At 37.2% G+C, this 58,765-nt stretch overlaps 2 protein-coding genes and 1 pseudogene across 6 annotated transcripts; 1 reads left to right on the top strand and 2 right to left on the bottom strand.

The window, feature by feature from the left end:
• Positions 1 to 34,389: 34,389 nt before the first annotated feature.
• On the bottom strand, positions 34,390 to 35,057 carry LOC121397995 (annotated as a pseudogene).
• An 11,317-nt stretch (positions 35,058 to 46,374) lies between these two features.
• Positions 46,375 to 47,298, bottom strand: LOC121398032 (olfactory receptor 5V1-like). The gene has a single exon (XM_041576432.1). It carries the CDS (start codon positions 47,296 to 47,298, stop codon positions 46,375 to 46,377), a length of 924 nt encoding a protein of 307 aa, XP_041432366.1.
• A 5,493-nt stretch (positions 47,299 to 52,791) lies between these two features.
• On the top strand, positions 52,792 to 55,400 carry LOC121398197 (general transcription factor II-I repeat domain-containing protein 2-like). 5 transcript variants are annotated; one of them, XM_041577043.1, is made up of 4 exons: positions 52,792 to 53,024; positions 53,117 to 53,221; positions 53,300 to 53,420; positions 53,508 to 55,400. In XM_041577043.1, exon 4 carries the CDS (start codon positions 53,509 to 53,511, stop codon positions 55,324 to 55,326), a length of 1,818 nt encoding a protein of 605 aa, XP_041432977.1. In that variant the 5' UTR covers positions 52,792 to 53,024; positions 53,117 to 53,221; positions 53,300 to 53,420; position 53,508; the 3' UTR covers positions 55,327 to 55,400. The 5 variants fall into 5 exon arrangements, with proteins under 5 accessions (XP_041432977.1, XP_041432979.1, XP_041432975.1 ...); XM_041577045.1 differs by having other exon boundaries at positions 53,318 to 53,420; XM_041577041.1 differs by having other exon boundaries at positions 52,792 to 53,020.
• The last annotated feature ends 3,365 nt before the right edge of the window (positions 55,401 to 58,765 follow it).

Consider the following 58,765-nt stretch of genomic DNA (forward strand, 5'->3'; position numbering starts at 1 on the left):
CTCGAACTTATCGAGTTTGTCCCTGATCCGATTAAATTGTTCTTTTTTAATAATAAATAAGGTCAAATCATTTGGCCAGACTTTTTGTTATTTAAATTCAGATTTTGATAAAAATTTTGAAACACTTAAGACTACTTTCATGTGTACCAAATAAACTTCTTGAACTTTTACACGTCTGGTGGGAAGACTGCTCATTGAGTGGCTGCTCTACTACAATACTGTTTTGATCCCCTCCCCTAGCTGAAGGCTTAAGGCCTAGCACTTGGGCCTCTTCCAAAACTTGGAAGTTAATTCTCTGTGACCTTGATTATTATCATAGCTGTGAACACTATAAAGATTGTGGCTATACTGATTATTTCAAGGATGTTGTCACATGGTAAAGTAAAGTAACCTAGGAAAGACATTTCTCACAGTAACAAATCGTTATCTAAACCAGTAGGTGGAGCAACATAAGCAATGAAACTGCATTGATGAATGAATACAAAATGCAGGGGTACATTCTAAATTGGCCTCTTTTCTCTCATTTTTTTCACTTGCAAAAAATGCTTCTTGCTCTGACTGACGGTACCTGTGATTTTTGGTTCCACCCACTTGCCACCCACCTTTGCATCTGTGAAGTTTCATTTCCGGGTAAGTAGGTTTGTTGGGAGAGTTAAGAGTCTTCAATAAGGGAGGAGTAAGGATTCACCTCAACATTCCAAATGAATGCAGTAATATTTGCTGTGTAATGTCAAGACAAAGCTCCAGCTCTATATATAGGAAATTAAATTTCAAAAGCTCATTATTACTGTACCTTACAAGTCTCCCTCAAATAGTAATCATATAATAAGTTTAAACAATTTTCTTGGGCCTAATCATCTCCACCCATGCTTGAAATACTTTTTTCCCTTCAATCAAATGTCTTGTTTGGCAGTTAAGTTATGGGATCCGTTATCCAGAAATTACAGAAAGGCTGTCTCCCATAGACTCAATTTCATCCAAATAATCCAAATTTTTAAAAATGATTTCCTTTTCTGTGTAATAATAAAACAGTAGCTTGTACTTGATCCCAACTAAGATACAATTAATCCTTATTGAAAGCAAAATCAGCCTGTTGTTTGTTTTTTTTAAATGCTTAAATGATTTTCTAGTGGACTTAAAGGACCAGTAACATCAAATAGCATAGCATATAAGCTCTGTAGAACATAATGGTTTTATCTGCTATCCACTATTTAACCTGTGCCATATAGCCTTTTTTCAATTTCAGCCATTGCTCCTCAGCAGCTTGTTTATATGAACTATAGTAGTGTTTCTGAAGCAAACACATCAGTTTTACCAGTGCAGGGCAACACTACATGATATTTTCATTACTTTAAAACACTTTTAGTTTTTGGTGCTACTGTTCCTTTAAGGTATCAAGATCCAAATTATGGAAAGATCCATTATATGGAAACCCTATGTCCCGAGCATAGTGGATAACAGATCCCATACCTGCAATTGCCATCTGCCTTGAAAACACTATTCTAAAACCGTAGCCTTATTTCTAAGGCAAGAACAGGAGAACAAAAAGTAATGTCACGTATGAGCAAAGGTATTTTACAGAAAAATTAGCAAATCTGTGGAAAAATTTGCAAAACCTGCAAAAATTCCCCTAAATGTATTGGAATCAATAGGAAGGCAATGTTATATTGAGGTAAAAGGAGTTGTTCACCTTGGAGTTAACTTTGTATAAGATTTATCAAGCGTAAAATTGAAAATTAGAATTTTTAAATTAGAATTTCAAGATTATTTTAGTGTAATTTGACAGGGAATAGTCAAAATTCAATTTGAATTTGAAAAATCAAAATTTGAAATGTATCATGTACTTTCTTTTTAAGAATTTGAATTCGACTTTTCACCATTTAAAACCTGCCTAATTGGTGTTTTAGCCTACAATCAATTTGGAGTCATTTGGAGGACTTTCAAAAAAAAATTATTTAAAAAAAAAACAAAAACTTGAATTGAATTTGGTCAAATTCGATTCGAATTTGATTCAAGCTTGCGTGTTGACCCTATTCATCTGAATTTAAGAAAAAATTTATTTTAATAAGAGACAGGAATATGAATAGGAGAGGCCTGAATAAAAAGATGAGTAATAAAAAGTAGCAATAGCAATAAATGTGTAGCTTTAAAGAGTATTTGTTTTTTAGATGGGGTCAGTGATCCCATTTGAAAGCTGAAAGTAGTCAGAAAGAAAAAGACAAATAATTCACAAACTATAAAAAAGAAAATATGAAGAACTTTTCAAAAGTTGGTTGCAAGTAACCATTATTTGTTAAATTATTGTATAAGACCCCAATTTTTTATAAATTAATGTAAAGCCATGTGTAACTTGCTGGCCCAATATACATAAATAAACAAAATGATGATGATACATTGCCCTACTTTGGTAGAGAATCTCCTTTCCACTATGCTGTTCTTCATGGACAAAATTACAACAGTAATTGATAGAAAATATGTTACGGGCAACAGCAAAACAATATTCAAACAAACAATTATATGGTTAAGTCACTAGTTTACAACCTTACTCTGATATAGGGGTTTATTTATATGGCGGATTTTCAGATTTGGCCTTTTTGCAGCCTCGGGGTATAATAAATCTCAGAAAAATAAAGGTTTTTTTTTCATAGTAATCCATTTTGGATTCTATAGTAAAAAGAAATGAATTTTTTAGTTATTTTTTAGAATTCAAACTTTAATATATAACCCCCTAGTGTCTCACAGTAATGAAGGAAGACAATAATGTGAAGTCCACAGCTTTGATATCAAGCTCAAATATCAAGCTCCAACAAACCGGATCTAGCTATCACAATTACTAACGTTTTTGGCTCCCGTTATAACCGCTAACTACATGAACTGAGCGTTGGCTGCCCATACACCTCCTTATTAGGCAGTGGAAGGGCTCAAATCCCATTGGTTGATGTGGACGGCTAATATGACACATGCTTTTGGTTTGACCATATTACAAGTTTGGATGGCAACTCATAAGATACATTTTCTGGTGTTGGCTTTTCAGCAAAGCTGTAAAAAACATAATATACAATAATACTACCAATAAGCAGGTGTATCCATTTACCTTTGGCTTTGTTGTCCTGTCCTTTCTACAGATATTACTGGATTTAAACTTGTGATGCAGTGTGTGGAGCCCAAGGCATGCACGCTTCAAGAGGACATGAGAATGATGAGGGCTTCATCTTGCTTTATGAATAACTGTATTTTTGTGAAGAAAAAATTCCCTTTCGTTATATATCCTGCAATATATTAAAATTTAAATATCATCTGAACATGTGGTTTCTTTACAAAGTACAGTATCATGTAATAACCACTTGACAATAAATGTTTCTTAAATGCAGAAAAAGCACTTGTTCTTTCTTTTGCAAGTTTTCCTTATTTTAAGGGCATAGATTATTCATAAGTTTTATAAAACTATGGCGCAATAACCAGCTTTCTTTTTACACAAGTTTTCTTTTATAACGAGTCCGCCTCTATAAAAAAAGGCACAGGGTTTTTTTACAACCATATGGGACAGATTTATTAACACTCTAATATGACTTTGTGGCAAACACAGAAAATTCAAAGTTTCAAGATTTATTAAGTGACTGGCAAGAGGTATCAACTAATAAAGCTTACAAGAGACTGCTCAGGGATAATTGATTCAGACCACTATTGCAGCCTAAAAAATATCAGTAGAGGGCCTCCCTTATTAATTATAAACCAAATTAAAAAAACATATGAAGTTGCCTGAGGGCCCAAAGTATAATTTTTTTTCTGCAAGTTTACTGACAAAGGACATTCTATTACCTATACACATAAAGAAGCTCTACTGTATGAGAGATTGTCCTTCCTAAACAGACATTGAAGAAAGAACTACTACAGGCACAGCACAGCACCCTCTCTATGCTTTATCTAATATGAATAAGACACTGATACATATACAGCATGTGGAGGCCTACAGTATTTATCAACATTATCTAATTTTAATGGTTTTAGATTTTTTTGAAACCACGACTTAACTCACTTTCTCTAAAACTACGAATGTTGTGAAAAAAATCTGAATGGAAAATGCACAAATGTGAAAAATCGCATAAAAGTCCCAAAATTTGCAACTTTTTCAAGTTGCTACACAATAACTACTACTTTTTTGTATTGTTGCACAAAAAAATTGTCAAAAACACCTAAAAACCTCTAAAACCACAAATCAAAGAAAGATTTTCCAGTTGTAAAAGGGACATATACCATTGACTTCTTCGTGATTTCAACAATTTTTAGCTGGAGTATTTTTTGGATTCAGAATTGTCAGTTTTGTCACACAATATATCCTGCAAAAGTAGTGACTTTTTCGGCTGATCCAAAAAAAGTGGTTGCTAAATAAATCAGCCCCTTGTAGTTTACTTTTACATTAAGGTTGAAATCCCCTTTCATGAAATATTTGCTCACTTTGACTACACATGTCACCTATCTGTCAGGCTTACCGGAGAATCAGATGATGGATCTCTTCTAGATGACAAGGACCCACAAGCGGCTCACACAACACAGAACCCACCTGGGGATGATACATGGGGAGCCGTGAGTGGAGAGAAGCCAGTGAGGCTAAACAGGATTGAGGTACCAGGGAGTAGAGAGAGGGGCGTAGTCAAACCAGATCCGAGTTCAAGGGCAGACAGCAATACAGCAGGAACAATAGACAGGCCGAAGTCTGGATATGCAGTGAAGATTCAGAGTCGAGAACATGCAAAGGTCATACACAGGAGTCAATAGAGAAAGTTTGTATAGCTAGGCTTTCAGGGATAAACTGCGATAACCAGGCACAGATAAGATGTAAAAATAAGTTTAAATACCTTGAGCCTTGGCGCCCTTTAGCCAGCGTCAGAACGCCTGCGTAAAGATGCCAGCGTCACAGCGTTCATCGCCGTAACAGGCGGGCGCCGGCGTCAGTCAGAATGCGCTCCTTGTTTGTTATAGTTATACAGGAGCAGTGACCAGCTCCATGTTGTAGCTCCCACCCTTCCCAACTATAGTCAGGTGATCCCACTGGTGTCTAATAAAAGGGCAGCCAAGTATGGAGGTTTACTTTGAAAGCAGCAAGTAAGTTGCAGGTAAAACCTAGTCCCTTTGTAAAATGTATAACGAAGCAATAGAATTCTTAATGAATCAGATGAAAATTGAGCATAGGACTGGCCAGATATGGGATGACTTTGACGTAGTTGGCCAGCTTAAATATATTGCAATATATGGACAAACAATCCCTGTTTTGTTTAAAGGGTAAGGCATTTTTCAGTAGCAGTATGCACAAAATGTCTCTGTCTTAAATATATTGATAATGGGTTGAGTGCAGAGGACCTCTTGTAGCCCTTAGTAAATCTGTAAATTACTGTGTGACAGAATAATATAGGATATTTCACTTTATTCTCATTACATCAAGATGCTGAGTAGAAAAAATGGAGGTGAAGTCAAGTTAATAGGAAACATAATGTATGGAATTGTGTTTGGTGACCTCCTTAACTGTCACCAACCCCCCTGGGGGGGGGGGGTTGTGTATAATAGACTGTATAACTCTAAGGGGGTTATTTATCAAATATAAAGTGTTAAGAGTTTTTATACCTCAAGCTCACAACTTAACTTGAATGGTATCTTATTTAAGAAAAAAACTTGAATGGGAAAAACAAAATGGGCAAATTCAGAAACCTGAAAAATTTAATTAATCAAATTATTTGACTTTTCAGGCCAAACCCTCAAAAAATATATTGAACAGTATGCAGGCTATTAATATTTGACATTTTAACATTTGAAAAATGTAGTGTTTTTTTTAACCTGAAAATGTGAGTTTTGACAAAAAACTCTAAAACTTGAATTTTCATGGAAAACACAACACATTTGCCCCTTAGTAGTGCCAGCTCTTAAAAGGGGCATGGATTAAAGGTCTTTGTTAAGTCCTTACCTTCAGTATGAAGTGTAGTTTTTAAGAAATTTTTAAGCTGTAAAAAACTACCAAGGGCATTGAAGTAAATGGGTGTTTTTGCTTGCACAACCGTTTGACAATTTTTAAAGCATGCAACATTTTTTTTACTATACTTCTTTGGGCGTTTTTTTCTTGGGAAATTTCTTTGAAATATTCTGCTCATCCCTAGTGAAGATGCTTGTGAAGGAATATGACTGACTGTGAAAACTTTGGCCTATATAAGAGATATGAGGAGGCCCATTTAGCAACAGTCTTATTTTAGAGGTTTTTGAAACCACAAATAAACTCATTTTCTCTAAAATCACAAATACCTCTAAGTTTATTAAATGATCCAAATATAAAGAGCACAAATGGAAAAAAATGAAGCACCAGAAATAATCAATGCTCTTGAAATAAGGGAGCATTGTTTTCATTTACTATAAAAGCATTTACATTATTTCCTTGTTTCCGACAGTGGTTGATGAATCAAGAATTGATACGGTGTGCATAGAACCCAAGAAATGCAGAATGAGTGAGAACTTCAAAATAATAAAATCACCAATTATACTCAAGCATTACTGCAACATTATCAAGAAGAAGTTGCCCCCATATCATCCTGATGTTCGATCAACGGTGGAAGTCATACTGAAACGAATGTTGCGGCCTCCTTTTAATGTAAGAGATAGGAACAACTTAAGTATTACATTTTCTTACCGTATATGGAAACAAAAGCATTATACCTACAATGTAATCTTTTAGTTCTTCCCACATTTTAAATTTTGATGCATGTGAATTACGTAAAGATTGGTGTAATGTTTGCAATATTCCGTTCTAATTGCCAGCTGAAATGCATGCGCAATCCTAACTAGGCCCTTAGGGGCAAATTCACTAACCTGCAGAGTTTCGCTAGCACAGCCTTCGCCGCACTTCGCCAGGGCGCCGCTAATTCACTAAAATCCGAAGATGGGCTCAGGGAGGCGAAAGGTATCGAAGTTGCGCTAGTGTTAATTCGTCAAGTAAAGCGAAGTTACGCTAGCAATGCCTAATTTGCATACGGTGCCAAGTTAAAGTACAATGGACGTATATGTAGCAGCAAATACATTACACTACACTAGAGTTGTTATTTTGCCCTATACATGTGCCCACTATATAGTTTAGGTGCCATATGTTAGGAAATGTCGGGGGGAAGCAGGGTGCCCCCAAAAAAATTTACAATCTTTTTCAGCCTATCACCCTTAAAAAAGGAAAATTTTTTGGGACTTAGAAAAAATTTCAACTTTTTTTGAAGCAATCCCTATCTACTCTATTGCACTTCGCCTGGTCTGAGGTGGCGACGGCAAGTCAGGCGATAGAGGTAATGGTCAGTAAAATGTGCAAGTTAGTGAATTAGCGCAGTTACGTCCCTTCACCATAGCGCATATTCACCTGGGTAAGGGTGCGAAGTAGCACTAGAGTAGGTCGTGAATATACGCCGGCGAAGTAACGAAATGACATCACGCTGGCGAATTTGCGCTAGCCACTTTGCGCTTTAGTGAATTGGCCGTTATGGGGCAAATTTGTTAACCTGCGGAGTTGCGCTAGCGCAGCCTTTGCCGCACTTCGCCTCGCGAATTTTCACCAGGCCGCCGCTAATTCATTAAAATCCGAAGTTGCGCTCAGGAGGCGAAAGGTAGCGAAGTCGGGCTATCGTTAATTTGTCAAGCTATGGGAAGACTAATTTGCAAACGGCACCAAATTTAAATTTGAATGGATGTGTATGCTGCATTGCATACATTACACTATACAAGCCCAGGGAAACTTAATAAAAGTTTACATAGGTGTTCTAATGCCCTACACATGTGCCCACAGTATATGTAAGGTGCCATATGTTAACGAAATTTGGGGGAAGGTGGGCACCCAAAAAAAAAATTCGCACTTTTTCAGCCTATAACCCAAAAAGCACCAGCGTTTTTTTTGGACTTATTTATTTAAACATTTTTGGGACTTAGAACATTTTTCAACTTTTTATTTACAAACTCCTATCTACCCTATTGAACTTCGCCTGCTCTGACCTGGCGACAGTGCCGGGCCAAGTCGGCCGGGCGCCCTAGGCAACCCGGCCGACTACGTCGCCCCCAACCCGCTCGCAACGATGAAGTGTTATTGCGCATGCGCCAACAAAGTGCTAGTGCAACTGCGCCAATGAAGGCATAGTGCACATGTGCGGACTCGCAAGCAGTTGGATTCAGCTGCCGCAGCTTCTGAACACAATGGTCGGAACTAGGGGAAGGCGTCAGAAGAGGTACGTGCATGGCGCCCCTCTACCGTTGCGCCCTAGGCACGTGCCTCTTCTGCCTACCCCTAGTTCCAGCCCTGCCTGGCGAAGTTGCACTCTGGCGAAGGAGGTATCGTTCACAAAAAAAAAATCTTAGTAAATTTGAAGTTTCGCCCCCTTCGCCAGAGTGCAACTTCGACAGTGTTAGGGTGTGAAGTTGCGCTAGGTTATCCACTTCGCTGGCGAATTTTCGCCAGGGTCACTGATAGTAAATTTGCGGTGGCAAAATGACGGTGGCGTTAGCCACTTCGCATTTTAGTAAATTTGCCCCTTTGGGGTAAATTCACTAACTGGTGAACAAGTACACTACACAATGCCAGCGAACCTTAATAAAATTATATAAAGTTGTTATAATGCCGTACACTTGTGTCCACAGTATTGTTTAGGTGCCATATGTTAGCAAATGTAGGGGGGGGGAGGGTACCCCCAAAACAATGTACAATCTTTTTCAGTCTATCACCCTTTAAATAGGAAAAAACACCAGCAACTTTTTTTTGAGGAACTCCTATCTACTCTATTGCACTTCGCCTGGTCTGAGGTGGCGAAGGCAAGTCTGGGATAGAGATAACGGTCAGTAAAATCAAAAACTCTCTTTCTCTAGTAACGCTCTTTCGCCAGACCGAAAATTCACCTGGCATTAGAGTGTGAAGTTGCGCCAGAGTCTATCTCCTGCGAAATTGGCGTTAGTAAATCAGCAAAGTGCCGAAATGACGTCACGCTGGCGAATTTTCGCCAACGTTAGCCACTTCGCCCTTTAGTAAATTTCCCCCTTAGTGTTGAAACAAATGTTGACATATCCAGTAATTGTAATTATAGTACTTCAATTTTCTTAGGTTACAAAACACCGTACAAAACTCCTTCCAATAATTTTTTTTGTGACAAACATTTAGGGGCCGATTCACTAAGGGTCGAATTTCGAAGTTAAAAATACTTCGAAATTCGACCCTCGGATTGAAATCCTTCGACTTCGAATATCGAAGTCGAAGGATTTAGCGCTAATCCTTCGATCGATCGATCGAAGGATTTTTCGTTCGATCGAACGATTAAATCCTTCGAATCGAACGATTCGAAGGATTTGAATCCAACGATCGAACGAAAATCCTTCGATCAAAAAAAGGTTAGCAAGCCTATGGGGACCTTCCCCATAGGCTAACATTGACTTCGGTAGGTTTTACCTGCCGAAGTAGGGGGTCGAAGTTTTTTTTAAAGGGCAAGTACTTCGACTATCGAATGGTCGAATAGTCGAACGATTTTTCGTTCGATTCGTTCGATTTCGTTCGAATTCGAACGAATTTAACCAATTCGATGGTCGAAGTACCAAAAAAATACTTCGAAATTCGAAGTATTTTTCATTCGAATCCTTCACTCGAGTTTAGTGAATCTGCCCCTTAATCTGAGGGACTGTTTGCAAGATAAGTGCTGGTAAGTATTACGTGTTATATAAATTTAATACTAACTAAAGATAGATACAGCTATTGTTGCCTTGACGCCATTCATTTAAGGTATTTGTACCTACTGTAAATATGCTCTTTGCCCTTGCAACTATTTGTGCCATGTTCATTTCTAGCTGCCCATTGAGTCCCAAAGAATAACATGGTGAATTGGATATGAAATTGCAGTTGGCACACTAAACTTGTGTTAGCAAAATCCATTCTATACTTCAGGCAAAATGATAAAAAGTGATAAGCTCATTTTTTTGGTAGGTATGAAATTGCAGCAAAATCCTGCATTTCTTCTCCTGCTAAACCACCGCATCAAACTGATAAGATACAACATACATTGGGCCAGATTCAAATGAGCGAGAAAACGTTTTTTCATGTGAAAACTCATGGACGAGATTAGATCTGAGATGCAATTCAATTCAGAAAAACTTATCTCACTGTATTTCACGTGAAAACTCTATTGAGGTCTATGGGGAAAATGGAGAATGTCGCTTATTCCTCTAATTGAATCTCGTCTATGATTTTTCACATGAGATAACTTTTTCTCCCTGAATTGAATCTGGCCCATTGTGTGAAAAACAAAAATGTGCCATTGCCTCATACTAGTTCCCATGTAGAAGGAAAGTGGTCCTTTTGGCTGATTTATTGAAATGTTTTGCAACAACCCTACGTGTCCCACCCATCTGTTCCACTTCCTGCAGCCTCCTTTCTCAGGCTGTGCAGGGGAGCAGCAGCTAAGATGACGTGGGCAAAGTATAACCAGCACCATATATTATTCATTTTTAAAACTTATCCTATATGTCTCTTGGGACTCTATTATCTTAACCAGTCAGGGAGCATTGATATTTGCTGCACACTGGCATCAGGCTCATCATAATGACTTTCAATGGCACACATGTTAAATGGGTGCTTTGAGTATGGTTTTGTAATTACTGTGCCTCCAATGCATTACTCAGCTGCAACCTATGGGTTCCTTGCAAGAGCAATTAATTGGTACCTCAGACATTTCATGATCCAACCAATAAGCCCATGGTCTGATGGGTTACACCATTGTTGACTGTCTAAACATTCTTCTAACTATTGTTGTCCACTCATTCTCATAGATATATTCTAATATATGTAATAGCCCATCGCATTGTTTATTCTCCTTGGCAAATAGAATTATTTATTCATCCAGCTAGTACTGTCTCTGGAATGGGGTGGAGTTTATTTACAGATGGTTCTATTCTTCATATACAGTACTGAGCTGCACAAGTGCTGTTTACCCTGTAGGCAAATGAATGGAATATCAGTCCAACTGATGCCAACCTGTTTCTAATCATCATTAAAGAAGCACCTGTAGACTTAATCATTATTGATCCATGAACATTGTTTCATTTTCCCCTACAGTGCAGAATAAGTGAAATCATGGTTGAGAAACATATTACCCATGGAATGTGAGATTATTGGGAGCATCATAGGGTGGACGTCTCCATCCTGTATCACAAATAACTGCACCTTTAGAGGAAAACAGAGATTCCCTGGTTTAGGAGGCAACAATAACTTTTAAAAAGTAAAATGTAATATCAGCTTGACTATTAAAGGTTTTTAGATGTAAAACAAGAGAATTTATATTTTAATTTTCTTTTTTAATTCTTCCCCCATTTGATCTAAAAATGTGTGCATTGTTTGTTTCTTTCATCTGTTTTTCTTTTTAAAACAGAGACTTACCAATGCACATTATCTGGCACCATTATGATAGTACCTGCCATCAACAATGAGGGGCAGATCTATCAAGGGTCGAAGTGAATTCTTGAAGTAAAAAAATTCAACATTCGAAGCAATTTTTTGGATACTTCGACCAGCGGTCTCTTTTAAAAAACTTTGACTTCAATACTTCGCCAACTTAAACCTGCTGAATTGCTATGTTAGCCTATGGATCAATCGCTGAAATCCTCCGATCGAACGGTTTTACTTCAGCCGCAAATGGCCAAATTCGAAGAAAAAAAACTTCGACTTCGATATTCAAGTAGAAGTCAAATTAATTCAATTCGATGGTCGAATTCTCAACTTCGAAATTCGACCCTTGATAAATGTGCCCCTAAATGTTTCTTAAATGCAGAAAAAGAGCATGTTCTTTATTGTTCTTTATTTTGCATACCTATTTAAATGCCTAGATATTTATTCATAATTTGTTATACAGATACAGGGCAATAAACAGCTTTATTGTTACATAAGTCTTCTTTTCTAATGAGTCCACCTCTACAAAAAAGGCACAGGGGGTTTTTTTTACAACCGTATGGGGCAAATTTTTTAACACTCGAATATGACTTTGTGAAAAACATTGAAAATTTCAATTTTTAAGATTTCTTAAGCACAAAAAATTTGAATTGAAAAATTTGACAAAATTAAGCAATGTAAGTGACTGGCAAGAGGTATAGTAGCTGGTAAAGCTTACAAGAGATTGCTCAGAGATAATCGATTCAGACCACTATTGCAGCCTAAAAAATATTAGTAAAGGGCCTATATAATAGTATGAGATTGCCTGATGGTTCACGTTATAAAGATGTTTTACACAAATTTACTAACAAAGGAAATCATATCTGTAATATGTTACACCATGTGAGAGACGTGGAATTATTAGAACCACCAAGTCTGTTTAAGCACCTTGTTTCTTATAAATATCTATGGGAAGTGGTAGAAGATGTATAAGGGCATTTTGACTGTTCCAAGCAGTCAGTAGCGACACTTCGGCAGTGGGAGGCAACCAGGAACAAGCACATGGAGCTTAGATGCAATGTCACTTTTTGTGCTCTTTTTTTATTGATGCAGAGAGCACGTAGTGCAACCATAGATACCTTATATCAATACCAAATAAAAACATACTGAAACTGTTACTCTTCAAGTCTAGTGGATTTTTTTCCTATTTTCTTTCCTATGTGACACCCCTCTTCCCACAAACATTTTCCCTCTAGACAAAAAAACAATAGTGTTCAATACTAAACAGTATTTTCTTGTAGTTCCCTTTCCTTTTAACAGTTTAGTTGCACCTGTACCCTTTCCAGCTCATAAATATCCTTCTTAAGGACTTGTGCCCAAAACTGCACTGGATACTCATGGCGAGGCCTTATAAGGAGTCTTTATTAATGAGCCAACATTATTCTTTTTTTCCTAGAGCCAATGCCCTTTCTTATACAGGCAAAAACTGGCACTGTGTATGGTTATCCACCATAACCTCCAAAATTTAGTTAGTTAACAGGTCCCCAAACATAATTCTATAATTCTTTTTTTTTTTGCTCTCGACTTCACCGGGATTTTGCATGTTCTGCAGCTGGATACAGGATAATATAGGGAGACGGAAACATAAAGTGCAAAATGTGACATCCAAATTCAATCAATTGAGAAAAAGTTATTTCCTGGTTTATCACATGAAAACTCATGGATGAGATTCAATTGATTCTCCAAATCCAGTTCAAGTTTTCCCCATAGACTTCAATAGAGTTTTCATATGAGAAGTTGTACTGAATTGAATCTCAAGTTGAATCTGATCCATGAGTTTTCATGTAAACCTTTTTCTCACTGAATTGAATTTATTGTATGTACAGTTACTCCTCCTGTATTTATGTACCGGATTCTGCATGTGGATTAAGGGAAAAGTGGAAAGCAAGTAGTTGAGTGTACTGTGTTAGCCATGTTTCATACTTTCATTGATAGTTTGCTTGTGGCCCCACCCAACAGATTATAGCACTTAGTTTTGAGCAGAGGAACAAAGTACCAGAGAATGACTATATATATATAGGGGGGGTTGTGATTGGTTAGCTTCTGTACATGCTGAATATCGAATAGGACAGTGAGCCCCAACCAGTAGCTCTTCAACCCTTTGGATGTTGCTCCCAGTGGCCTCAAAGCAGATGCACATAGGAGTTAATAAATGGGCAATCACAGCACTTATTTGGCACCCAAAAACATTTTTCATGCTTTTGTTGCTCTCCGACTCCTTTTACTTCTGAATGTTGCTCACTGGTTCAAAGGGTTGGGGATCCCTGGAATAGGAAGTGACTAGATTGAGAAGGCAAAAAGGTACAGAAACAAAAAGAAACATGGGTGCAGGATCAATGCAACACTGACTTCTATAGTACCTAAAAAACTTTTATGTAGTGAATTTTTGTATTAAAGTTTTTCATGTTTTTTTACACTGAATAAATCTCAGTTTTCTTGAGTTTTTAAGAAATTTAGAAAAACCCCAAATTTTTAGAAACTCCTGAAAAAAATTAATTTGAATGTTACCAAATAGGCCCCTTAATCTTGACGATAAAAATTTTGAAAATATGTTATAAAAATGTACCATTTTTACTACGTATACTGTATACTACGTTAACATACTATATTGCTGCCTTTAGTAAGTCTTTAAGATTGATATACCTAAATACTTACCAAGAATTGACATGCAATTTTCTTTAAAACAGCAGCCCAGAAGAATTCTTTTTTGTCATAAAAATTTGCAGGAATAAATGCAATATTACCTAAAATAAATAAAGAACTTTGATTACAAAAATAGTATATCTCAACATATTTTATAATCACATAAGCCCTGATTTTGGGTTGCTGCACTTCAGAATCAAGTGCAAAACATGGGGCCAGGTCATATGCATTGATAAACCTCTTTTCTTTGTGTCTGTTTCAAAGAACAAATTAGATTGCAAAGAATGAAGAAAAGTGCTTATTTATCAAAGGTCGTATTTTAGTGCTTTTAGAAACCTCGACTAAGCTCACTTTCTCTAAAACCATGAATGTTATGACATTTATTTAAAAAGTACAAATATAAAAAGTATAAAGGGAAAATTGCACTGAACAATGTGCTAAAATACCTTGAAAACCTCCAAAATTTGTGTTTTTCTGACGATTCCTATTGAAAAAAATACAAAAAACCTCTGAAAGTCTAAATTGATTTAAAGCGGTCCAATAGAATCAGTGCAGCTCCCATTGAGTTTTTTTTACCAGGTAAAGATATTTTCCTGGACAACTCCATGTCATACTTACCGGGATAGCCCCGCCCCAGTGCTCCCATCAGAAGGACCCTCCCCAAAGCTTTAAAAGCCCAACCCCACCCCCCAGTCCGGTGTCTTTTTTTCCTTCTGCTTCAGTTTTCTTTTGCTCCTGTTAGAAGCAAGTTTTCTTTTTAACCTTGGGGAAGCAGTAGGGCTTGCTGGAAAGCGTCCTAGGGACTCGGGGTTGGTCCTGGTGATCTTTTACCCCTAAGCACATTACCTCAGGTGGAATCTTCAGTGTTTAATCATCTGGATCAGGTAGGCACAGTTTTACTGTGGCTAATATCATTGCTTTCCTTGATCCATGTGCCCTCCAGCCTGATTACATCCAGGTCTGTGGCAAGTGCTATGTCCCCCCATCCGTATGCCTACCTGGGCATGTCTAAAAAGCGTCCAGCGGCATTGGGGTATATGGCCCATACACCCTTTATGATTTTTACGGATGGGAGAGGGAGGTGGCAGTTAGGTACTTTATTCTGATAACAATATTTAGTTAGCGGCCTGAACCTTATGGCCTCCTTCTCTTTTTTTCTCCCACACGGGGGTATTATTTTTTTCTTCTGGAGGAATTTAGGTGTCAGAGCCAGCTGCCTCCCTCAAAAGACTTTCCCAAGGTTGAGGTAATTGGCAGCTTCCAGGGTTAAATAAAAAAAAAACCCTGAGGTCTTAAATCTACTGGCAGTTAAAGCTAAATTTAAGCTGAGAATGCCACCTTGTTTCCAGAGTCTCCTAACTCTTAAAAAGTATGAGCCATGTTGGTCATTGGAAGAACTGTGCAGCTGCAAGGCTGATGTATACGTTCTATGAGCAATGATAATGCAATGCAGTGATAATGCAAAACTGTTTCTACGTGCTGAGAGCAGTTCTATGCAATGATGATCTGCAGGGTCTGAAAACAGCATTAAGGCAAGCCTTGTCTATATGTTAGGTAAATGTTGCAAATACAATGTTAGCCTTCTTATTTCAGCACTGAGAATACTATGTTGATCTGCAGGTTCGGTTAACAGCAGCTGCAGGTAATTGGGTAATTACTCTGGAGGTCAGTGTTCAGGTTCAGTTAATGAACAGGTAGATCCCCTCCCACCCCCTCCCTTAGCAGCTCAGATTGATTATCTGAAACATCAGGTAAGGTTCTGTGTTACAACTCTTTCCTTTATAGTATAGGTTTTGTGAACTAAATTAACATGTACTTCTACTCTGCTTCTGATTTAGCTAGCTTAGAAGCTTAGACATTGCCATAAGGGAGGAAGTAAAATGTTTAGCCAGTATATATATGTGTATATGTGTGAGCATGTTGATGCTGGCTAGCTGGGATGGGCAGCCAGAGAAAGGGGCCTCTTTACTCTTGGGCAGAATGCTCTGTCTGCATGATGTAGGAATTCCTAGTCCTGGCACTACTGAATATTGCAACCAAACTGACTGTATATGTGGAAACATTTCAGTGATTCTAGAGCTAGCTTTAATAACCAAATACAAATGCATATGTTATACATTTATGGGCCTGTCGCTGCATAAGGCAGTAACCAAACTGTCTGTATATGTGGAAACATTTCAGTGATTCCAGAGCTAGCTTGAATAATCAAATACAAAGGCATATGTTCTACATTTATGGGTCTATCACTGCATTTTCTTGTAATCAAACTGACTGTATATGTGGGAACATTTCAGTGATTTTAGAACTGATTTTAATAACCAAATACAAATGTTATACATTTATGGGCCGGTCACTGCATAAGGCAGTAACCAAACGGACTGTATACGTGGAAACATTTCAGTGATTCTAGAGCTGGCTTGAATAACCAAATATAAATGCATATATTAAACATTTGTGTCTATCACTGCGTAAGGCAGTAACCAAACTGACTGTATATGTGAAACATTTCAGTGATTCTAGAGCTATCTTCAATAACCAAATACAAATGCATATGTTATACATTTCTGGGCCTGTCACTGCATTAGGTAGTAACCAAACGGACTATATATGTGGAAACTCTTCAGTGGTTCCAGAGCTGGTTTTAATAACCAAATATGAATGTACATGTTATACATTTTTTGGTATAGGCACTTTTTAATATTACACCAAACTGAATGTAGATGGGGTAACATCAGTGGTTTGGAGTTGGCTGTAATAACCACATACTAATGCACATGTCATACATTAATTGGGCCAGCCACTGGTCACTACTATAACCTTACTGTATGTATATGCTTAAACATTTCAGTGGCTTTGGTGCTTACTAAGGTTATAACCAAAAGTAAATGTACATGCTATACATCTCTCTGGTTTGGACACCAATCAATAGAACAACCAAACTGAAGGTAAATGTTAAACTGATGAGTAATGGGTGTGGTAAGGTTCTAGGCATTTCCGGAGGTTGCCTATATAGCCTTCAGGTTTGTATGTAAGCATGGTAACACAAGTTAAGGCTCCAGTATCCCTGGGTCATGTCTGTTTCAAATAACTTTGATTTAGGTTATAAGCCTGCATTACTCTTGCAAATAAGCCAATAGGGTAACATATGCTTACTGATAACAGCAGCCAAGACTGACTTAAAGGCGCTAGCCAAGTCAGATATAGGTATTATGAACTTAATTAAGTGCGTCAGCTGTGTTGCAGATAAGTATTATACCCTTATTTACAGCAGTCCATAAGGGCTTAGGGGACTGTGTCCCGGTAAGTATGGCCCAATCAGTATATGGGTTACAAATACAGTAAAGGTGGTAACTGATGTAGACATATATCTTGTCTAAATGGATTGGCTAAGGCCAATTCTGATTCATACAAATGCTATGTAATATATAGGATTATGCACCGTTACAAAGAAGGTGTGAGAGTAGTGGCCAATTCTGGTTTAAAGGTATACGACTATATTGCATATGGGTGTTATGCAATAGTCAAACAGCAGGTAGGTATTATACAATTGCTATATTATAACATGAACTTGTAGACCACAACTTTTGAAGTCGACGTGGTCCATATTTTTGCTTACATTCAAACTATAGGCTGTTGGAATAGTTATCAGTCTTAAGGATCTCACTAATTAGAATCTAGGTTCTACGACTGGACTTATTCCTGCTTATTAAGAAAATAAGATAAGTACGGTATCCTGCTTTTGCGATAGGATTGGCCTGGGGCTAAATGGATGTAGACATGTATACAGTCATATATACACTTAACAAGGATTCTAATATCGCCACAGCTGGAGATCAGGCAAGATAAATGTTCTGTATATTCCAATGATAAATCAAGGTCTATTTATAAAACTGGTATGATATTCATCAGGATCTCTTTCTTGGTTACAGGGGTGGTCTCAGTCTGGAAGACAGTGGGTACATCAGTCAGTGCAAATTTTTGGTTAATTCACATACTGTATACTGTATTCACTACTGCCACAGGGTTTTAGAGCCTTGCAATGAGGTATTTTATAGTACAGATCTATTTAGTTTGTCTCAAATACAATAGGGGTCAGCTCTCGGACTATATACTCATGGAACATATTATATTAATGGGTACCATATAAAGCTGGCTGTAAAATTAGGTATTCTCCATCAATTCAGTTATAGCTAAAAGTTTTGATCCACAGGTTCATTATAACAGGCTATTTCTGTAATGTTAATCCTTATGGTGGACAGGAAGCATGCAATCTTGGCATGCTGGGTTTTCTAAAGGTCTATGTTACTCTGGGTTTAGCCTTTTACACCACCATAGACTGGCCTGGCTAGTTGAGGTAAGTATCATAGGGCTTAACATCAAGCTATAAAAAGGGTCTTATTCACTTTATCCTTTTAGACCGAGGCTGCAGTATCGGCCTTAGGCAAGGTCCTGGTTATTGCATCTCTTGCCAACAGGCTTGGACATGCTAGTATGGAGTTTCATTGCAGATTAATAGGTAAATAATTATATCTCCATACCTAGATTAATTTTAATCTTGAACATTTAAGGATGGTCTCATGAACTGTCCATGTCCAGGGGTTTTGAGAATAACCAATCTCTAGAAGTATTGTTGGTTGTAATACTTCCTTGAGTCATTCAAATTTCTTCCTATATGGTAAACTCATGGGAGCATGCCATACAGATTGTTTATAGGCCCAATCTATGGGGTACAATAACTCCAGCTATGTACAGGTCACATCCGTGAAGGCTCGAGGACTGTATCATAGCAAGGTTATGCATATCTGCAGGCATTTCTTTTACCTGGTCTACTCCAGGGCACGCTGATCTTTAATACTATCCAGTCTTGTTTGGTGAAGGATCATGAGCTAAAGATAAAAACAATTTCAATCTGTACAGACTGCAGAATGCTTCTAGATACCTCACAGGGCAGGTAAGGTATTCCCACATTGACAGCACTCCTTCTCCATAAGTGATTCTACGGACCTCTCATTGAGAGGTGTATTGGTTATGGTCTAGAATAAATACAGGTTCCTTAATATTAAAGAGACTGGAAACTACACTAGGTGATGCCACGTACCGGTAGTGTCATACAGAGCGGGGTCATGTAGAATACTAGTGATGGTATTTTTCCTTCCCCCTACTAAATCCTCTTTTGCAGGTACCATGCTTTTGAGCCATTTCCAAGAGTGCTCTTGTGGATGTTATGCGGTTGGAATTAACGTGCTGGTATGTAGTAGGAGTAAGACTATGTAGAAGTGTTACTCTGGGTTCCTATCCGCTTCTCTTTAATTAAAGATAATTCTCTCTTTTTAAATGTAATTGTCATGCTGGTTTCACACTCTGTATCATTACTTTGGTGTGGGTTCCTTTAAGGAGTACTCCTTTTATACTCTGCCAGTCCATTTCCTCTGAAAATACAGAGTTCACAGGTTTCCACAAGGTGATTTTGATCCACCTTTGGGGGTTTCATTCTTCTGAGTTTTATCTGGTATAGATTATACTCGGCCACTTCCTTTTGGGATATTAGCTTGCTAAGTCCCGGTAAGTATGACATGGAGTTGTCCAGGAAAAGGGAAGATTGTATCATACTTACCGTGATCTTCCTTTCCTGGACAACTCCATGTCAGGTTTTCCCATCCCTTATTTGGTAGTTTCTAGAAGCTTATTACGAGACACCGGACTGGGGGGATGGGGTTGGGCTTTTAAAGCTTTGGGGAGGGTCCTTCTGATGGGAGCACTGGGGCGGGGCTATCCCGGTAAGTATGACATGGAGTTGTCCAGGAAAGGAAGATCACGGTAAGTATGATACAATCTTCCCTTTTATTAGTGGTTTTCCAGGTTTTTACATTTCATCAAACTCAAATTTTTTGAGTTTTTGAAATAATGAGAAAACAACACATTTTTAGAGCTTTGTGGAATAAATTGAACTTCGATTGTCAGTAAATGGCTCCGTGGTTTAAAATATTGTCCTCAAAATTTCTATAAAATGAGCAAAGGCATAAAATATACAGTGCTTTTGTTTTGTAGCTAATAAACTTTGATTGTCAAGTTTTAACTATATTTTACTTTGCAAAGAGATCACACCTTCCCAATCCATGAGTTTTTCTTTGGCAGTTTTGGACGAGCAGCACGTGAGTTGAGAGCATTTTTCCTCTGAAAGGTGCAGTTATTCAGGTTGCAGCTTGGCGACTTCATCATTTTAAGCTTTTTGTTAATATTACATTCCTTGGGTTCTACACAATGCATAACAAGATCTGATGCATTGGTCACTGTAAGTAGCAAAGAAACAAAGCAAATGGTCAAATGGATCACCTCTGCCAATAAATATACAAATGTGGCTTATTTATAAAAAAAATCAAATGTGTTTTTTTTTTACTTCAAAAAAACTTGAATGCTTGCTTATTTATTAAAAAAAATAGAATAGAAAAACCTTGATTGAATACAATTGTGGAAAAAACTTAAATACCTCAAATGTGTGAACTTATCAGCTCCAAAAAATCAAACTTGTGAGTTTATAAACTCAAACAATTGAATTTTTGAGTTTATAAGCTCAAACTCAAACATCTTGAAAATAACAAATTTAAAAAATGGCTTGAATTTTTCCTAGGATAACTACCATTGACTTCTACATGAACTCGCAAGCTTTCAAATGTCAGTTTTACATTCATGTTTTTTTGTGCTTAAAGGGATCCTGTCACTGGAAAACATGTTTTTTTTTTTCAAAATGCACCAGTTAATAGTGCTACTCCAGCAGACTTCTGCACTGAAATCCATTTCTCAAAAGAGCAAACAGATTTTTTTTATATTCAATTTTGAAATCTGACATAGGGCTAGACATTTTGTCAATTTCCCAGCTACCCCTGGTCATGGGACTTGTGCCTGCACTTTAGGAGAGAGGCTTTCTGGCAGGCTGCTTCCTTCTCAATGTAACTGAAGGAGTCTTAGTGGGACATGGGTTTTTACTATTGAGTGCTGTTCTTAGATCTGCCAGGCAGCTGTTATCTTGTGTTAGGGAGCTGCTATCTGGTTACCTTCCCATTGTTCTTTTGTTTGGCTGCTGGGGGGGGGAGATTGTGATATCACTTGCAGTAAAGAGTGATTGAAGTTTATCAGAGCACAAGTTACATGACTTGTGGCTGCTGGGAAATTGACAATATGTCTAGCCTCATGTCAGATTTCAAAATTGAATATAAGAAAATCTGTTTGCTCTTTTGAGAAATGGATTTCAGTGCAGAATTCTGCTGGATCAGCACTATTAACGGATTTATTTTGAAGAAAAAAATTTTTTTCCCATGACAGTATCCCTTTTATAAATGCCAAACATCAGAGTTTTTGAAAATATAATGTCAATTTGTGAAAAAAAAAAAAACTGGGGCAAAAAAATCTAATTTGAACATTAATAAATCAGCCCCATAGAGTAAATAAGGTAGCAAGCGAACACAACACATCAGTTTTATGAAGCTATAGGATGGTGTAAGCTGCATTGTTTTACTGCACTGTTTTGGCTCTGATATTGTTTCTTCAAAATTGAGAAAAATATTTTGATGCTATGCTTATGTAAGGGTAAAGTCTTAGTTAGTCAAGATAGTTGTGAATGTGTTGGTGCTTGGTGACATAAGTTTATACATTTGAGAGGCAATCTATCAGGGAGCATCATTTTTGCATATTCAAATTGTGTTCATGTACCTTTGCAATATAAGCCCAAATGAATCTTGTATATAGCTTTACAGAGTAAGGGAAGGCATGGGCTTTGGGTTACGAAAATGCATTATATAAATGAACCATACTTTCCTGGAATTGATGTACAGTTTTCTTGAAAACAGCAGCCCACAGGAGCTTGAAATGCTTGTCTCATTGGGTATATTATCCTGACATTCGTATGATAAAGAACCATTGTGATAAGGATCTATAAAAAATAGTGCAACAATGATAGACATGCCACCCTAATGATTGACTGGCGTAAAATGTGGTTGCTGCTAAATCAGTATTACTAATGAATTGGATGTATACAACATTTAGTTGGTACCCTAATTCTCCATTTTACAACAATACAGGGCTATTGCCATTGTAATGCATTTTATGGCTTGCAATAAAGATTCATTTTTGATGTGTCTGTGTATAAAGTACTTACCAGCTTTCATCTGTAGATACAATGCGACCCCATGCACATTTTCACATGGGATAAAATCCCCTTCAACATCTTTCATGAAAAGGCACTCAAGAATATTATCTGCAGGGGATTCAGAAAATTATCTGTTAAGTTCTCCACCAGTATAAAACACACAAAGCATTGCTTTGTAATTATAATTTTATACAGACTGATTCCTTATTTGCTTCTCCCATACCGACATAGGTAGCTGTTTCTATTTAAAAAACCTCAACTAAAACCTGGAAACATAAAAGTGTAAAAGATGTACAATTTTGCATTAAAATATATTTTTTTCACAGCAATGAAAAAAAAAAAAAAAGAGAATAGACTATTAAGAGCACTGAGGCCAGCAAAAAAAAATTCTGATGACTTATGACTTATTAAACACATAATTCTGACTTTATTAAAGTCTGAATGCCAAAACTCGAAAAATTCGACTAGAAAATCCGATTTTTTTTTTGCTACACAAAAAACTCAAATTTTTCGAGATTTATTATACCCCAAGGATGGAAAGTGTCAGAATCCAAAAATCCGGCATCTCAAGTAATTAATGTCATGATTTTTATGGTGTAGTTTTTACTCCTAAATAACACTGCAAATAGTTCACTCTACCATATAAAATTTCATTAATAATAGTTAAGTGGTTTTTTTTAGTTGTAATATTGGTGTGTAGGCGCCATCTCAGGTCATTTTTCCTGGTCATGTGCTTTCAGAAAGAGCCAGCACTTTAGGATGGAACTGCATTTTGGCAGGCTGCTGTTTCTCCTACTCAATGTAACTGAAGGAGTCACAGTGGGACATGGATTTTTACTGTCGAGTGCTGTTCTTAGATCTACCAGGCAGCTGTTATCTGGTTACCTTCCCATTGTTCTGCTGATGGGCTGGTGGGGTGGGGCAGAGGGAGGAGCAACTTTCAGCTCGTCAGTAAAGAGTCACTGAAGTTTATCAGAGCACAAGTCACTTGACTGGGGGCACCTGTCTAGCTCCATGTCAGATTTCAAAATTAAATATAAAACAAAATCATGTGATTGGGATTTGTGCTCGATTTTTTTGTGTCCCCCCAATCCGATTAAATTGTGCTTTTTTAATAATAATAAATAAATAAGGTTGTTTTTTGATAAATAAGGCCTTAAAAGTAGGAACTCTGACTTTAGAAGTCATAATCATGAATGCGCTTTGGAAAGTTTTGGGGGATTCAGGTAATTAACCGGAATCCTCCATATATTTTATGGATCACTATTATGCACAGCCTATGTTCTGTTACAAAAAGAATCAGGGGGAATCTAAAGAAACAACCATCTCTTTTCAATGATCCTTCCATAAATTACTGGTATTCCATGTGCATGCCTTGTATTACAATTGTAAATGTCATTGTGTAAACCCTATCATCAACATACATGCATTATTGATGTTTGAATAAAATTTGTTTTTGACCTACCTTTCCCAAGTATTAGAGGGGCAAGAGAAATCAAAAGAATTGGAAATATTGATGGAGAAAGAGACGCCATCATCTTCAAATGACTAAACGTGACTGGAGGATTTGCTCTAATAAGAGAGGGAAATAAAATATCTTTACTCAAGGTCCAAAAATATAAAGTATTTCTAAATCCATCCATCAATCCATATGTGACATGCAAAGGTTATTTACTTTCTAATTGTTCACCATGAAAACCTAGATGTTGCTAGCTCAGTAGACCCTATGAACTCTTTTAATTATTGGAAATATATTTACACTGATACCTTGTTACCAAACCAGATGTATATGAAATCATTGATTTAACTGATTTAAGCTCTCTTAAGATATTATAGCAGGTCCAGGAGTTTTGTTACTTTGCCAAATGTTTTAATACAATCCCTGTGTCAAATGTTTATAATGGTATTGGCTAAGCCTTCTGTACTACTATAGAATATGAATCCTTTAAACACCAAGGCGGTTATTTACTAAAATCCGAATTTATCTCATATTGTTAAAAAAACCACAACCAAACTCCCATGCTCGATTTGAGCTTATTTATTAATAAAAATAACCCTAATTAATGTTATGATATTTATGGTGTAGTTTTTACTCCTAAATTACACAGCAAACAATTCACTCTAACATATAAAATGTAGTGATGGGCGAATTTATTCACCAGGTGCGAATTCGCGATGAATTTGCGCGTTTTGCCGCCAGCGAATAAATTTGCAAAACATCCGCGAAAATTTGCGGGAAAAACGGGTGCAGGCGTAAAAAATGGGCGTTGGCGTAAAAAAAAACGGGCGCCGGCGTCAAAACCAAGACGCCGGCACCGTTTCACAAATCTTTCGGCGTTTCGCGAATTTCGCACGAAATTCGCGAAGTGAAACGGCGCAAATTCGGCCATCACTATTCTGCTTATTAAGTCTTGTGTCCAACAGTTTGCATTTGGGTAGACAATTGACCTGGTCGCCGGCGTCAATTTTTTTTTTGAAAAAACGGACGCCGGCGCCAAAAACGAGACGCCGGCGCCGTTTCGCGAATTTTTCGCCGTTTCGAGAATTTTGCGCGACATTCGCAAATTTTTTGGCGAAGAGAAACGGCGCAAATTCGCCCATCACTAATAAAATGTCATTAATAATAGAACAAGTGTTGTTTTTTTTGTTGTGATATTGGTGTGTAGGTGCATCTCAGGTCATTTTGCCTGGTCATGTGCTTTCAGAAAGAGCCAGCACTTTAGGATGGAACTGCTTTCTGTCAGGCTGTTGTTTCTCCTAATCAATGTAACTGAAGGAGTCACAGTGGGACATGGGTTTTTACTGTTGAGTGCCTTTCTTAGATCTGCCAGAGAGCTGTTATTTGGATACCTTCCCATTGTTCTGCTGATGGGCTGGTGATATCACTCCAACTTTCAGCTCATCAGTAAAGAGTCACTGAAGTTTATCAGAGCACAAGTCACTTGACTGGGGGCACCTGTCTAGCTCCATGTCAGATTTCAAAATTAAATATAAAAAAATCAGTTTGGTCTTTTGAAAAACAGATTTCAGTGCAAAAGTCTGCAGCACTATTAACTGCATTTTTGGGGGAAAAAAAAACATGTTTTCCCAAGACAGTATCCCTTTAACTTCTTTAAAGCTGAGACATGAAAAGTTTTGTCCTAAAAGTTTTCACATTTTTTTTCTGAGAACATGATTCGAAGGAAAACCATGAATTTTTTTTATGTTTGAGACATATTGTCCAAATACATTGAAGTAGTGACTTTAACGTGGAAAGTTTATAGTGTTTGTTGGTTTTTAATAAACTCAAAGGATACATTTTTATTTCAGACTATCCCATCCTCTGGGTTTAATAAATTGTGAAAAATTTGGGATTTTTTAAAAGTCGGATGTTATAAAAAAAAAATCACGGATTTTTCATGATTTTTGCATTCAGAGTTTAGTAAATAACCCCCTATGAATGTTACGGATGTATGTCACGAGCCCAATCCATTCCATTCCCCAATGTCTCCCTTCTGTCCATCCATTTCTAGTTTAAAATCTGATCCAAACCTCAGACTATTCCCTTTCCCAGTATCATTGTACCATTATCTTTAATATTCAGTTAATTCAGGCAAAACAACCTGCCAAAACCCCAAATACCTTTCCTTTAAACCAATTAACAAACAGAATAAAAAACTTTTTTGCAAGCTGAACTAACATACGTGGTTATTTAAACATGGACATGAGAACTATTCATTGATAATAACACACTTTCTCCAGAAATAGTAATGCCACTGTAAGGGTTAAAGAAATAATGTCTTACCACTGTCTGAAGTTCTTGACGCCTGAATCTCTGTCTTTTTGCAACTCTCTTTAGTTATTTCTATAGATCCAAACGCCTCCCACCCATGAGACCTATCATGGACCTACAAAGCTATCATTTATTATATTTGTTGTGCAGGTACAGCACGGTTCATGGTTTTACAATTGAAAAAGCAATTAAAAGGGATTAGGATGAAGACTGGCACTAAATCTTAAATGTTTAATTGTGCAAATGGTGGAACATATTACAGATGAACACATTGTTGCAGTATTGCATGCAAGATCACTTTCAAACTAAATCCTAAAAAAAAATAGGTCTAATAATGTTGGCCCATGTGTTTTGGGAACCTGTACCAGCTCAAAGCCACCAAAGCTCTATAGAAATTAAGATCCATGCCTCTGAAGATGCCCACAGTAGCTCTCCACCTTTTGTCTTGCCAAACTACTACACATGCTCAGTCTGCTCTTGGCTAATGTAAGTGACCTGATCTTAGGGACCAGTTCAGTATTCTTCTTTCCTCAGTTTGATTGCTTTAATTACTGCCTGTTCACTATTAGTGATGGGCGAATTTGGGCCGTTTCGCTTCGCCGAAAAATTTGCGAAATTTGCGAAACGGCGAAAAATTCGCGAAACGGCGCCGGCTTCTCGTTTGACGCCGGCGCCCGTTTTTTCGACGCCGGCGATTTTTTTTGGCGAATTTTCGCGGGCGTTTCGCGAATTTATTCGCTGGACGCGAATCGCGCAAATTCGCCGTGAATTCGCGCCTGGCGAATAAATTCGCCCATCACTATTCACTATTAAACATACACACAAGCTAACCAATCACAAGTCTTTCTGGCTGCTCACTAAAACACTGAAGCCCTGCTTTTGCACTTTGAACTTGAAGCTGAAACATGTGACTGGGCTGTGAATTTAAATGGTTACACCCTTTTTTAGGAGGGATTAAAAATGGTGGATGAGTGTGTTTGTATGTAAAGCCGGATTTAAAGCCATGCACTAAAGAAATAACCATAGCTGGCACTGGTGAGGGTGTAGAATCTCTCTAGGTAAAGATTTCAACTGGGCAAAAGGATACAAAGAAAATTATCATTGGTGTAAGCTATAAACCACCTCATATAAGTGACGAGTATGAAGACCAGCTCCTCTTGCAGATACAAGCGACTTCACAGCTGGGTCAAGTTGTTGCTATGGGTGACTTCAATTATCCAGACATTGACTGGGGTAATTGGGATGCTATGACAGAAAAAGCTAGTAGGTTTTTGTAAATATGCTAAATTACAACTTTTTATTCCAGCTCGTTCAAGAACCTACTAGGAATAACTCTCTTTTTGGATCTTGTAATAACCAATAATACTTAACATTTGTGTGTACCAGAGGCCACCCCTTCAGACTAGAAGAATAGAACTTTAATTTGAAGCAACGTAGGGGGTTCTTCACAGTCAGGACAGTGAGGTTGTGGAATTCACGGCTGTGTGATATTGTGATGCTGATTCTGATCTGATGACTATAAGAGGGACTTTCTTGAACAAATATATTTTCATAGGATATTGTAACAGTTAGTTAGAATAGATATTGGTATACTGTATAATGATGATGTGAGTGAATAGATATCTGCAATGGGTATCATTTGGAGGGGTTGAACTTGATGGACTTTGGTCTTTGTTCAATCCAACTTAACTATATAACTATGTGTAACCCTTTTGACACCCCTTTTGTTGGTGTTACACTCCACAGGTGGCTCTAACCTAATGGCATGGGACAAACCTGAGCCACTCCGCAGTGGTATTGGGAGAGACTGGGTACCTGGTACTTACTAGCACAATGCCTCCACCTAGTGGGATCCAGGAATGTGCCTACGGGTGGCCATACTAGGATCTCAGTGATAAAACACACACACTATTTAGTGAACTGAATAACTGTTTATCGAAAATAAATGGGCAACTTGTACAAACAGGTGGAAACAGGGGCCTCACTATGTAACTCGCTTGCGCTAACTATCTGCCTAACTAAAAGAAGGCAAAGTCCTTTAATGTATTTCCACAAAACGTATTTAAGTTTCTGTCCCTTTAAACAGGATACTCACTCAAAAATCTCTTTGGATGCTTTATACAGATCCTTCAGGTGAGTCCAACGCTTGCAGCCTTGCAGTGTGACTACCAGCCCCTTTGGATATTCAGATGGAAATCCTCTGCTGATGCTGGTTTCTCCAATCTGGATTTCTTTCACACTCTGTCACTCCAAGCACAGTATCCGGCATCCCTGTGCAAGCCTGATCCCAATATCTGCTTTTGGTGGGGCCTTCCAGCTCTCTAGGCCCACCAGCAATTCCTCTCTTTCTCTCTCTGTCCACATCATGGTTCTCTCTTCCAGGCTCTGCTGCTTCCTTTTCCTGCCAGCCCCTCCCCAGCTGATGTGTCACTTCCTGCAGCACTGAGATCATGTGTAGCTGGTTGCTAGGTAATGGCTTAAAGCACAGACACAGACTTTGTGCAGCTCCATTACAGGGATCAGTGCAAGGGGTTTTCACTACTTCCCTACATACTGTATGTATAATTGAACATTTCAAATAGTCAGTGCAATTAATAAGAGTAAATGTAGTTTTTACGGAATAAGCAAATTTATGGAATAATTGCTTCAGAAGTCATAAAAACATGGGGGGGGGGGCGTGACTGACCGGCGATCATGGCAGAAGCATGAGAACAGCACTCTGAGACCAGTAACCGGGTGATTGTTCTACCAGACAGAAAACAATGGGAAACAAGGCTAAATTGAAGCAATTCTTTACTCCGTCAGAAGGAGAACAGGCCCAGCAGAGTTCCACAAGGAGCGAGAAGCCCTATGGATGACTACAATAATGAATCTGTAAGTTAAGAACAGATTATTTTAAACACATCTCATTTCGAAGTGGTTAGCTCTAAAATGTCTAGCCAGAGGAATCTTGATTAAAGATGGGACAAGGTTAAAAAAAAATGAGACATGAACAAGTCACCAAGTTATTGAATAAGATACATGACCTAGAAACAAGACCCAAACAGAACTAAACACACAATCTACTAAATAAACTCTCCTTAGCTTGACTGTAGCTACATCAACATCTTAATAACCAAACCAAGCAAATACTGTCTAGAACACACCAAAAATATTTTGAAAATTGAAAAAAAAAAATTGGAAGACTACTTGCAAGGGCTTTAAAAAATAAACAACCTGGCTCCCATATTAGACAAAATGAAATTCAAGAAGCTATAAAAAAAAAAAAAAACCTGAAATTAAATAAAGCACCAGCCCAGATGGAGTCACTGCTAAATTCTATAAAACATGTGAATCGAACTAACCAATACTCCATCCCTTCCTTAATAATATTTCTGATAATACACCGCTGAATTCTGAGTTTTTGTTAGCCTACATCTCAATTGTTCCGAAATGACCATAGCAACCATGCACTGATTTGAATAAGAGACATGAATATTAATAGGAGAGGCCTGAACAGAAATCCGTCAAATCGAACGGATATTCCTTCAATCAGAAAATTGTTAGGAAGCCTATGGGGACCTTCCCCATAGGCTAACATTGGCCTCGGTAGGTTTTAGGTGGCGAAGTAGGGGGTCGAAGTATTTTTAAAGAGACAGTACTTCGACTATCGAATGGTCGAATAGTGGACCCATTTTTAGTTCGAATCAAAGTCGAAGTAGTAGTCGAAGGTCGAAGTAGCCTATTCGATGGTCAAAGTAGCCATATTCGACCATTCGAAATTCAAAGTATTTTTTCTTCTATTCTTTCTCAGGATCTAAGTAAATGGGCCCCTTAATGTGTAGCCTTACAGAGCATTTGTTTTTAGATGCGGTCAGTGACAACCATTTGAAAGCTGGAAAGGGTCAGAAGAAAAAATCAAATAATTAAAAAAGTAAAACATATAAATGATGAAGACCAACTGCAAATTTGCTAAGAATTTGACATTATATAACATACTAATTATTATTTATCAAAATCGGAATTTATCCCATTGTTTTCTGAGATATACGCCGACCAAATCCGCACAGGTTATTTCCCCATATTTATCAATACTTTTTCCCGAAAAATTCCAGTGCAGGAAAAAACTTGAAAAATCGTACGAAAATTAAAATCCTAAGAATTCTTTAGATTTTCCATCTGAAAACATAGATTTTTTCAGATTTTGGCCTTAAAACCACTAAATCTTCTAATTAATGCACTAAACCCAGTGAAGATAAGGATACCTTCGGAACTTCCTCCATTGAATTATATACAACCTTGACGTCCTCTTGGTATAATATCATGAAAAATTCAAATTTTTTGAGTTTTTGGCATTTGGCCTTAATAAATAACCCCCTAAAAGTTACTTCAAAGGTGAACCACCCCTTTAAGAGTGGTTTCCAATTAAGATAACACCATATAACAAAAATTCATTACAAACAATATAGCTCATTTCCCACTGTTTAGTAATATTTTTATTTCACCAGTTAGAGGTAGGAAAGATTATAAAGAATATTGTAAATCATCTTTTTGTGCACAGTCTCTAGTTGTACACATGTAGCACTATAGTAATTTTAGTGCATCGTTCTCTATCTATAGGCTTCACCCCCATATTGGACTCTGGATGAGACCTTAATTATTATGGGGTAAGCCCTCGCAAATGGTGTGGAGGAGGGGTGTAGTACAACTGTAACTTGGTGCTGGGTAAAATAATTGGCCGTGAGTGGTTCTTATAACTTAACCAAAGAACATATTTATTGAACAGGAGCCTCCACCTGGGAGTGTACATATAGAACATATAGTTATACAGCAAAAGTGGATAGGCATATACTCATAGCACTTTTGATCAGTATCAGTCCCCACAGAGAAGAGAACATGTACAGCAGCAGTTGCTCAGGGTACACCCAGCTTTCAGCCTTTTCCCTAAGTGGAACCTGAGGGGAAGCTCTACCTCCCTAGGTCTGTACACTTTGTCCCTAATTCTGGGCAATTGGTACCCAGGATCATAATCCCACTTACAATCCTCGGAGGAGCCTCAAGCTGCTCGGCTAAATAGCCTGTCTATCTGTCAGTCCTAGAGAGACCGCTTAATGTGAGTAACCTATCCTGACTAGACCTAATCAGTCTGCCTGCTAATAATACTGGGAGACTAATTTACTAGTCCCCTACACACACTTTACACACTGCAGTATATGCAGGTTCTTTCTTATTGCTTCCTCTCATAGATTTAAGATTCAGGTTAATACAGGAGTTTAGGAGAATACCGACACTTTCTTCTCATGTCTGCCCTTATCTCCTTGCCATCTGTATGGTCACATCATAATATAATAAATTTGAAAGTTATTAAAATGTATGAAGTTTTATATGTTTGATAATTGTAAACTAAATTTACAGTCTGGCTTAATCCTAGATCGTGAAAATCACTTTGGAGGTTGTAAAAACAATAAGTACACTGTACCTGCACATCAAATAAAATAAATGACTAAATAAAACCTACATAGGGTTCATTCTAGAGGCTGCATCCTGTTTGGAAAATAAACAAAGGGATAAGTCTCCTGAATGGGAGGGTTTTTGTGCTGTAAAAATAGCTAGAGAGAATTGCAGAAACAAAGAACAAGAGACTAAAGAATCCATCAGAAGTGAGACAATGGTAAGACACAATTGATATTAAATTTAATTGAATGAGTTCTTCTGAAGAAATCAAGTTATCATCACTCACTTGCTCACATACGGAAGAGCACTGGGGCGAGCAAATAAAAAAAAATTCTGATGAATTATGACTTTTAAAACTCATAATTATGACTTTAAGGGGGCAGATTTATCAAGGGTCTAAGTGAATTAGAGGGAATTTTTGAAGCAAAAAAATGCGAAATTCAAAGTAATTTTTTTGGATACTTCGACCATCGAATAAGATTCTACGACTTCGATTTGAAGTAAAATCGTTCGAATATTCGACCATTCTATAATCTAAGTACTGTCTCTTTAAAAAAAAACTTTGACTTCAGTACTTTGCCAAATTAAACCTTCAACATCGATTATAATGATTCAAACTAAAAATCGTTCGACTATTTGACCATTCGATAGTCGAAGTACTGTCTCTTTAAAAAAAACTTTGACTACATACTTAGGCAGCTTAAACCTTCCGAGGTACAATGCTAGCCTATGGGGACCTTCCCCATCAGTTTTCTAAGGTTTTTTTGATCGAAGGAAAGTCCTTCAATCATTCGATTACAATCCTTCGATTCGAAGGATTTCATCGTTCTATTGAAAGATTTTTCCTTCGATCGTAGGATTTTCGATAAATCCTTCGAATTCGATATTCGAATTCATAGGATTTTACATCGAGGGTTGAATTCGAGGGTTTATTAACCCCCGATATTCAACCCTTAGTAAATGTGCCCTGTAATCTCATAATTATGATTTTTAATCTCATATTAATTTTGACTTTTTAAAGTCATAATTATGAGATTTAAAGTCATACTTATGAGATTTATGAGTTTTAAAGATTAAAGTTATAATTCATCAGAATTTATTTTTTTGCTGACCCCAGTGCTCTTCTGTAACAATTAAATAAGGCAAACTTGAGGACCCAAATGGATAAAATAAATAAATAAAATAATGAAGATGACTTCTTTAAGATTGTATGTGATGATTGATGATTGACACAAGGTCTGCATTTCTTATAGGGACCTTCACTTGTTCTATTATTTTTACACCAAGGTCCCCAATACCCCATATTAGTGCATACATTAAAATGTCTACCTAGAGGATACTTGCACTTTAGGTTATATATAGCAATGAGGTGCTCTTTAGGGGTTATTTACTAAACCTCAATTTTTTGTGGTCAGGGTTTTTCTGGGTAAAAACTTGAATTTTTAGAGGAAAAATTTTTTTCCCAAGATTTATTATACCACGAAGCAGCAAAAAGTCAGGATCCAAAAATCTGCCATCTGTAACCTGTCAAGGTCAAGTAGAAGTCAATAGCAAATGTCCCTTTTACAATTTGAATATATTGTGATCTGCATTGGGTTTCGTCCAATATCCAAAATACTCAGGGTTTTCGGGGGAATCCTGGTGTCAAATAGGAAAAATGTGTACAATTTTAGTTTTTGCTTGATTATCCCAAACCGATTTGTTAAGAGTTATTTCATTAATAAATAAGTTAAAATCTTGGATGGGAGTTTGATTAAGCTTGGTTTAATAAAAAAGGTGAGATAAATTTGAGTTTTAGTAAATAATGTATTGTAGTAAGTAATGTATTAAATAACTAATGTTCTGAATGAGTCAACTGGACACCATGTGGCAGATTCACTAAAGGGCAAAGTGGCCAACGCTAGCATCAATTAGTCAGAAATCCCAACCACAAGGACATCGACAATTCAGTAACAGATGTAGAGGACAATTCGCTAGCAAACGAGACCGTCGATAGAGTTCGCTCTCACTCTGTCGCCGGGTGACTTTACTAATAAAGATGTTTTAGATACCCTCCCTATTCAAATTAACCTAAGCACAAAAGTGCTAGCGAAGTTTTGCCAGACAGAAATGAACGCTAGTGAAAATCCGCCAGTGTTCGGCTGCTGTGATGCAACTTTGCATTTTAGTCAATTAGCGTAGTAGTAACGAATTTGCACCTGGCGACATTGTGCGAGGTATGGCGAAGTGGTCGCTGGCGAAAATTTCCACATTAGTGAATTTGCCCCAATGAGTTTGGAATTTGAATATGGATAAATATGCTATATTTTATATACAGTACTCAACTATTCAAGAGGTTCTACACATCTGTAACAATCATGATCCAGTTGTTCAATTCATGGCATTGTCCTGGGTCAGTTGTTCAGATGTTCTTTCCTTCAGTCTGTCCAACAGCCCCCAGCAAATACAGTCCCCTCACTATTGTTCAGTGTTTAATGCAATTTTATCAGCATCTGCCCCCTCCCCTAACTAGCATCTAATCAACTCATCAAATAAAGGATGATAGACCCCAATCTTGCTCTTGATTGACATTCTATTGAATTATTGTATAATGCAATAAGGTGTTAAGCTGTGGTATGAAACCGAAATATGAACTACCATCCTCAAGAAACCCTTTAATATTGATTGGATTTTGGGTATGAAGTTATAATGCAAGCTTCTCGGTAAACTGGCTCTGTAGTCAACACACATCCCTCATGCACTTTGTCCCAGTATTAATCCTGGTTGCATCAGTGCTTTGTACCAGGGAAGGCTAGCTGCTCTGCTGGCTGGGAAAAGTTCCACAGCATCTCTGTGTTCTACTATAATAAAACACTCCCTAACCATTTAAAGGCCTACACTTCTATTTTGTTTTCATGTACTCTGCTATAACACATAGCAATGGCTTTTCTAAAAATCCTTTATGAAAAAATACTTGAGAGCCTTCTTTACATCATTATTCCGCAAACTGTATATTATTGGATTTAAGACTGGGGTGACCACAGTGTAGATCACTGCAGCTGTCTTGACTTTAGACCCTGAATAGCTACTCATTGGCTGTAAATAAGTACCGGTGAGTGTGGTGTAATACACAATGACCACCATTAGGTGTGAAGCACATGTCGAAAATGCTTTCCTTCGTCCTTCTTGGGACTTATTATTATTATAGCAGTTATGATAATAATGTAAGAGCTGAGAATAACAAAGAAGTTACATACACCATTAAAGAAGAACGAAATATATACAAAAGACACATTTAGAGCAATGTCCGAGCATGCAAGCTGGAAAAGTGGGAGAATGTCACAAAATAAATGATTGATCTCATTAGGACCACAAAAGTCAATTTTGTTAGTGAGCATTGTGTTAATCATAGAATAAAAGCTCCCTAAAATCCATGAGAGACTTGCCAATCTAGGGCAGAGTTTATAGCTCATTATGGTTTTGTAATGGAGTGGATTACATATGGCAACATAACGGTCAACAGCCATGACAGAGAGAAGAGGGGATTCAGATGCCCCAGTCGCTATTATTAAAAAGAGTTTAGCAATGCAGCTCTGGAAAAGGGAAAATGGTATCATACTTACCGTAATTTTCCTTTCCTGGACATACTCCATATCAGAACTCACCGGGATATCCCCGCCCCCATGCCCCATCAGAATGACCCTCCCCAAAGCTTTAAAAGCCACCCCCACCCCTCTTTGGCGTCTTTGTTACTAGCTTTAAGACAATCATTGTAGAAGGGTTGGGAACGAGCTGATATGGAGTATGTCCAGGAAAGGAAAATTACGGTAAGTATGATACAATTTTCCCTGGACATACTCCATATCAGAACTCACCGGGACATAGCAAGCTTAATGCCCAGTTGGGAGGGAACTAGGCTCTAATAGACTCCTGGATAATATTGCAGTACTTACTGTTGTGAAGTACAGCACTCGACATACTATCAGCTCCAGGTGCAGAACCTAGTAATGTACAGGAGACATCTTATAGGATTATCTGATCTCAACTCCAATCCTAGAGGAAGAGAGCAATGAACAATTATACTTAGTTGTAGTTAAAGAAAATCCTGTTAGGACCCATATCCCTATAGCGAACTATACTAAGAGGGAGAAAATCCTGCTAGGACCCAGTCCTAAAAGGGAACCCACACTGAGACTGACCATCTCATATCGCTGTGGCGAATTATACAAAGAGGAACCCAGTCTTAAAAGGGAAGTCATCCTGAGACAGACCATCTTACATCACTAGCCAGAGGTGGATAGTGTCAACCAATTATAGGACCACATACAGAACTTATTTATGAAGAGGCATAAAAAGAACAGATTGAAATGCATCACAATTGGAATATACTGTTTATTCTAAGCAGGTATCCAAGTCTCTAATCATATAACAGAGAACTAGCAGTTCTGTGCAAGAATACCATATAAACCAAACTGTTAATTGTGAACAGAACCATATCTGATAAAGCTATCAGATGGGTAACAATATGATAGAAGACCCCAAAGGCTACATAATATTACCTCATAGGAGAATACTGTAGGCAGAGAACCTGATCTTCCCTGTCAAGAGGCCTATACGTGGTTATGTTAGCCTCTAGACCAGTACACTGTACATCCACACAGTTTGCCAAGGCCCCCTAAAAGGTTATCATCATGCCTAAAGGTTACCTTACTCTAATACAAAACTCCTGTGGATAACCTTTTTCCAGGAAGCTCCCTCATACAGGCATCACAATATCTAGACAAACAGTCCCTAATTTGGGCTGTATGATACATTAAGGCCAACCATGTTTGAATGATAACTGCCATAATATGAGACAAGCAGGACAACCAATGCCTCATTATCACCTGTTCTTTAGGTAAGCACTAAGAACAGTCTTAGTGCCCCTGCACCTACATGGATGGCTTGAGAACAGGAAGGCACATTCCCGGCCAACGCAGGCGCTTGGCAGGAACAAAAGAATCCGTCCCCAACTAGGACACATGCTCTACCCAAGCAATGCATTAGTCCCTCATCCTGATGGAAGCCACAAAAAAACACATGTTCCAAGCTTCCCAGCTAGAGACACCCTGAATATACTGTACTTCAGGGCAAGCGGTAGACTGTTACTCAAGCAATAGCCTGGACTAATCAATTAGGCAGGAGATAACTCCCAACTCTACATACTATGATTACAGATCATATCCTAAAAGCAACTTCATGTCCGCCACTGTGGATGTGACTCTTGTCAGGGACACCTCCTCTCCCGAGGGGAAAAATGCATAGAATGGCAAATGTTGCAAAACATGTAACCCATTCCTTTAATATAACCATTATGCAGCTCCAAGATGGTAATCTTAACCACACATCCAATACAATTGTAAGGGTTAACATCCCTGAACACCACAAGCAATAGCTAGTGAGGGTAATACAAGGAAATGTATATGTGCCCCATTTGTTTGTTGCTACCAGGCATCTTGCTTCTGCCAACAACAACAACAGTACAGAATAGCTTCAAGAACAAGCCCCTCAGCTGTACAGCTATTCTCAAGGCAGAGGAGATGCAACCTAATTAAGATGTGTTTTACAAGCCTTTTAATATCTTGCTTGTAATACAGAAGATGCCAATGAGACCAGCTGCCACCTGCCAGCCTTTAGGCAAAACCAACAAGCATAACTGTACCTTACCAAGTACTGTGGTAGAACCTAGCCATGCATAATTAGTGGAAAGGAGCACCCACTTCAACCCTATCATGGCGCCAACCTCTGAACTCCCTTAATAAACTGCATTCTGACTGGTCTATCCCATAGATCAAACTCAGAGAGCCCTGTGGTACACGTAAGTCAAATGCTGTTTGTAAACCACCAAGTAGTGACTCTCTGCAGTGCAGGGAAAACCATATTCAGATTAGCATACTGCTAAACTCTAGAATCCCTGCAAAACTCAGAGGAAAACAATTAGGCAGTCTATATATAAACATCGGTTATACCAGAGTCCAATCATTACTGCAGGCCCAGTGACACTATAGCTCAACTGCAACCTATCACCCTACCCATAGGTTAAGCTGCAGTTATAGGCATGATATATCCATCTTGTATGTAACAAGGCACAAGAAACATGTAGTTTACAGCTAAACACATCCATACTGTATGGCCTTAGAAAAATTGCAAGGGCCTACAACCCCTGAATTGTTAGCAGCCTATAGCGCATACCAACAACAGGACACCATTAACAGTTTATGCTGCAGATATAGGCATGCTAATATCACAGATTTAAAACACAGTATGTTATCAAAACATATACATAGCCTGAATATTAACACAATGTAATACATTCAGAAAGGCAGAGTAACAATCATGAATTCTGCCTGCCACAAGAATTAGAGTTACTTGCTTATAGCACACAACCCCTAAGGTCTGGAACCCAAAGAGCATGTCAAGAACAGCATTTGTGCAAGATCATAACATTACACACCTTATGAGTATTCCAATACAAGCCGCTGAAATACCTATTGCATATGGTTTCCTAAAACAACAGCCATATAACCCACCTTGGGCTCCTGACCTCCTCTCCCGTATATTGGAGAAAAGACCCTCAGAGGAGGAGTACTTAGAATAAAACAACAGAGCACACTACCTAGCCTGTGAAGCTATATGCCAGAAGCCAAGGTTTCACCACACCTCTAGCTGGTCACATGATTACATTCAGCAGAGGGAGCCAGGTTGATACAGATGAGCTGGGGTTCTCATTGGAGGATTTTTTTTGCATTTTAAATCAGTCACTGGCTGCAGGGATTTTGAGAAATGTTTTGGAAAAGTTTCATTGTGCAATATTGCTTTAAGGATACAACCCTGATGTTGATGGACTACAGCTCCCAGAATTCATCAACCTTTACTATATGTTACATTATTCTGGGATTTGTAATTCAGCAACTACAAAAATGTTTACATATACTGAAATGCGCTTAAATAGCTAGTATTGTATTGAATTTGACAACAATTCATTATATAATCAATATAAAATAGATATGAAGGGTACAAAGATACATCAGTGATTGCAAGATCCAAATATTTAACAGAGTTGTCACCATGAAGGGCATATGTTCAAAATAGGAAATACAATCTGCATGATGTATATTGTATATATTATATATTATTGTAGCTAGGTATTTATTTTTATATTCATTGCAGCCATGGGTAATATATTTTGTATAGATGTAGCTGATACTGAACTGCATACCATAATCACTACATCAGGATCGTGTTTGTGCTGTTAATTTTTTTGACATAAACCATTGTTCTTGTCAAAAATAATTTTTCATTTTGTAGAAAATATTTGCTTTTGATTGAGGAATATCATCATCATAAAGAAAAGCCTGATATACCACTGAAGTGCGTCGGCAGTGCATACATTATGACTGCTAATAATTCTATAATAAAAAGGCTTTCAACATATAGAGCGTGCTGAAATAATAACACAATACAGGTACGGGATCTCTCATCCGGAAACCCATTATCACAAAATTTACAGGAAGATCATCTCCCATAGACTCAATTTTAATCAAATAATTCAATTTTTTCCTTTTTTAATAATCAAACAGTCCCTTGTACTTGATCCCAACTAAGATATAATTAATCCTTACTGAAGGCAAAATAATTATATTGGGTTGATTTCATATTTAAATTATTTTTAGCAGACGTATAGCAATGACATCCAAATTAAAGGATAAGTAAACCTTAAAATTAAGTGAAAGTAAAATGAATGAGGGAGCAGCCTCTTTGTTTCTCCTGACAACTTCCTTGACTACTTGGTGGTCAGACTAGTTGGAAAATGAATAGCCTCCTTATTGATTTTATATTCACTTATTTTTAAGGTGTACTTATCCTTTAAGGAAAGATCCCTTATCCAGAAAATACCCGGTCCTGAGCATTCTATCTTAAAGGGATACTGTCATGCGAAAAAAATTTTTTTTCAAAATGAATCAGTTAATAGTGCTGTTCCAGCAGAATTCTGCACTGAAATCCATTTCTCAAAAGAGCAAACAGATTTTTTTTATATTTAATTTTAAAATCTGACATGGGCTAGACATTTTTTCAATTTCCCAGCTGCCCCAAGTCATGTGACGTGTGCCTGCACTTCAGGAGAGAAATGCTTTCTGGCAGGCTGCTGTTTTTCCTTCTCAATGTAACTGAATGTGTCTCAGTGGGACATGGGTTTTTACTATTGAGTGTTGTTCTTAGATCTACCAGGCAGCTGTTATCTTGTGTTAGGGAGCTGCTATCTGGTTACCTTCCCATTGTTCTTTTGTTTGGCTGCTGGGGGGAAAAAGGGAGGGGGTTGATATCACTCTAACTAGCAGTACAGCAGTAAAGAGTGATTGAAGTTTATCAGAGAACAAGTCACATGACTTGGGGCAGCTGGGAAATTGACACTATGTCTAGCCCCATGTCAGATTTCAATTGAATATAAAGAAATCTGTTTGCTTTTTTGAGAAATGGATTTCAGTGCAGAATTCTGCTGGAGCAGCACTATTAACTGATTCATTTTGAAAAAATTTTCCCATGACAGTATCCCTTTAACATCACATGGAAGTAAAAAAATGGGCAGTCCTTACATAATATATCACTCATTGCATACACTTATATTATGGGAGCAATTAATCTATCATTTCTAAAATTCTGTCTTTGGGCTAAAGGTGGCCATACACGGGCCAATAAAACAGCAGAAAGACCGAGTCGGCGGCATATCGGCCCGTGTATGGGGCCCCACCGACGGGCTTCCCCGATCGATATCTGGCCGAAAGTCGGCCAGATGTTGATCAGACGGGACTAAAAATCCCGTCAGATCGTGGCCGCATCTGTTCATCCCATTACTCATCGTTAGGATCAGATCGTTGGTCAGCCCGATATTGCCCACCTCAAGGTGGGCATATCAGGTAGAGTTGCACTTGTTTGGTGACATTGCCAAATGAGGGGATCTCTCCGTATATGGCCACCTTTGCTCTTTGAACTCATTATTTTGAATATTCGGCCCTCATACATGAAATATAAAGGCTAATGGATAAATATGCACATTTTACAACAGTCATTATTGGTGGGGGATGAGTTTATTGTCATATAAATTGCACCTTCATAATAGGTCTGTAGAAAGGTACATGCCCAAAAATGTTGGATTATGAAACAATAAAAATGCAAGGAATGTGTACCCAGAGGTACAGATTTAACAACAGGATTTTAGAAGGGTATTTATCAAGGGTAAAAGTTGAAGATTACCATTTGATAAATACACTTCTAAAAATCCCATAGGAATGAATTGAAAGTGGTGGAAGTTTTTTTGTGGTGAGCTAATCTCACACTTTGATAAATCTGCCCCAAAGTGTTTATTGTACAATGTTATGGCTATACAGCTATACATGGAGGGTCTATTTAGGATTACTGAAGCTTTCATGCTCGAGTAATCTTTAAGGATCGAGTAATCTTTAGCCTCAGCAATTTTATTTTTTCCACAAGTGTTTAACAAAGAAAAGTTTGGCAGCTGCTGAACTGTTCCCTCTCTGAAAAAAACAAAGATTGATTGAGCCTGAAAGCTTGAGCGTTCTTAAATCTTCTTTGGTTGGGGAGTTGGATACCTAGTCCTAGCCAGGGAAGAGGACATAAAGCAGTCATAATAGATATTAAAGGGATCCTGTCATCGGAAAACTTTTTTTTTCCAAAACGCATCAGTTAATAGTTCTACTCCAGCAGAATTCAGCACTGAAATCCATCTCTAAAAAGAGCAAACAGATTTTTTTTATATTCAATTTTGAAATCTGACATGGGGCTAGACATTTTGTCAATTTCCCAGCTGCCCCTGGTCATGTGACTTGTGCTTGCACTTTTGGAGAGAAATGCTTTCTGGCAGGCTGCTGTTTTTCCTTCTCAATGTAACTGAATGTGTCTCAGTGAGACATGGGTTTTTACTATTGAGTGTTGCTCTTAGATCTGCCAGGCAGCTGTTATCTTGTGTTAGGGAGCTGTTATCTGGTTACCTTCCCATTATTCTTTTGTTTGGCTGCTGGGGGGAAAAGGGAGGGGAGTGATATCACTCCAACTTGCAGTACAGCAGTAAAGAGTGATTGAAGTTTATCAGAGCACAAGTCACATGACTTGGGGCAGCTGGGAAATTGACAATATGTCTAGCCCCATGTCAGATTTCAAAATTGAGCACTATTAACTGATTCATTTTGGTAAAAAAAAAAAATTCCCATGACAGTATCCCTTTAACTTTGCTTAAAACCCACAAAAAACTTCACCAAAATGCATTAGAGTTAATGGGATGACACAATTATACACTTACCCCACATTGGCCAGATTAAATGCAGTAAGAAAAAGTTATCTGCTCTTTTATCAAATGAAAACTCATGGATGGGATTCAATTCAAGGAGAAAAAAGTTTTCTCCCAATTCAGGTCCAGTTTTTATGATAAAACCATGAGATAAGTTTTTCTGAAATGAATTCCATCTCAATTTGAAACTTGTCCATGAGTTTTCACGTGATAATCCTTTTTCTTCCAAATACAGCACCTGAACATCTGCTTCAATAGTTGGGAAGCACCCAAATGTCTCTGTACTTAATCAAATTCTAGCTGAGATATGTAGGAGTTTGTAGCATGTGACTGTTACATTGCAAAGAATCTTTACTTCTCTTTTTTTACTCCCCCCAAAAACTAAAATTAATTAAGTTTTTGGCGAAAAAAACTTAAAGTCACTCAATTTAATTGAGTTTTCAGGAAAAACCCTCTTAATAAAATTTGAACACCATAAAGGCTATTAAGATGGTGTTTTTCCAGACTCTAGCTATTTCTAGGGACGGAGTATGATAAATCTCAAATAATTCAGTTTTTTCAACCCCCAAAAAATTATTTTTGACCAAAAAAATCACCTCAAAAGCACGGATTTTCATGGAAGACACAACTCCATCCTTAATAAATATGACCCATAATATGTATCTGAAATGCTCCATGGTTTCCTCCTATGCTGGTATAAGTAGTGGTCTGATGACTGAAGACAAAAACAGCCATATTCATAATGCCATTGACCCAGAATAAACTATTAATTAATTGAAATGGTTTTCTCATTTCAATAATAATATGGTTTATGTATCTCTTATGTTTTTTTGGCTAAAGGTAGACACAGAAATTTGTTGCAATGGCAGTAACAGTAACAGATGCTCTTTTTGGAGATTGAGCCTGAACAACCGTTCTTACTTTTATTTGTCATTGTGTTAATAAAGATGTGAATTGCTAAAAAAAATGCTTCCAAATTAAATTGTTCCCACAATTTTTTGACTAATATCAAATCCTTAAAATCACCTAAAATCTGCTGAGATTCTTTAGATGCGGGTGGGAAGTGTATCTTCAGCATTCACGCAAGTTTATTTTCAAGCCTCACTTAAATACAAGTAGAACAATGCAAATTCTTTTCTGTAACTTTTTACAGCAAAAACATAATTTTTGTTGCTTTTTTATGTGATTATGTTTTTTAAGTGAAAAACAAAATTAGGCAGTCATTTTAAAATCGAAAATTCTTTCTATTTTACCCATTAGTCTGTACTATTACAATTAAAAATTGACAAAATGTTTCCTTATTCATAGATAAAGACAAATTGAAATATATATAGTTTTTTTTCTTAAAATTCCCCATAATTAGCAATATATAATACAGCGAAAAAAAGTATTAGTGGTTTCAAAATCAAGTAACATTTCTATTCTATTTTGTGTCTGAAATATAGACAAATTAATATATTTTATCTATTTTGTGTCTGAACTATAGACAAATTAATATATAAAAAAAACAATGTTAGATTAGTGCATTTATTTTTTCAGTTTAATATAAATATATTCAAATATGCATATTTTATAGGTTCATCGCATATCTAAACAGCATAACATCCAAGCATATCAAATAAACAACAAACAGAGGTAAATATGACAAATATTTTGGAATTCAGAAAACTTCAGTTAAACAGAAACAGTTTAGGAGGAATATTCTGTAATTTTTCCTATTGTCACTTACTGCACCCTAAATCCAGAACCCAAGCTAAGCTCCTTGGTCTCGGCTCTCACTTCTGCATTTATCCACCGCCTTTCACCTCGAGAGGAGCCCTCGGCTAATCGGATGCTGCCAGGTCTTAATTGAGAGAGGAGTTAAGCTAACGGTTCTGGACGAGCAAAGGGGCACGATCGTCTCTCCAGGATCCTGGAAGGAAGAAAACCACCAGGAACAGGCAGGCCGGGCCAGCACAAGAAGATTAGGATAGACAGATAGGCTGATATCAGGATTAGAGAGCGTAGAATAGTCAGTGGACAGGCAAATGGTCAGGATTGGAGAGTTCGGAGTTAACAGGCAGGCAAGGATCAGGAATGGAGAAATCAGAGAAGTCACTGGCAGGCAAGGGTCAATACACAGTAGATCAATCAGGATTCAAATAATAAAGCACCCAGGAACAAGGCAAATTGAACCTAACAACTGGCAACTTGCTACACACCAAACTCCCTTTTTATAGTATTTGAATTTCGCGCCATTGCATGTGATGTCATTACACCGGCACATAAACCAGGAAGTGCGCCGGCCCATTAATTCAACAACCGACCATCTATACATTTTTACAGTTTTTTAGAATAGTTAAATAACAAAACCACACATTATTGGTTGCAAATGCTATGAGTTAGGCCAACCTTTTACCCATAATCATCATATAAACATAAGGAAAATAATATCAATGCTATGGAGGGTATTTATTAAAACTAAAATTTTTCTCATTATTGTAAAAATAAAAATTGGACCTAACTCCATACCATGATTTGGCTTAATTTACTAAAAGATGCAAAAGTCTTTAAAATCAGGCAAAAAACATCTTCCAATTGTAAAAGGGACATCTGCTATTGATTTTTACATGACTTTGACAGGTTTTAGCTGGAGTATTTTCAGATTCTGAGTTTTAGCAGCTTTGGAGCATAATACATCTTTTACCTCTAAAAATTCTTATTTTTCCCAATTTGAAAACTTGACCAGAAAAATTGAATGCTTGATAAATAGGCCCCTGTGAATGTAACAGTGTACAAAACAGAATGATGTGAGTTTTATTTGCAGTCATCCAGATCTTTTACCAAACATTTGAGCATTGTCCTATGACTTCTTCTTTATGGAAACTTTAGGCATGTCTGATCACTGACTGTAAGCTTATTTTTAAATGTTTGTTATTTTTTCTTCTTTAAATATTTTTTAACAGTTATCTATGATCTCTCTTCTTTACTATCTTGTCTCTTTTCTTATTTTAAGTAGGATAAATTCCTGTGATAAAATTTGGAAGAAATTTCAATTTTCAACCTCTATATGAAGACTTTCTAATCTCAAGGCTTCCTATACTGCTATATTTATTCATTAAGAAAATGAGTTCTTAGCAATTCTGCGGAAAAAAGCAATAAAGAAACACAAAGAACATATCATTATAACATCCTCAGCTCCAAATGGATGCCAGTTTGACAGGATCTTATTGCATCAATCTTCAAACTTATACAGTTTACTTCTGAATTCAGCCCTAAACATTTAAGTAAGACAAAAAAGACAAAAACATGTCAAAAGCATCATCATATTTTAAAATCATTTTAACAACCATACTCGACACATAACAACACATACAGAACATTGTGGAAATTTTCTGATGCAAAATAAAAACTCACACAACGCTGGCATGAAAGCACAAATTTTCATAAATTTACCCAGATCTCTTTTCAAGAGTTGCATCACATTGGGGATTTTTAAACACAGATGTCAATATTACTGATGATGTGTCAGAGATGTGAAAATGGCCACTGGGTGAAAGCTGCTATTTGTTTTAGGAAAATGTGATGGTGCTGGCAAATTGAGGGGGTTTATGCAGTAAAAATGATGAGATTTGAGTGGGGAAGTTATGCCCAACTTATACACATGGTAGGAAAATGTAGGCTTTATATGTCCTTTACCATATTAGTGTCAAAAAACTTTTTTCCACTTTTCAGGGGACCAGAAAAAAATTGTGTAAAATCTTGGAAAATGTAAAATCAGGGAAATGTGTTAAAGCAACTTAAGCCTTAAGTGGTCAGATGATATAAGTATTTGTGAACATTTTTGTTTTGCAATCCAGTATTTTACTGTGCTAATGAAATGAATGTCACACTAAGGGGCAGATTTATCAGAATGTGAGATTAGAGTTTGCCACAATAAAATGCACTTACTTTCTATTCATTCCTATGGGATAGGACTTGGATAGTATATATCAAATATTACCCATTTATAAATACAATTCTAAAAATCTCATAGAAATAAATAGAAAGTGAGAGTTTTTTTCTGTGGTGAAATATCTTATCTCATATTTTGATAAATCTGCCCCTATAAGTGATTTGCCGCTGGCCATAGGAGGGGCAAACTATATGAAATTCATTATTTACAGAAGGACTTATAAATATGCATGTAGTTAATATTTTATCAGTTTCATTTATATAAAATAACATTTACAGAGGACAAAACCAGGCCAAAACTTTGGTGCAAAATGCATAAAAACACAATATAAAATCAAGGAAAAGCACCCACTGAAATGCGTTATAAATTGGTGTAAAATATGGGAAATTTTAGCTTTGACTGTATATTATAAAACTATTTGATATAGCCATAATAAATAACCATATAAATGTGTATAGCCTGAACATTTCACATTTAAAAAGACAACACAATTGTGCATATTAAAAATACAAAAAAATATAAAATGTCATAACATTTTTATTAAGCCTGGCAATTGCAACTAAAATGCCACATAATAATTTCAAAATAGGAGTTTTCAGAGGAATACATGTGTGAATATTGTGTCTGAATTTTTTGTTGTTTCCTGTATTCTGGATAACTATTTACAAAACACTTTCTTTAGGGCCCTCTTTACATCATTGTTTCGAAAACTATATATTAATGGGTTGAGCAATGGGGTAACTGTTGTATAGATAACAGCAGCTGTTCTGTCTTTGGATTCAGAGTAGTTCTTAATAGAATGCAAATATGTGACAATGGTTGTACCATAATACATACAGACCACCATAATGTGTGAACTGCATGTTAAAAAAGCTTTTTTCCTCCCTTCTTCAGATTTAATTTTTTTAATGGCACTTGCAATGCTAACATAGGAGCTGAGAATAACCACGAAATTACATATCCCATTTAAAATATCAGATGCATACAGCAAAGTTACATTCAAAGTAATGTCAGAGCAGGCAAGATAAAAAAGTGGGAGAATATCACAAAAGAAGTGGTTGACCTGGTTTGGGCCACAGAAATCAATGCTGTTGGTAAGCAAAGACAGCATGATAGAAAAGAAGCTCCCTATTAGCCATGAACCACATGTCAACTTACTGCACATTTTGTAACTCATAATTTTTGTGTACTGAAGGGGGTTACAAATAGCAACATATCGGTCAAAAGCCATGATGAAAAGTACATTGGATTCTGTTGCAACACATGTAAGTATTAGACACAACTGAGTAATGCAGTCACGATAAGGTATAACGCCGTTCTTGGAGACAAGATCCGTAATCATTTTAGGCATTGTGATTGATGGTGAAATCACATCTATGAAGGAGAGATTTGCCAGGAAGAAATACATTGGCGTATGAAGTTTAGAGTCATTTATAATGAGCAGGATGATGAGGTTGTTCCACAGTAAAGTGAAAATATAGAGGTATGAGAAGACACAGATTAGGAAGAGTCGAAGATGAGGGAGGTGAGAGAAGCCAAGCAGGATAAATGTTTCAACAGAAGTAGCATTGTGTTCTTCCATTGGCCAATATATACTACCAGATTCAGTTTCCTGATATGCAAAGGTTCTTGTAAGTAGCTTCAGATGTCTGACCCGCCTTCAAGATAAGAATGCAATAGTTTACACTCATCTTGCTCCTTCTTTTATAGGCATCCTCATACACTACAGGTAGATTACATCATCAATGTTTTTGTCTAAAACTGGTTAACCCAAAGGAACAAGTCCTCATTAGGTCATGAATGGCGATGCTCTGGGATAAAGTTAGTCTTTACAAAATCCCACAGCAATTGCTCATAAACTCATTTTCTCTATTTCTTATTTTAACAAACCAAAAAATTGCGGAGCATGTCAGTCGCTGAATCTTAAAATCTTCATTTATTGGAAATCGTTAAAAACATGAATGACAATGACATGTTCCCCTACGCTTGACGCGTTTCATGGCGTCTCGCCACTTCCTCAGAAGCATAAGGTATGCTAACCCCCATATTGGTTAATATAGCACCTCACCAAGCAGACACACCCATAGAAACGCCCATTCTTATTTTAACTGTTTTTAATATTTTAATATCAATGTTCTTTTTGTTCCTAACCACACCAGTGACTGAACAGGGGCCTCTTTACCTTATGTATCAATATTTTTTTGTATTTAAGCTGTACATTACTGGAAATGTTGACACCTGGCCATAGATTTGGCCAATCATCCATTTATTTGTTTTACTTCCTGTTCACAATATTCTTCACCAACACAAAAGATCAAGTGCATCAATATTTTCCATAAGTAACTGCATGTTGGCACCACCTCATTGTTGCCATCAGAAGAACCCTCCCGAAAGATTTAAAAGCCATCCCCCACCCCAATATGGCATCTAGTGGTATACGTCTAAAAACAACTACTGGAAAAGTAATGGCGATCTGCTGGCATGATGTCGAGGAAGGGCAAATAATGATTTTAGATGTATTTATGTTAATCTGGCTCCATATTCTTTGGGGCAAATTCCCTGAGCGGTGCTAATTCGCTAATGTCCACTTCGCCCACATCGCAACACTTTGCCAGGCATAATTTCATCCAGACAATGCTAATTCCCTAAAATGTGAAGGGCACTGAACACTGCCAAAGTTGCACTAGCGTTAATTCGGCAAGCAGAGCGAAGTTACGCTAGCATTGGCTTATTTGCATATGGGAAGTTAAAGTCGAATAGAATAGAGTTGTTATATTGCCCTACACATGAGCCCAGTGTATAGTTTATGTGCCATATGTTAGGAAATGTAAGGGAGAAGCTGGTTACTCAAAAAAAAATTACACTCTTTTGCAGCCTATCACCCTGAAAAAAGTAAAAGACGCCAGTGTTTTTTGGGAAAAAATGAGGAAGTCCTATCTACTCCATTGCACTTTGCCTGGTCTGAGGTGGTGAAGGCAAGACTGGCGCAAGAGGTACATTCAGTAAAATCCGCATCTTACTGAGTTATGTCACTTCGCCAGAGCGAAAATTCGCCTGGTGATAGAGTGCGAATGTGAAGTTAGGGAATTGGCGAAGTACCACAATGATGTCATGCTGGCAAATTAACGTGTTAGTCACTTCGCCCTTTAAGGAATCTGCCCCTTTGTTTCAACAATTTTTTTTTAAATATATAAATAGTAAAAAAATGAAGCAAGAAGGGGTAGAACGTTGACAAGGGGTGTCAGTTGGTTGATGAGAGCAGGGAAAAAGTAGAAATTTTAAACTTTTATTTTACATCTGTCTTTACAAGTGAGAAACCAGCTAATTAAAATTTTGTTTTTATGAGACCCAATTCTAATAATATAGATGGATCACTCAGGAGGAAGTTTAAAAGGAAATTGAACATGTAAAAATAAACAAAGGTCCAGGAATGGATGCTATTCATCCCAGGGTACTAAATAAGCTTAGCTCTATGATTGACAAACTTCTTTGCTTGATTTTTCAGGATTCATTGAGGTCTGGGATGGTGCCGAGAGACTGGTGAATTGCTAATTTGTTGCCGCTATTCAAAAAGTGATCCCGTTCTTAGCCTCAAAACTATAGGCTGAATAGTCTGACATCAGTGGTAGTAAAGGTTTTTCAAAGGGGTATTAAGACATATGATACTTGACTTCATTGCAAATCACAATACTATATGTTTGTGAAAGCATGGTTGTATGCATACAAGATCTTGCCAGACTAATGTAATTGCATTTTATGAGGAGATGATCAGGAACCTCAACTCTGGGATATCAGTTGATGTAATATATACTTGGCTACTAAAGTAAATAAAGTACTGTCTTGTGTAAAAAAGGGTGTTAACTCAAGGGATGAAAACACAATTTACCTTTTTATAGGTCTCTGGTGAGGCCTCGCCTTGAGTATGCAATGCAGTTTTGGACTCCAGTCCTTTAGCTGGAGAGAATGCAGAGACATGCAACTAAACTGGTCAGAGGGATAGAAGATTTAAACTATGAGAGTAGATTGTCAAGTTTGGGGTTGTTTTCCCTTGGAAAAATGCTTGTGTGGGGAAATGATTACTCTGTACAAGTAGATTAGAGGGCTCATAGAACAGCAGCATAGGTGGTTCTTAATGGTGAAGAATGTAAGGTTATGAAATGCCCTGCGGAGTGAGGTTGTGTGATGGCAGATTCTATTAGTGCCTTAAACTAAAATATTAGTATAGATGTTGTTATATATAGTTTATATATGTGCGTTAGAGTCCTGCGCGGGTCCATTTTTTGGGACCCGAACCCGACCCGTACCCACAACCTGCATTCCGCAACCCGCACCCGCAACCCGCATTCTTACCCGCTTGGACCCGCAACCCGACCCGCAAGTACCTTCTCTGCAACCCGGACCCGCGACCCGCTGACCATCAAGAATCAGGAAGTACTGTCATTTTAAACCGGAAGTGACATCATTGGAAGTAGATATTATCAGAAAAAGGGAGTAAAACCGGAAGTACTCTCATTGTGTACCGGAAATGACATCATCGGAAGTGGATGTGACCAGAAAAAAGGAGCAAATATTGATATTGAGAAGATCCACAGCCCGACCCCCAACCCGCAAACCCGCAGAACCGCCGACCCGCGGGTATACCCGCACCTTGAACTTCAACGAAAAACCCGCATGGTACTGAAGGTTTTTGCGGGTACCCGACCCGCTGCAGGACTCTAATGTGCGTATAATATAAATATAGGTTGGTATAATTGTGTGTGTGTGTATGTACATGTATAAGTAGAAGTATAGGAGCAGGCCATGTTTTAAAAGTTTAGAGAGATGGGTTATCCAGAGAGAATAATTCAGCAGGCCCAATGTAGAATTAAATGTCCTTGGGAAAAGATTAAACAGCCAAATCCTATAGCTTTTGTCACTCAGTTTCATGCTTATAGTGAGGCTATGGGTAACGTGTTGTGGAAACATTGGCATATATTGCAAAATGCATATCCTTCAATACAGGAATTTAAAATGCCACCATTAATATTGTATCATAGAGGAACATGTCACTTTGTCCCAAAAGGTTAAAACTAGGGAAACAAATATCTTTTGGGGTGGTTAGTCCAAGGACATGTTTACTAACTTAGGATGTGCTCAGTGCCCGTTTGTTCTAAAGGGTAAGGAGTTCATCCATCCTCATACTGGACAAACCATACAATTACATGGATACTAGTGAGAAGCAAATATTTTCCATTTCAATTCGCCGAAAAATTCATGAAACTGCTAAAAAATTTGCACAACGTCAAAACTTTGTGAAAGCATTTACAGTAAGTCAATGGGAAGTTTTTACGTGTGACAATTTCTCTTTCTCTAATTGCATTAAAGTCAAGGGCGTTATTTCTTATGGTGACTTTTTTGTCCTTATGCATTAAATGGACAGTTCAGTGTGAAAATAAAAACTTGTAAATAGGTAGCCTGTGCAAAATAAAAAAATGTTTCTAATATAGTTTATTAGCCAAAAATGTAATGTATAAAGACTGGAGTGACTGGATGTGTAACATATAGCCAGAACACTACTTCCTGCTTTTCAGCTCTCTAACTCTGTTAGTCAGCGACTTGAAGGGGGGCCACATGGGGCATAACTGTTCAGTGAGTTTGCAATTGATCCTCAGCATTCAGCTCAGATTCAAAACCAACAGTTATGACCCATGTGGCCTCCCCTCAAGTCGCTGATTGGTTACTGCCTGGCAACCAATCAGTGGAAACCAAGAGAGCTGCAAAGCAGGAAGTAGTGTTCTGGCTATTATGTTACACATCCAGTCACTCCAGCCTTTATACATTACATTTTGGCTAACTAACTATATTAGAAACATTTTTTTTAACAGACTATCTATTTACCCAGTTTTTATTTTAACATTGAACAATTCCTTTAAAGCAGGGGTGTCCAACCCGCGGGCCGCGGGCCGCATGCGGCCCGGAATGGAGGTCCGTGCGGCCCAGCAGGAAGCGTGCGTCAGAGGAAAGGCACGCCTCCTCTCCCCACAGTTTTGCTGGCTGCAGCCTCTCTGTGCTGTGCGTGCGGTGCGTGTGACGTCAGCGCCGGCGCTCTGCGTGTGACGTCACCGCCTGTGTTCTCCAGTCTCCCCAACGGCTGCTAGCTGCTGCTAGCTAGCAGCGCGTGTTTTTGGCGCCAATTTCCTGGCTTTGCTGGGCCCTGCCCCCTCTTGTCTGGCAGCGTGATAAAAGGCACAGAGAGAGAGCAACTCCCAAAACTACGTGGCGAGCAACTCCCAAAACTACGTGGCTCTTCTCCTGCCTAATGAAAGGCTAGCTTCAGCCTGCAGCTTACTGGCAAGTCTGGCACTCTTGCACTCCACAGCAACCAATTATTATTACCTCAGCTCCCCTGGTTCAGCACAATACACCTGCACAGTATTTTTACAGGTACAGAATTTTTTACTGTTTTAGTCTGGCTTAGTGCTTTGCATTTGACATGATAAATTTGGAAGTAGGGATTTGTGTAATAACACCCCTGGGCCATATACCTATTCCACAATTTTCTGGAATTATTATTTTCACTAAATTCACTGTGTGTAGGTCTGTAGGCTAATTAAAGAGCAGTGCAATAAATTAGAATTAATACAAAAATTAATTAAAAAGAAATGAATTCCCAAGCCCCCTGTGATTCCCAATAATCAATTGATTTGTTTTTTAAGATAATTAATTATGAGGTAAATGTACTTAATAGCTTATAAGTGCATTGCAATGAATTATCACTTCTTAATTAAATTCACAGTTCATAGTATCAAAAATAGAGAATTAATTTTGTAACTGAAAAATGAATTATAAATAAATTGTTTATTCAACTTCAAAAGTAGCCCAAACATAGCACAATATGTGCAGTGAAATAAATAATTTTTTATGAAAATACGCCAGTTACAAATTGGGCCTCTTTTAGTTACACCCCTGGTGATGGTCAAGTCTGTACCTACCTTTATTGGAAAATTAGCAAAATAGTGAAAATTTAAAAAAGGCATATTTTCACATACATTCATTTATTTTTTAGACTTTTTTTCCCTGCAAATATTGAGCTATTTTTGGGCTACCTTTGAATGCCACTTGGCTAGTTTTGGGCTGGTTTTGAAAATTAGACCTGGCAACCCTGTTTGTATGCGATGTGTGCCATCCATGAACGGGCATTTTACATAGCATTCCCTTTTTTAAACAGTTATTTGTTCCTGTGAGGTGCACTGTACACAGCTTCCTACAGCAGAAACACTGAGCTGATCAACCTGAAAGTGAGCGTTCGGTGGTTATTTGGAAAGGTAGGTAAGCATTTTTAAGTGGCACCTCTCCCATCGCCTGCTATGTTTTACATTTGGCAGCCGTAAACGGTAATATAGTACATATTTTCCTTATAGCTCTTGCTATTCGTTCCCGTGCAGCTTCCTATAGCAGAAACACAGAGCTTATCATTTTTAACCTATCAACCTGCAAGTGAGCCTTGGTTGTTATTTAGAAGGCAGGTAAGCATTATTAAGTGGCACCTCATGCATCACCTGCTATGCTTTTTTACAGTTGGCAGCCATAATTGGTAAATATAGTCCCTATTTTTCTTCTAGCAAACTCTTGCTATTTGTTCCCATGTGGTGGTGTGCAGCTTCAAAGTGCAGAAAAATAGCAGTCATCAACCTCCTACTACAGTCCTGTTATTAGGAAAGGCAGGTAAGCAGTACATCTGCAGCACATTAAGTATTGCTAGCCATGCTTCACAATTAACAACATAATAAATATAGTCCCTATTTTTTTTAGCATGGCTTTCAGAATCTCTGAATCGAAAAAAGAACACAGAAAAAGAAAAGTTACAGAGGAAGGAAGAGTGTTTAAAGAAAATTGGACAGAAGAGTACTTTTTTGTTGAGGCAAACAGTAAAGCACTCTGCTTAATTTGTGGTGAATATGTGCAAGTTTTCAAAGACTATAATTTAAAAAGGCATTATATGCAAAAACATGCTGCAAAATTCTCTGTGTATCAAGGAATGTGTCGTAAGGACAAAGCAATGGAACTTAAGAAAAGTCTGTCTTCTCAACAAAATTTATTTAAAAAAGTTATTACTCAGACAGAATCTATTGTAAAAGCTAGTTATGTGGTAACATATTTAATAGCAAAAAAATCAAAACCATTTACTGATGGTGAGTTTATTAAGCAATGTATGGAAAGTGTGGCAGACATAATTTGCCCTGAAAAAAAAGGGGATATTTCTAAAATAAGTTTGTCACACCAGACTATAGCCAGGCGAACAGAAGACATTGGAAAATCTGTTGAAAGATGTTTGAAGAGTAAAGCTGCTAAATTTAAATATTATGCTTTGGCAGTGGATGAAAGCACTGATGCTACAGATACGGCTCAACTTGCCATTTTTATGAGAGGTATTGATAATGAATATAATGTTACTGAAGAGATGGCTTCTTTAGTGCCATTAAAAGACACAACTAAATCAAGAGATTTATATGAAGCAGTAAAAAATATGTTAAATAGATATTCTCTGTCTTTTGTAAACATATCTGGTATAGTTACTGATGGTGCCCCAGCAATGGTAGGTAGAAGAGAGGGACTTGTAAAATTAATAGAAAATGATGCAATTGCTGCCAAAAACTCACATTTAATGAAGTATCATTGCATAGTACATCAAGAAAATTTATGTGCAAAAGCTTTAAAAATGGATAACATCATGCAAATAGTGATAAAGGCTGTGAATTTCATAAGGGCCAAGGGCTTGAATCATCGCCAGTTCCAGGAATTTCTTAGAAGTATAGATGCTGACTGTGGTGATGTCATTTACTTCTCAGAAGTAAGATGGCTAAGTCGAGGCCAAATGTTGAAAAGATTTTATGATTTGCGACATGAAGTAAAGTCATTTATGGTATCAAAAGCAAAATGTGTGCCTGAACTTGATGATGAAAACTGGCTTACAGATTTAGCATTTTTAGTGGATTTGACCTCCCATTTGAATGACTTAAATATGCGTCTTCAAGGTAAAAACCAGCTTATCAACACAATGTTCCAAGGCATAACAGCATTCCAAACGAAACTAAAATTATGGGAAGATCAAATTAAGGCAAACAATTTTATGCATTTCAACACATTGGCCAAACATGTTCCTGTGAACACTGAAAAATATGCAGCCTTGCTTTATGATTTGATACAAGAATTTGAAAAACGTTTTCAGGATTTCAGGGAAAATAAACAACATTTTGCTATATTTGCAACACCATTTTCAGTTGACATAAATATGTTACCTGCCAATTTTCAAATGGAATGCATTGAGCTGCAATCTGACTTCCAGCTTAAGGAAAAATTTGATCATGTGTCTTTACTGGACTTTTATAGGTCCTATCTTCCCAGAGATAAATATCCCTCACTGCACAACCATGCCTTATTCATGTCATCACTTTTTGGCAGCACCTATATTTGTGAGCAACTTTTTTCAAGAATGAAGCACACTAAGAGTAAAATTAGAACCAAATTATCTGATGAGCACCTTGAAAATTCACTGAGAATTGCAACTACTTCAATGGAACCAGATATTGATGCATTAGTTTATCAAACACAATGTCAAAAATCCCACTAGGATGGCTTAATTTGCTCTCTTTTCTTTTACTTTTTTTGTAAACTTTACTCTTACAGTTATCATCTTTTTTGCATTGTAAAAACATATATTTGCTTCACATTGAATGTGTAGACAACTTAAGGAAAACTTTGACTGTGTCTTTACTGGACTTTTATAGGTCCTATCTTCCCAGAGATAAATATCCCTCACTTCACAACCATATCTTATTCCTGTCATCACGTTTTGGCAGCACCTATATTTGTGAGCAACTTTTTTCAAGAATGAAGCACACTAAGAGTAAAATTAGAACCAAATTATCTGATGAGCACCTTGAATATTCACTGAGAATTGCAACTACTTCTAATCTAATGCATCAATATCTGGTTCCATTGAGCAGTAGTTTATCAAGTCAAGTGCAATGTCAAAAATTCCATTAGGATGGTTTGTTTTGCTCTCTTTTCTTATGATTTTATACAAGAATTTGAAAAACGTTTTCAGGATTTCAGGGAAAATAAACAACATTTTGCTATATTTGCAACACCATTTTCAGTTGACATAAATATGTTACCTGACAATTTTCAAATGGAATGCATTGAGCTGCAATCTGACTTCCAGCTTAAGGAAAAATTTGATCATGTGTCTTTACTGGACTTTTATAGGTCCTATCTTCCCAGAGATAAATATCCCTCACTTCACAACCATGCCTTATTCCTGTCATCACTTTTTGGCAGCACCTATATTTGTGAGCAACTTTTTTCAAGAATGAAGCACACTAAGAGTAAAATTAGAACCAAATTATCTGATGAGCACCTTGAATATTCACTGAGAATTGCAACTACTTCTAATCTAATGCATCAATATCTGGTTCCATTGAGCAGTAGTTTATCAAGTCAAGTGCAATGTCAAAAATTCCATTAGGATGGTTTGTTTTGCTCTCTTTTCTTATGAATGAAGAATGAAGCACACTAAGAGTAAAATTAGAACCAAATTATCTGATGAGCACCTTGAATATTCACTGAGAATTGCAACTACTTCAATGGAACCAGATATTGATGCATTGATTAGTAGTTTATCAAACACAATCTCTAAAATCCCACTAGGATGGTTTAATTTGCTCTTTTCTTTTACTTTTTTTGTAAAGTTTACCAGTAAGCTGCAGGCTGAAGCTAGCCTTTCATTAGGCAGGAGAAGAGCCATGTAGTTTTTGGAGTTGCTTGCCACAAAATTAGAACCAGATTATCTGATGAGCACCTTGAATATTCACTGAGAATTGCAACTACTTCTAATCTAATGCATCAATATCTGGTTCCATTGAGCAGTAGTTTATCAAGTCAAGTGCAATGTCAAAAATCCCATTAGGATGGTTTGTTTTGCTCTCTTTTCTTTTTTTTGTAAAACTTTACTTGTATCTTCTTTTTTGTGCATTGTACAACCATATATTTGCTTCACATTGCATGTGGAGAGAGAAAAGGAAAGTAAGTGAAAAAAAGAAAGAAATGAACAATTAATAAAAGGTATGGAGAAAATAAAAGAGTGAAATAACATGTTGTTGTTCTGTTTTTTGTCCAAACACATGATTAGCTGGCATAGTAAGCCTATTCCTAACAATATGACAGACTGAGGTGGTAATGATTATCATTACCGGGTTATCATTACCACCTCAGTCTGTTGTCTTGTTAGGAATAGGCTTACTATGCCAGGTTGTAACAATGTGGTGACCTAGGGAGGAGGGGGACTACCTATTGCCCAATTAGTAATCATATAGCAGAGAAGGTTGCTCTATATTTGTCCCATATTCCAGTGTATAGCTCAATATGGTTATCTAGCTGGTATTGTAGTTAATTTCTGTGTTTTTCCTTTATTTTTATAAATCAAAAGTGTTGTGTATTTCATGTGCGGCCCCAGAAAATTTTTCTTCTTCAAATGTGGCCCCGGGAAGCCAAAAGGTTGGACACCCCTGCTTTAAAGTCAATGCATTTTTTCTTATGGTGACTTTTTTTCTCCAAATGCATTCTCCAAAGTCAATGGGCATTTTTTTGCGGAGAATTTTTCCACTGCAAATTTTGGCTGCAGTTTTGACAATTTCAGGGACGTCTGTCATTGACTTCTACATGCCCTCAACAGGTTTAGGATGTCGTTTTTTTGGATATTTAGCAGCTTTGGGGTATAATAAATCTCTAAAAATTTGAGTTTTTATTTTTCCACTTTAAAAATTTGACCGGATAAATTTGAGGTTTATTTAAAGCCCCCCCATGTAACTATGCACAGGGCTTGGGCTTTTTGCTTTGAGCATTTTCCCAGGTTGAAACTTCATGGTGACCTATAAAGGGCTCCACTATTAATGTAAAGCACTCTATTTAAAGTGACCAACATAATGAACACATTTTAATAACTTTATTTCCTTGTCCTGTTTTAAATAAACAGAACCCCACAATTTAATAAAGTCATTATACAAAATGTGTTCAGTTATATTTTGCTTGTAGTTTGAGTGAACCCTCTTTACATTTCAAATGTTCATATCTTGAACTTTCTTTAACATAGCACCAGCATACTCCGCAGCATTGTACAATGGGTGCATACATTAGACATACAAGTAAAAACTTATACCCAACAGAAGAGGTGAAGAAGTCCTGTCCAACAGGTTGAGACTAGATTGATGCTATGATAATGTATAATGAAGCTTTTCATCTTTATCAAAGTTTTTTCTTGGGACAACACAGACAAGTTTTTTCTACTTCAAATCAACACGTAAAAAAACACAAATGTTAACATATTTATTTAAATACTTGAATGAATGAACGACACTCTATACATGGCGAGGGTTACTTACTAAAATCCGAATTCATCTAATTTTTTAAATAAAAAAAAAACCATAACCAAACTCCCATACCAGATTTTACTTTATTTATTATTAAAAAAAAGCTTGATGTAATCGGTTCAGGTAAAACTCGATAAAACCAAGCAAAAATCCAAACCATATAAATTTTTCAGAGTTTTTTCCCGATGCTCATGCTTTTTCTAGTTTTTGCCACGAAAAGTCCAAAATGGTGGGATTTTTAGGCTAATTCTAGGGCAGACCACAGGAATTTCAAAACAAGATAGGGACCTCTGCCATTGACTGATACACAACCTCGGCAGGTCTGAGATGGCAGATTTTTAAGATTCTGGCTTTTTGCAGAATTGGGCTTTAATAAATCTCAAAAAAAATGTGAAGATGTAAAGTCAAGGTTTAACCATATATCATAACTAGACTCTTATTTTGATTACTTTTCATAAAATAAAAATAAAGAGATTACAAAAAAATTCAATAATGAATAATTGTCAAATGCAAAGCATACTGACCGACATCTAAAATTTTAGAGGTTATTTACTAAACCTCAGTTTTCTCTGGTCGAAGTATTTTGGCCAAAATTCCAATTTTTTTTGGAACAAAAAAAATGTAAATTTTTCGAGAAAATCC

The sequence above is a fragment of the Xenopus laevis genome, chromosome 9_10L, assembly GCF_017654675.1.
Source record: "Xenopus laevis strain J_2021 chromosome 9_10L, Xenopus_laevis_v10.1, whole genome shotgun sequence".
NCBI classification, from domain to species: domain Eukaryota; kingdom Metazoa; phylum Chordata; class Amphibia; order Anura; family Pipidae; genus Xenopus; species Xenopus laevis.

What these genes read in the sequence shown, in the direction of transcription:
- LOC121398197 (XM_041577043.1), top strand. Translation starts at nt 53,509, where the DNA reads ATGGCTTTCAGAATCTCTGAATCGAAAAAAGAACACAGAAAAAGAAAA.
- LOC121398032 (XM_041576432.1), bottom strand. Translation starts at nt 47,298, where the DNA reads ATGGAAGAACACAATGCTACTTCTGTTGAAACATTTATCCTGCTTGGC.